Genomic DNA, 62,060 nt, shown 5'->3' with positions numbered 1-62,060 from the left:
CATTTCTAAACTTTTCTACTCTGGTCTATAGCAAGAAACAAGAGAATGAGCAAGACCCAGCGAAGTCAAGCTGATTTGATGCCCAGTCTCTTCAACATTCATAGTAAACAAATCCAAGAGGGAAAGTTTCTGTACTCTAACGACGTGAAAAGCGTCCGAGACCTGTTTATCTATAGTGAAAAACATTGCGAGGCAAAATCATTCGGTAAAATGGAGGTTTGGATTAACGAAAAAAGCAAAAAATCGCGGCCTGTTAGAGGAGGATTTCAACAGTCTGGCAGTTTCCTTGGTCGTTTAAGGGCTGAGACTTCGAATGATGTTACTTACAAGTTTGTTGCTTCGCCTGAGTTTAAACCGGGAAGTTACTTTTTGCTGCCGGAAAATCAACCTAGTTTTGACTATAATGCGTCACGTATTGACCGATGTGTTCCATCGCATTCTTACATTAAGCCTAACAACCGATTATGCAAAGACAATTTTATGCGGAAAGAGTTTTGCGAAGTGGTTGGGAAGGAACTCTGTCTGAATTGTAATAGTGGCCGTCTGCGAGAGAAGTTTAATCGCAAAATCAGTTCCTTATATCCATGTCTTGAATATGATAAGGATAAAAGGCCTTATGGATACTGCCCAAGGGCAGTTCGTCTGACAGAGCCTTTGCCATCCAGAATGGAGATGTTGCCAAAGGAGGGGCTCAGTTTAACTGGAAGAGAGAGTGTCGCACTCGAGGACTCCCGCAGGATTCGATCGGGACGGGAAAATTCTTTAAGTAATACTATAATACAAGTTTTTATGAAACCAAGACCCTACACAAGCTGAAATACTTAACTACATCAGATTGTTTATACTGAAATACGCTTTTAATAGTTCTCAGTATATGGGGGTTATGATTCGCTGGATTAACAAAATCGGGAAGTTCCTTTTTGCTGCCATAAAATTATAATTGTCTCCTTATTCCCAAGGCCCAACACTTCTCGACTTTTGAATTTAAAGCCATAGAGAGAAGATATAAAAATTCTATTATATCTGCGGGCGTTTTTTTTTTTATGAGAAAGGCCAAAGAGCTATCAATGTTGTAACCACCACAATGACTTTATGCCACTTTTAAAAAGCAAATATAAACATGTGAATAACCTTGTTAAAATAAATTTCAATGTAACTGCTGGGGAAATCGAACCTTCACAATTTCTATACTTAAACAAGAGAAAGCGCTATACAAATGATTAAGTTCAGTGATTACTGAAGGGAAGTTGGTATCTTTTAGCACATTCTCCCAACTTATATCCCGTATGAAAATATATGAGAATAGTTTGGATACTGGGGCCTAAAGGGTTTAAAGATTCACAGCTGACGTTTCGAGCTCTGGCTTGTCAGATCGATTTACTCCGACATTGCCTCGCAGTTTCTTTAGAAACTAAGTTAACCCCAGTTGGTTTATCACCTTTCTAACTATGGCTCGCTTGCATTGGTTAGAGCACTGACTGGTATCGTATGAGAGGTCAAGGGTTCGAATCCCATATAAGCCTGAATTTTTCAGGTTTTCTTTTTGCAATTGCATAGGTTGTGCACCTACAAATGCTAAGATCCTCTTTACATTTAATTTTTCATCCCGTATTTCTGGTGTAAGATATTCACATATTCATTATTTCACCCTTTATTCACTATTAAAAGGTAAGCAACAGTTAATCTGAATTTTCCATGGTAGGTGCTCTAAAAGAAGGGCTTTCTCGAAGGTAGTTAAGTTTTCGCTGTAACACCCGTTTAATGTCTTTCATAGTGAGGTACACAGCTCGCCCGATAACCGGCATTTCGCTATTTAATTATATCCTTAATCCATAAAGTATTAAGCAATCATAACGGGAATTTCAATGAAGTGTTTGACTTAGCCACAATAATAGACGAAGCCGCCACATGATTTACGCTATTGACGTTTCGGTTTCAAAAGAAATATTTAGGGTTGGGAGTCCAGTTGCCCACAGTTTAAAGCACGAAAGTGCCACGCAAATGCTTTACATGTACTCCACAGTCTTCACATCTATTCAATATTTTAATAACGGATGCTGAATTGTTATTAAGAGTTAATTAAGGCCTTTCCGAGCCAATAACATAAATGCAAATAATCCACTTTTGTTAATATAATTGTATTCCTACACACAATTGAAGGCTTATTTGTCTTCACAGTCACCCTATGGCTTGCATTGTTACCCCAGCAACACTTGGTTGCCGCGAATGTCGCACATCAGACACCGTGTCAATAATCACATCTCCCATTTTTTTTCCTTAACATTTCGTATGGCGCACAAAGCGAACCGTGAATGTACCTTACAAGATGTACAAGACATCTGGAGGCCATGCACTTCTCAAGTGAACTTAAAGAGGTGAGATGCTAGCAATTGATTCGGCTTTTCTTTGATGAAGTCTGTCCATAAACTTACTTTAGCCTTCAAAGTTGAGTAGCCTCTACCCGTCTTCAAAGTTAGAATGCTCTTTTGCATGGACAACCAACGACCTGCATGGATGATTGAAATCAACCATGGAATATTTCTGATGTTGAGAAAGAGATTACTAACAGTCCAATCTTTGCCGTCAAAAGATTTCCCGTTCATGCGTTGCCGAGAGAATAAGTTTACAACTTTCCAATAGGTCTCGAATTAAAGTGGTTATAGTAGTTCTTGTCGTTGCAGCCAATGGATTGAGTCTGTTGAGGATTCGAGAGAATATTGTTATGTTTACCACTAGCAGACAACAATCATGATACGATAATATTGTTAAGGTGACCTCCAAAGTTACATCGATATTCGATAAGTTCACAGCTGACTAAATTCTCTCTTTGAAAGGTGTATTGTCTTCAAAAACTCGTCCTTTTTATTCCAAGCATGCTTTTGAGGGCGATATGTCAAAATATCTCTTTATGTATGTGAAGACTTCGGTTCATATCATTACCAGTGGCAACTTTGCGAACTAGTTTGTTCAATATGTATAAATTATATTTTAAGAACACGTTTCTTGCTCTCAAGTGACGAGGGGGGTACCAGCGGATGTCGTCATAAGCTTAAGATATCACCTGCATTTCACACAGCAGTCGGGAACAGTCGATAAAATTAGTGACACATATCACGTTTTCTTCATAGGACACTTCAATTAAGTCCTGAATTGGTCACACTTAACGAGCTGCGTTCAGTCAGCGGAATCCTCCTGTACTGGGTGGTCCTATAAAAGGAAGTGTAATTTGTAACCTCGTTCCCAGGTTTCTCTACAAATAGAGAACCCTGCAAACGAGATTGGTGTACTTTGTTGGATTGGAAAAAGGCGTTTACTTGAGTGCTTTCAAAGTGACAGCCTTGATCGCATTTTAGTTCTCTAGTCGAATGGTCACAATTCTTTTATCGCTAAGACATGAAAACACATTTGTGCGCATTGCATGTAGTCACATGCTTGTGACTAATTTCAATTTGCATTCCACAGGATTAACATTAAAACCGTTACAGTTTCCTTCGATAGCAACAAAATCTGCGAAATGCCACAAACTTGTTCAAAGTCCGCCACACTGGAGCAGCTTGGGATAAGAGAGACTGATATATTCAAAAGTGAGCATGCGCCAACGAGCGTCTCAAGCGACACTCGACCAGAAGTCAGTCTGTGTCAAGATTATGTAACATCCACAAGTACATGCGCAGTCGAAGACACCCGATCCGTCCACTCGAATTCAGATGGCTCACCTGACAAGTCACCACGAACGAACATTTTATCGCGCATGGCAAAAACTAAGGCCTCTTGGGTCGAAAACCAGAAGGTTCCAGAGTATTTAACACAAAGAAGAAGTCCAATTCTGTGCAAGGGTAGTCCACTGGGAAGTTCTTTGTTAACACCATTCATGGAAAGTAATCTCTCAACGGATAAAGCAACGAAGGGATTTCGCGATGGAAAGAAGTTCGATTTATTGCCGATTTCAAAATATTTGGCTCAGTATCGAGACGAGAGAAAAATCCATAAAGAGAAACGGTTGCCTCTTGTACGAATTAGTTCTTATCACACCTACTGCGGGTGCATGGACAGCTTAGGATTCTGGGATTGTGCGGAGGGACAGCCAAACAGTGCCAAACAAATGGCTACTTTCTTTACAACCAAAGACGTTTTTAAACCATATCACGCTAGGCTGCTGCCTACTCGAGGCGAGGCCTTGTTCGTTGAACCTTCACAGGACAAGTTGAACGCTTACATAACAACGCGTGAGATAAAGTTACCAAGACTTCACCGCACCGGTGGAAATGAGACATTTTTTACTGAAACAAGCGGTGGATTGAAAACGAGGAACGGAGGACTTGACTCGAAGCGAAATGTCTATTTTCCAGTCATAGTTAGTTAAAGGTCAATTTATTCTTCATGGTGAGACGGCTTATTTGATTTGTGGATGAAATGGAGAAGAACCAGGGCTTCAAAACTTTTGGTGTTCGTGTGAGACCACATGGGTTTGAAGTTAATGTTTTAGAGGTTAGGTGGAAACTGCGTCACTGTCTTGATTGTTGAAGGTCTTGAGGGGGAAGTGCTTATGTCTGGAATAACAGGTAGATGAAAAAAAGAATGATGAAACGCCGGGTCCCTCACGGTTGGGTAGATGGAGTGTTAACTGATGATGGTAATTCATGTAGTATACCGTTGTCAATAAATGAAGAAGATCCTTGCTTAATAAACATAGTACACAAACCATGATAATTAGCATCATAATCACCACTATCATGGTCATAAATATTAATTTCTCGCCAACATTGCAGTGAAATGAACTGAAACACAGTGGCTAGTCAAACTCCAAACTGAGCAACTCGTCACATATTTCATTCGAGGTATTCCCGAGACATGAGTTGCTTTCCCCTAACGTCGAACGCAATTAATATTCATTAGTAAGACAGTCCATTAAACACTTAAGTAGTCCTAAGAAAAAGGTTAAAGGTGCTTAACGGCCCATAGTGAATCATTGCTCCTGTTAGAGAGATGTTTAGCTGGCCCATATTCTTAGCAGCAACTATACTGGCGAATTTTAACCAGGCATCCTTCCTACGGGAAGAACAGCCACTGAATGTCTGCCTAGTAAAGAGCAGCTTGATTGATCAAGACCCAAAAATATGATACGAATTTCTTTCTTTTGAAACGATCTCACTAAGAAGAATAAATAGTGAAAGAAGCCGCAGCACAGACAAGTGAAACTAATCGATCACAGATCTTGCTTATCAGAGTAAAATTAATCCTGAGTTGGTAGTGCTGTGACACCCCAGACTTCTGAAAAACCTCACTGGCAGCCATTTTGAATAAATTTTCCACAAGTATAGTCTACATAAGACTCTTATTGATTCATGCCCCTAACTATAGTGTTCAACCCATAAAAGATATTAAAAGCAGTGTAATCAGGTTCTGCCAAAAAGCAAATAAATAAATAATGAGCTTCTTAGACCTTAGGGTTTAAACGCGTGACACTCTTCGGAGCATGACTAGTATTATTTGCTCTGCATGGAGATTAGTTTAGAGCATTAGACTGTAGATGTAGTTATGATATTTGAATTATGTAGAGTTGGAAGTCCAGTTGCCCACAGTTTAAAGCACGAACGTGCAAACAAGTTCTTTACATACACTCCACAATCTTCACTTCTCAGCTCAACTCTCATTTGAATTCCATAGTCAACAAAACACTGAGTTCTAACCTGTCCTCATCGACTATTAACCCAAGGAAAACGGCAAACAAGTATTCTTTGTTTATAACTTAGAAATGTTCGCGCTCTCAATTCAAAGACATTTTATGTGTAAGAATAAACTATGTCGGTACCAGGGATCCCAGTACGGGTAACAAAGAACAGTAACACGGCGCGAGAATATCATGCTGACACAATTTAACTGTTGTCAAGTTTAAGAAAAGCCCCAAAAAACCTAGGATCCAAATTTTAAATGATTTTAGGTCTCGTTTTAATGAGAGTTAAGCCTATGACAAAAGAATCGTTTTCCTGAATAAGCGCGTTTTCTTTATGATCAAGAAAACCTAAGCTAAAAGTAGTTCAGCACGATAAATAAATAAAATGTTGTTGAACGGTAGCAGCTACGTCTTTCTTTGAAAGGAAGTAGTCACCATAAATTGAGTAAAAAATAAAGAAAATACCGTTATAAGTAAGAAATTTTTCCCGTATATATTGCAATCGTGACAAATCCGTAAGATTCCCTTAGTTAATTATGCTTCGCTTTAAAAAGCTGAGACAAAAACGGTAATTTAAATCAAAAGCACTGACTTAACACAAAAGTCAGTGTTGAAATTATCTAAAAATGTACTAATTTCAATTCTTGTTCATTATTTCCTTTCTTTGTATTTGTTATAGTAGAGCTACCAGGGAAACAATTCGGCAAATTCGACCGGAGGTGCTGAAGTCCTAGAAGTTTAAAATTTTACTGGGATATCGTTTGTTGATTATTTAGTCGTTGATTATCCAGTTGATTATTGAAATTTTTATATGTTAAATAATCAACTAAATAATCTTTACAATTCTTTTATTTCACAACGATAGAGAAGCCAGAAATGTCGAGATTAAATTACTTCACATTTTGTGAACTTATCTTTCAGGTGCATGCCAAATGCTCGTCTGTGGCCTATAATCAGATCATATATCTACTTTTTCTTTGTTTGCTTAATCTTTCTTTTCAAACTTTTAAACTTTCTTTTCAGTACATGCAAAGCACTTGAATTTTTAATAAGTTAATGCTGTAAATTTGAATTTGTTCAAAACACAAAGGATCTACTCTGTCCGTCTTAAATGACCTCAAGTACCTGTAAACTGTTTAAACGAAAAGGTCAGGTTGCAGAGTTAAAACAGCCCATAGCGACTTTGTACCAGAGTTTTAGGAAAGTGCAGTGGAGGTCCCTTTCGTAGGAACTTTTTAGGTATCAACTTATATGCAAGCTCGAAATTTTCATTGAATACTAAACCGACGAGCAGTTCAAAATTATCAGCATTTGCATGGCATCCACTCAAGAGAACGGTTTCTGCTGGTCATAGACGGAAACAACATTGGCCGCAAATGCACTCAGTTAGCTACGCTTTATTGTTGTGGGAAATTATGTGGAGACAGAAACCAAAATATCGAAGAAACAATAGTTTAGATGTGAGTGGAAGCCGCAAGGAGGTTTATATGGCGACGGAAACTACGTCTGACAGTCTTTTTCACATTCAGGAGAATGTTTCAAAAGGACTATGTGACGAGGAGTATCAATACTGCGATGTAACAGAAGATTCATTGCTTGTAGAAAGAGATTGTAAACTTCATCGGAATAAATGTCTTTCTGAAGTCACAACATTGCCAAGAAACTCCGTTTCTAACAAGTTAAAGGCGTCTCATGGACTGAACCTGCAAGGTGCCGCTAGCAATGGAAATTCAACTTTTCAAGCCAATTTTGAAGATGTGGAAAACGAAGAAAGCGCTTTAGGTTTAGTTTCCTTTTCTTCGAATATAGCCGGCGACGCAGTTTCATCTGAGTTCAAAAACCAAACTTATGGTGGTAGCAAATTGCAGTCGAAAACTGTTGTGGATGACAAACAACAATCAAACAATTCAAAACACTTTAACCTAAAACCAGATGGAAGCAGTCCCCAGCCAGGAGCTTTACCATTTCTATATAAATCGCACCAAAATAAGCCAAGAAATTTAGGTGAAAGAAAACAGCTAGCCAGAGGAAAAGAACCCAAAACTCACGATTCTAACATTGGAATCGTGAGTGGCAAGAAACTGTCATATTCACTTCCTCCTGAATTTTGCAATTTGCGACACTTCCTTCCACTGCTTACGCTAAGTCAGTGTGCTGATTATGACTCGGCTGTAATCGAAGCTGTTCGGGACTACAATGACCCATGCACTGGTGCAAACACACAAATCTATTCACCGTATTGATTATACAGTAAATCCTTAAATTAAGGCAAGCAAACTTCAATGGAATTTTGAGCCAAAGGAGTGGAAATAAGTCCTTTTTTGGCCACAACATTGCTGGGAGGGAGGGGGGAGTGGGGGAACGATGCCGATCAAAAAATTGTTATTGGGAGCAGAATCCTACGTAATAGTTACTTGGAAGGGTTTTTTCACACAGCCTCAAGTTTTTTTGGCCTCCATTGTTGTTGCACGATTCGATTAAATCCTCGCGCATGACTATTACGTTATATATGATAATTTCTTTGCATCAGAACAGGTGGTATAAATGTCCTTAAGTACACTTCAGCATGAATTTTGTTCCCAAGATATATAAAAGTATTAAAAAGGTTCTTATGAAAAGATGCATGTCAAGAAATACTTGCTATAGTTGAAGTGGTTTAAACTGTTAAATATTGAAACTGTGAAAACAGAGTAAAACGGTAACTTTCACTTTTAATTTTGTTTTCGTCATTTCAGCTGTTTTCTATTCTATGAGCTGTGTTAAAGGAACCGTTTTTAGAGGGAACGAGCCAACTACGTGTTCTTGCTCTCAGTTGCTTTTTATTTGCTCGAAGATAACTTTCTAACCCACTTACAATTCTGTCCTTTCTATTCTCAATCTACCGTTGCTGCACCTTGATTTCATAGTTGAGCATAGAAAAACCAATCGGCATGACCCATCCACTTGACTCGGATTCATGCTTGCTTAAGGCTCTTTCCGTTTTGTCAGTTCGAGTTGTCTCTATTCATTACCCAAAACAATTTTCTTTGCAAACTGATTGCTTTACGAAACCTAGGTTATACCACAGTCAAAATAAAACCCAGCGCGCAACTGTCAGTGAAAATCGAAGATCACAAAACATCAAATTCAACACACAATCAACATAAAATAAAATTCAGAAAATTACTAAAATTACTCGTTACAAAGTCATGCCAAGAATTCAAAATACTAGACTGATGTTTGAAGCTTCCTCATCAAAGATGACTGGTTAAGCTTTTCCTTAAATCGATTACAGGCGTGACCAGAAAATTCAAAGGACAATCTTCAAAATCCAACATATAAAAACCTGCAGAAGACAAAAAGCAGCCAACGGGAAATTTTGAGAAAAAGACCCTAAAACAGCAACAAAGCATAAATAAAGCTTTCTGAAGCCTTTTTCAGCATTTTGAAGGCGGTGAGTAGGAAAATGGGTGTGGCGTAATGACGAAATTCACCCCCTCAGTGGAGGGGGGGAGGAAAGAGCTTTATGACAAATAACCCACAGTAGCTATCCTAGACATCCAGTCCCCTCAGACACCGTGAATTACCTTTTTTCCAGCAACGCTATCCTTCCAAGGACATATCATTTCTTCCACATCTCCCAGCCAGCAAAAATTTGCCTGAAGAACAGATAGTTTGAGGACCAGATCCACTGGGTGCCCTTGGGAATACCAGACTTAACATCTAAAGATAAGGGGTCATTCAAGACCAAAATCACTAAAAATATTCCGATCTAAATAAAATATATCCGCTGCATGAATTCCTTGGAAAAAAAGGACAAAAGAGGACAAAAACTGTGTTAAAACCAAAGATAAAGCCAATTCCTGGAAATCTACAGAAAAGGTCAGGGTACGGTAAAAACGTCAACTGTTTCCAGCGCCAGTGTAAACATATGTGAATGTGTAAGAACAAATCAAATGCTACTATAATCACCTGTTTCGCACCGAATTCATGACAGCAGGGAGTATCGGATATTGATAACAAGTTGATATAGCTGGGCTAAAATTGTAAAATAAACAACTAAAATGACACATCAGAATACACTGTTTGTTTTTTCATTGTTGAACAGTTGCAGAAACTACTGTAGTGTTTACATCCTCCGTTTTTTTTTCGACATTCCCTCTAACCTTCAAAACAGATATTAATCTCTTCAAGACGACAGTATAACGCACCACCCCGTCATTGCTAGCTACACTGTTTTACAGGAAAATATATACTGACATGACTGGGCATAGTGAGTACACACTGAGTGATATTCAAGATATTAAGAAGCAGATACTCCACTGGGCAAATTAAGAGCTAATTTTCTCAGGCATGATAGCTGTTTATTAAGGAGGAGTAGAAATGGTTCACGGCTTGGTAGAGGTAAATTTTCAGTGCAAGTGTAAATCCATTCTCTTTTGCTGGTTTTCGGCCCACAAAATCAATGCCAAGGTGAAATAGGACAGTATAAAGATGACGTAAATATCAACTACTGAAGTACGCGTCTAACGTCTTTGGCACGTGCATTTTATGTAATTAACGTAACGCGGGCGGAGTCAGTTTGCACGTTTTGCATCTGAGTGAGTTTATTATGATAAATTTGTAAATGAGAAATAGAATTAACGCACTTGTTATATCATAGAACGGAAAAACTATTTTCCGCATTTGATGACAGAGATAAATTTGATGTCTTTACGAATTGATAGTTTAGTGAACTGTCGTCACACAATTTACGTCGAACAGATTGCTCACTAATCAAGGTTGATGGTCATTGCTTTCGGCTCACCTGCTTGAAAATTCCGTTTCTAGTTTGACGTGTTTTGAAAATTTGCGTGCAAGCCCCAAATCCACGTGCGCTCTGAGCACCATGGGTAAGTGAGAAAATTTGGTGAACCAATCAACTTTCAATCTTAATCTTTGTTGGCCTGAAGTACACTCACAAGAGTTCCAAAGAACTGCCAGCTACACAGACTAATTTCTTTCCTGGCTTTTGTCCATATGACATATACAAAAGTTAATCGTATCTGAGATAAGTCAAAGTTTTGTTATGTGAATGAAAACACGGTTACCTCCAGACCTTACCCAAAAACTGAAGAGAGTCCGCCGGATTCTTTAATTTAAAAATGGAGGCTATGGACATGAAAAAAGTCAGTTAATTACAAATCTGAGTTTATTTGCTCATATATGCTAAAACGAAATATAGTGTAAGGTATTCACCGAAGTATATCTAATTGGAACCTTCGCCGAACAAAAGGCTTTCGACCACTTACAGCGCCCGCTCTGTCAAAAAAGGGGGTAAAAAGGTCAGGCTGGCTGTACAGCATGGATACGGCTGATGGCTGAGACAAAATTGGTTTCAGTCGCTTTTACAGTGAAACTTCAATTGCACAGCACCTGGGGCCTTTCTTTCTTTAGGGGCCGGTCATTGCTACATAGTTATAACAAACTTTGCTTTTAGTACACAGTATACGTAGTTAACGTAACGCCTTAGTACACGTTAAATCCACATTTTCAGGTTATTAAGCAAGCTTTTTATTTTAGTAATACGGTTTATAAAAACAACATATCGAAAATAGCATATGACAACAACGTTTTGCATACATCCTACCTTAGACAAGTGTGAAAATGATAAGAGTATAATTTCGCAATATTGAAATTATCATGTTTCAGAGTAAATTACCACAAGACAAACCAGCTCTTGCAAACTAAAAAAAACTTTTTCTCGAATATTCCTTGTTTATTATTTTTCAGAGGGAGAAGAAAGGGCTTAACATGATTACGCGATTATGAAAATAAAATATATGGTGACGAAATTGGCCGCAGGCAAATTAAACGCCATTAATAGACGGAAGAAACACAATTGAGCAGTAAATGAAGAGAAAAGTAGCTTTTAGGTCTTTGCTTATCAATTGTACCTATCTTTGCCTTAATAACGAAGAAGTAGTAACAATCTGTTATTTGCTGCCTAAAGAAAATGACATGTGCTAAAGGCGTTACATTGGTGTGGCCGTTTAATAACAAAAAGTACTCCCTTCTGAGTTTACATTTATTCAGTAGAAATAGCCTCAGGCGAGAAGAGCTAAAATTGACTGATCAAAGAAAGAAAACAGATCACCCTTATTTCTAAGTTCCTGCGGGGAAAACATTAAAGTGATCATCAGTATTAGAATTTGAGCGACTTCGATATTTATCAGTCGTTATTGCCAGGATTTGGTAACCGTCGTTTCCTTCTGTTTCAACACAACGTAGCTGTTTCATTTACATTTTTTCCTGTTACCGCTCGTAATTGTTATTTAATAGAAACCCACGCGAGATTTACTTTTATAAAATGACAACCTACAGCACTTAAACACAGTTCATATTGAGTGCTAAAAGATTGACTTTTAGTTACGAAAGCTATTAAGGTAAGCATTCAACTTAGTTGAGACAGTTTCATAACTCACCATGCCCCTGGCTGGCTTTAAGTGCGTCATATGTAAAATCAAATGATATACTAAACCTACCATTTTTTTCTCAATTCAATTGCTTCCGATTTTCGCCCGGCAGAAAATTGGTAATAGACGTCGAATTTAACTGTGAAAAGAGCGATGGGCTCAGGCACAACTGATGCAGTTGAAAATGATGGAGAAACGTACGAGGTACAGTTTTCTTTTCTTTTCTTTTTTCTTTTTTTTTTTGAGAAAGTTTATCTGAGCGCGCTATGTGAAAACAAACCGTAAGAATACAATTTTCATTCCATGACGGTCTACTTAAGTTGTCCGATTAATCCTAGTTTTATATTAAGACCATATATACACATTGTTGTTCAAATTTTGAATTTCTGTCTCTCAGTTCTCAAAGTCCATACTCTCCTTATTTCCTCATTTTACTAAAACATCAAATCCTAACTATTTTCGATGCACATCATTCCCATATGATCTTACAAGGAGATGGAGACTGACAAATGTGACTCTTACTCTAACAGTCGAAACCACATGAAATGTATCTCAGATTTTTACTCGGAGAAAAGAGACTTTCTTTTAAATGTCTTGCTTCTATTTCTACGTTTTTGAGAAGTATATAAGAAAACACCTTGCTTGTCAAAGTGTTGTTTTTCAGTGCCCAAGGGTATATCTAATTGTTTTAACCTGTATAAAATATAAAGTCGAAAATAAATCGTTATTTAAACAACATCGGATCAATTATAAGAATTGAAGACTGCCAAGTTCTTGTGTATTTCAAAATATCAGGGTGTGTGTAACTAAGGGAAAAAGTTGTAAAACATCGCATTGAGATAACCGTATGTATAGGGAAAAAACACCATAACTTTTAAATCAAACATAGCTCTGTTATCTCCAGCGGCTTATGGTTTTAAAGGAAACCATTAGCAATTTCCAACTACGCAAAGGTGTGTCCTTTTTGTTAATGTTGACAACCGGTACCTTTCTTTCCTTATCGGCTGATAACCTTCGTTCGGCATTCTTTTTGGCGCGAAATTAAGCGGCAGCTACACCAGCGGGTTGTCCGCTGCGCGTATACTACCAAGCTTACGCAACCACGATGGCGACGGCAACGAGAACGTCAAAAAATCAACACCGGTTTTTATTATAAAAATAATCAAGACAAAAATGCATACTTCACTTGGCACTCTTTTAGTGGCACTTCTCTTTGCTCTCACTGCATGACAACGACGTGAAATCGAATGTGACGTTTTGTGGAGTACCCAAACACAAGACGACGATTTCTTTTTCTGAACCTAGGTGCCGTCCTGCCGCCGCTGTCGCTGTTGCTCCGTAAATTCCCCGCGGTCGCTCCGTAACACCCGGCGTCAGAAATTACAGAAACGAAAACAAAAAACTTTTTATTGGCAACTATATTTGCCAGGGTTTAATTTAAGACGGCGTTCAGTCACGGAGAAAAATCAAGTATAGAGTTTCGGATACTCAAATCTTTTTACGGTAAAATAAAAAACGGCAATACTACATCTCTAGCAATAAATCTTAACAAAAAACACCAGTTTCCCACTGTGTAAAAAGCAATTAACTCTTATCTCTCCCTGTATAACCCATCTTGAAATTGAAAACAGTAAAGCGAAGCGGCAAAAGCCGTCTTTGTTAGAGTGTGTAACAGCAAAGTTCGGTTAATTATAAGCGCTAGCCTATCATCCGCAACTCCCGTTAGCTGACATTTTTTATTCCTTTCGACTGCCATTTTTTCCGTAATTACCCAGTGACATATGTACCGTACGATTCTCCTTCAAGAAAAGCAGCTAAGAAGCAAGTAATTATCGCAATCTTTGTCAAAAAGTAAACAATAACATTCATTTCATCTTGATTATCGTTATCTTAACCCACGTGCCTCATGTATATTATTATGCCAAGTCAACAGTAACTGATAACGAATAACAATTCATGAGGGGGTTTTTGACCTTAAATTCAACAAATCAATTTTTGATAAATTAGTGAGAGGGAACGTTCCGCACCCACAAAAAAAAGACTCAATGTACAGCTTTCTCTCTTCTATATTAATCTCTGCCTCAGGGAGAAGCTGGAAAATTGAAGAAATAAATTATTAAAGCAACGCCAATTAGTCTTTCGCAAGCAACACCGTCAGTATCATTAATATTTATACATTTGGATGTCCCGCTCTGCACGAAATCAAGACTAATGGTGGTATCTGCAGTTAAAACTTTCGGCGACTGCTCAGATCGGCGAACGCATACTCCATGACATGTGATATTACTCGACCGACTATTGCGTTTCTACCAAACATCATTTCTCACATATGGGCATTACTGGACATCAGCAAACTAATACTGCCAGAGAAACAAAATTGAGCTGGTAAAAATTGTAACTTCACTTTATTCAAGGTTGGTGAAATGCAAGTTTCTTGATCTTAATGAACAAAATATGCAAGCAATAATTAATAATAATTTTTGTTATGCGTATTTAACACAAAAATTGCCGGAAAATTTTTCGAATCTTCTAAATTATCGGTATGATATGGCAAATTCAATTTAAGGTTGCGTAATGGGGTCCAGCCCACTTTGTATAACTGTGCAAACAAACATTAATAAAACAAACGGCATATCTTACGACACAAAAAATCGTATTTCAGGTGTTAATGCTTGTAATGAATTTGTACACAGATAACAAAGAGAAAAAGGTCTGCTAGGGTAACATATTACTTATTATATCTTAGTTCATACTGAACGCCAAAAATTGTGTCTGTTACTACTTTAAGAAAAAAAATGCAGACGTTTTCATTGTCACAGTGTTGGTTCTTTTCATTAGGAAAATAATTATTAGCCCTTCTTTTGTCAATATATTTATAGGCTAAAACATTAGAAATCTAGTTAATATGTATTTCTTAAGGACTGTATAAACGTTTGTGTTATACATTCACTTCTAAGTTGAGGTCGGTCTCCTAGTTTTAAAATTGAAATCACAGCCGCATGTTATCAGCAGCACTTCGCTCAAGAGTGAGTGGAACAAGAAACATACTACGTCTCTGTATATCTGGCAAACGTAAAATAAGCAGGTAGGAAGAATCTGCTATTGCATCCAAAGCTTTGTGCTGAGTGAAATAACAAACCTTAAGCCTACTGGTATTTGCAGTTAAAACTAACCCCAACGGCTGGTCTCCGCCATATATAGATGCTCTGAGTTACCAGGAAGGCAGTAAGTTGGCAGCTTCAGTGCACTGAGGGAGAAACTAAATCTGGGATGATTTTAAATGAAACTAGTACAGGTTTAAATGAGTTCAAGCTTTTTGCCTATTCGATCAAAACTGTCCAGCCCACATAAAAAAATTTCATTACCCGTTTATTTTTTTATTTTTTTATTTTTATTTTTTAGCGAGAAATAAAGAGAGATTTTGCGTGTCTTAGTGATTCATTTTCCGTGAGGCTCAGGACAGCAAGCATTTTAACTTAATCTTAGCAAATTAAGAGACTGAGAAAAAATGACACGGTTCACACCATTTTAACTGTTGTCACTTCTTTTTACTCGGCTCAAGACAGACACCTTTTCAGGTTTTGAACTTAAAGAAAAACAGCGGTCAATACGTAATTTCTTTATTTATGTGTTAGCTAAAATATATAGTGACCCTGGTCGCCACCCGCACTGATTGGTTTCAACCGTGCGCAATGCAATTGTCAGATATCGAAACTGAGCTTAAGTCTTTTGGACTTAAACTTTTGTGTTCAGTGCACTCCATTCACTCTTAGTGGAAGACCAAGCAAATGTTGGCTACATGCATGCCACACATGTGTATGGTGTATAGCAACCTTTAGATCAGGATTGCGGGGTCGTTTAGTCGCCCTCAATGCCCGAAATAATTCTTCAACAGAAATAGGACTGTTTATGATTCCAGTTTGCAGAAAGTACTAATTATTTGCCCTGTACCTGATCTTAAAAAACTTTGTATTGGTGAAAGGGATGGAATTAAGTACTTTGAACAAAGGAAGTTCAAAGATTGATGGTGCTAGAGAAATGCATTAATTTCTGTTCTTAAAAATAAAACTCTAGATTTTGTTTATGATGTTACAGCGGCATCTTTAACACTAAGGTTGATGCTAATAATGTTGTATATTTATATTAATTAAAGCAGTTGAAAGCTTTTAGGTTAGAGGTTGTTAAATGCGTATTTTAAGACGTTCAATGTTGGATGATGTTGCTTTTTTTCGCATATTCTGCAGTTTCTATAATTATTTCTAGGATTTCATGATGCTTAGGTATAAACGAAGGTGCTTTACATGCTAGATACCCTTTATGAATATTTCATTCTTATGGGGAAAAAAAGGTTTGTTATTGTTGTTTATTCTGTTGTTTTGAATATATCAAATTATGTTATGCCAATCATGATTAATAGAAATCTCTCCCCGAAATACAACATCTATTTTACAGATACAATTAAAAAACAATCAAGACATCTGGAATCTTCAAGTTTCAAAAATTTAATGTACTCCAAATAATTTTTCGCGCCAAGTCAGCAGACCCCGGGAAAGATTAACTTTAAATGTCAACTATTTTAATTCTTAAACTCCTCCTTTATAATTATATATTGAAGATAGCCTTGTTGCGTTATCTTTACCTTTTCATAAAAATCTTTACATCAAGTGGATTAGTTCGTTAACAATATGTTCAGATGTATGTAAAAAAGGCCCTCCGGTAGACAATCCTAAAACCTGTGCGGCATAAGAAGTTGATTAAGATTACTTTTCCACAAATAGCAACTAAAACGTTCATCCCATGGACCAAACCTAGATCCTTGTGTGTGTTTTTAAGCTTCTTGGACAAATTTTTCATTGTGTGTCTAAATGTAAGAAAAGAAAAAGTTCTTTGATTAGAACTTGAACGACCTTGCTACAGTCTCAAAGACCGCGTGCGCAATAAGATTGAACAGAACACCTTTCTGAAGCTCTGCCTGAAGATTTCACCATCATAAACTTAAATTTTTCGTGCGCCGGTATTGAAAAAATAAACAATCCTATCAAGAGTTGTTTCGCGACTGACGGGAATTCTACTATCATTGTAAAAATACGGCAAACATGTGACCTATTGACAAACCATGTTTCATCAGTATCTAACCATAATATTGAAATTAATACGTTTAGGTATTAGTGACATGTAGTCGTGTCAGAATGACTTGCAAAACTACTGCGGCCCTTACTTTAATATGATAATAAGCTTTATTTATCCATCTTTAAAAATAACACATACAATGGATTCAGTTAATTAAAGGGCAAAAACATATAGTATGAAATACTATTAAGTGAATCTCTAATGAAGGTAAGTAGAAATATACAGATCATAAAAGGAGGAGTATTGCAGCTCTTGCTATAAACGAGTTGGTATATATGTCTTTGGATTGCTGACTTTGGTATTGCTAATGAACCTGGTTTAGATCGTAAGTTATAGCCGTTGCTGGTATTTGGCTTCGTGAGCAAAATTTGATTTTGGTGGTTTATATCATTCACAATTCTTTCTAATTCACGCTTCGTCGCTAAGCATCTGTCCTCTAACGTTGGAAGGGATGTTCTTGGTATCCCGATGGCATCTAGGTACCTATTTTGTATAGACTGCAACTCTGATCTTTTGCAAGGTACTTCGACAAACTACCTCACACTGGGGACGCATATTCGAGAAGTGGGCTTATTTTGGTACAATATATCGTGATGTCGATCTCTCTAGGTAGGTTTGCTTTCCTACATTCCTTCAAATAATATACTCTGAGTTGCTGGCTTTCTTTATTGTTTGATCAACATGGTAATTCTAAAAAAGGCTGTCTTGTTGCCATACCCCCAGTAACTGAAACTTTGATACCCTCTCCAAACACGAGTCATTTCACTTTATATTCATGTAGTAAGGCGCTTGAAAGTTGTTGATTTGTCTATGATGGAACTTGAATATCTTAATTGAGAAGGAGACTAATGAAACTATCATCATGTATCAGCTAGAGACTATAAAGGGGACAGAGAGGCCATCCCCCATATACACCCTATTCCATAGGTAATTCGTCTCGAGTTATTTTTAACACCACAGATCTCAACGGGGATTAGACAACAGCCAATCACATAGCGCGAATGTGTTCCGCGTGGATGACCCACGCTGACAGCCACGCGTCCTTCACGAAATGACGCAGAACAAAATGGGGGAAGACGCGGAGAGCGATTTTGCTATTCCTTAGTCGACGAAAACGACTACAGCGAGATTTCTGCGAAAGCTGTGTCAGCGAAACCGAAATTAAAAAAGAATCGCCCTTCCTCTCTTGTATAGAGCTAACAGTAGAGTAGGGAAATCCTTAACACACTGAATATTCTCTCAGGATCATTTATAATTTACAGTTTGAAGAGAGCAATTTCTGGTTTGATGTTTATTTTTTTCAGTCTTTATAGCGATTATTCCTACCCACCTACTTTGTCAACTGTAGGCGAACCCTCCTAAAGCTGAATTTCAAGGGACCATATTCAAGCTCAGAAAGAGAAATAAAATTTCGTCGTTGCTTATTTACGTCCTCCATAAAACGCGAAATTAGGCATTTTCACGTCGTAGTCGTGCAAAAACGGGAAAGAAATGAACAAAAAAGTGTGTTGCACGTGCGAAGTTGTTTTTTTGCTAATTAAACCTATTGTTTTTTTGATGTTCTAGTTGTCGTCCGCGTCGTTGGATCTTAAACTCCCTTAATTGTACAAACGACCGGTTTCAATAGACCGGCGAAATTTCTCATTTTATTAAAGCACTGAGGTTACGACAACTTCGAGTTAAACTGATTTCACGGGTTGTCAAAGAGTCCAGCGATTCCTTTTTCCCAGGTGAGCGCCGACTCATTTCGCTTCAATATTCAGGAATGCTCTCGATCTTTTTACGCTTTCATTCCCTCTCGCCCGACATGTTTTGCACGGCGTTTGGTCATGCGAAACCTCCACGAAACATCCACGCCTCGCGCGAGGTAACTTTATCCCGATTCTAAAAATAACTCGAGACGAATTACCTATGGAATAGGGTGTATATGGGGGATGGCCTCTCTGTCCCCTTTATAGTCTCTTGGTATCAGACATCACGATCGTTATCACGATTCCATGTAATGCCGTTACGTTGTTAAAGAGGTCATTTTATAAAAATTGTTCCTTTTCCTTTGTTTAAGACACTTATGCTAAAATCATTCAAGACCTCTTACATACGTGAAGTAAATCTAGATCAGCAGTCTGAGCTGTCACCAATTTCAGCTTCAAAACACTAGCCAAAGTTTTAAGAAAAACATGGCTTCTATTTCTATCTCTGTTTATGGCTGAAAACCGATGACGCAGTTAGGTTTCTTCGGCCAAAATAGCTTTTCGTTCGACACTTTTTTGGTGAAGAAATATGTCCTCTAGGTATTTAAAATTGATGATACTTTCTCTTTTAAAACACGGGCGTGGGTACGCATGTGCGCAATAAGTATGAATCTAAAAGATGCGAAAGGGAAGGAAAGTAAGGCATGGCTGAACATGGCGTGCAATTGCAAGCCAAATGCTGTGTACTTCCCTTATTTCGATTCGCGAATATACAAAGGTCGTCACTGTTTCAGAACACGTTGCTGCGAACAGGAGAGATGTTTACCTGACCTCGTCTCACGTCAATGATAGAAATCAGAGTCAAGAAAATCATGTCTACTCGGGTCGAAACACGGGCATGGTAGATTTCGAAAACTGTGCGTACCTCTGGAAAATTCCCAGCTACGCCCCTGAAAAATTTACTGTTATTCGTTGCCTAAGGTCTAACCATTAGAACGTTTAGAGAATGAACTGCAATGGGTGGAAGGCAAGACGAAACAAAGTGAGATTATTTTGAAGCGGGGAGAGAATAGCTACGTAGCTTTTTCTTCTATCAAAGTGGATCCTGTTCAAGTCGATAAAATTCCAAAAACCATCAAATGAATAATCTTCTTAAGGATTTTTAAAACCCTATGGGCATATAGATAAGACAAAAATAGAAACGACTTTGGTGTGTGAATGTTATTCCCTTTCAGAATTCAACATAATGCTATTACGCGGGTAGTTACTCTCATTAGTGTAATTCTTTTTTTGTTTGCTTGTTTGTTTTTTTAAGTAAGAAAGGATAATATTCTCTCTTTTTTTAAGTTGGGAAATTGAAGAAAGTAAAGGGAATATAGAAAACAAGTACAATAATTGCACAAACGTAGTTTTTGACACAAGACAAACTGATTCAAGAGAATGTTCAATCTGTTAACTGAACGAACAAGGGGCGCGATCCATTCAACCAAAATTTCCGGAAATTTCGGTCCAAAACTCAATGGATCGGTTCGGTCCAATCGGAAAAGTTTCGAAAAAACTGGTCCACCTTTTGAGGTGGACGAGTTTTCCCGGTCGGACCGGTCGGAATTTTGGATGAATGGATCGCGCCCCCGACTCAGGAATTAAATAAATTTCCTCCACTCCTTTTTATAATTAGGTTATTGAAAGGGTTGGAAAGAAACAATATTCAGATGTTACGGTTGGCGTAATTCGAAATAGCTTTAAAAGCGGTTGACACTACTGGTCCTAGAAGTCTCAAGTTCTAAAAATGGATCATTCTTTTATAAAAGACATCAGGGAATTCATCAATTCTGGACTGTACACTTTTCGATACGGTTGCACATACAAAAGAATTATTTTTCATTGATGAATTACAGACTCGTAAACATCTGTCCTGATTCCTATAAAAATTTGTTAAAATTATTTCAGATCTTTAAAGTTCTTATTTCTCATACAGGTATTTATTACCGTAACAAAAATTTTATTGGGATTTTTCAAATATTGATATTTATCCCGAAGAGAAATTCAAGGAAAACACTGAACTGATGAATTCACGTCAATAGATAAGAATATTGATATTGATTTCACGTCAAAAGATGTTCAAAATACAATAAATGAATGGTAATCATCCTGTTACTTTCCTTTCGATTTTATTATTTCATTTAATTTTTTTTTTATTTCAGTCGCCAGGGCAATCAGCCTATTTTTCTGGCCAATTAGTACACTGCTAATTATCTTAATTAAAAGAAAAACCAATGTCTCGTTAATTAATTACCATGATTGTATGCTATCACGCTGAGTTGGACGCCTGATTATCATTAACACTTTGATAGTGTTTGTCAGAAACTGTGAAAACTACTCCGTCAATAAGAAAATTACAAGAGGCAAAAATCACGCAAGCCAAAAACAAGTCTCTAAAACATTCCTTGAAATCGCCAAGTTTAACAAGCACAGTCAGGGAATACAAGATTTATCAACCGCAAATGAAACAAGTCCTTTTGCAATTGTCTGTTGATTGTCAGGTAAGGTGTCTAAGGAGTATGATATTCGCTCGACTGCTCAGTTGATGCAAGCATGTAAATTCACTAATCCTCAGCAAATCTTGTATAAACAGTTAGTGTTAGTAAATATTCAATGTACTTTGAGTATTGCTTTAAAAAACTGAAAGAAGTTCGCCTCTCTATCAGAAGTATTTTATATATATGGCCAGCTGCAGGATGGCTTACACCGGCTCTCAGCCGGTCAACGGGCGATCGAAGTTTTTTCAGCGATAGAAATGGTAAATTATATCGTTAAAATGAATCTTAGAGCCCAAGAAAACTGTAAGGAATTCGTTTCTCTTTCAACTTTCGATCTAGAGCGAAAACAATCCGTATTTCTTTCTCCAAATTGATGAATTGGCACATGCGTTTAGATTTCAATGTTTCCCATGTAAATCGAGATTTAATATAAGCTTGACTGAAGTTTCGATAATTTCGGCTCTGACCCGATCTCAAAAACTCTGTGCCGAATGTAACCCGTATCTTTGACCTAAACAGAGCAAACCAATAGTATTTTTAGCAGACAAAGTACAAGGGAAACAAATAATTTGGAAACTTGAAAATAGTAATCGAGTAGCCAAGTTATCATAAGTTCTCTTATCAGACTAATTGTGCAACCGATATGAACGAATTTTGTAGTTTCGTATGTAAAAGCCTTAGTTTTACAAAATGCTCTCTTTTGATATTTAAATGAGCGGTCCTAGACTTAACCAGTCATTTTAAGAATACGTAAAGGCTTTTATTTTAAGTTATTTAATTAACGACCACCTTCATTTAACCTTTTTATGGCAGATGAACATTTATTTTTGAAAAGATTCAATTAACGCCCTTGGAAAGTAATTTGTCACAAAAGGCATGTCACGCTATTGCACGAATCTTTGATTTGTAAAATCACTGGAGTCTGTTTCGCTTTCCTTACGGAGGACGTATCGGATAGAAACAGTTGTGATACACTGTAAATATTTGGGGTAAAACTGAACGGAGTCCAAGTTGACCAGCATGTACCCATGCGGTTCCCACGTGGTGCATTGGCGGGATACTAGATTATCTAGAAACTATGACAATTGTATGCACATACCGTAAAGTTCCGAAAATAATGACTCTTTTTACGGTCGGGTTTAGCAGCCTTTCCTATCGCTGCTTTCGGGATCTGCTAACACCTGTTGTGACCTGTGAAATATTATGGCTACTTTCAAAACGCCGCTTCTTTCGGTGGATCGTTACTCTCAGGTTAACGGTGATCGACAAAATTAAAGTTCAAAATACACTGCAGCCCTGGGCAGTAAAAGCAGCAGAAGTAGCAGTAGTAGTGGTAGCTGGGGAAATGCTTAGTTTCCAATAATCCATCCCTAAGAGCATGGTTTACTTGGATTTGAAGCAATTTTTCAGAAAACCTACTTTAATCAATGGATCAGTACTGTTGCTACACAAGTCACACTGAAGTCACCATAGCAATGGGGGACTTAATTTTAGCTTTTAGCTATTACAAATAAAAGAACAAGTGAGCTCTGTGTTTCCGAATGTTTATTACCGAACTGTAATTTAACATGACATGCATATGTGATTCAACTTTTCACACATTTTCGAAAATTTTTGAGGAGCGTGATCAGAGCAACTTTATTTGCTCGAACTTAGCTAGACGCCGCCTGAAATGGTGATTCAGTTTTGTTTTGTTTAGGAATAAAAGCAGGAATTTTGACTTCTTCTAGACGGCAGACTTCCTCAGTTATACCCAAACCCAACGCTACCGCTATCACAGGTGCTAATAATCGGATTACAAGGACTAGGGAAGAGCTAAGTGCTATTATCTCAATATGCTCCCTTCCTGTATCAAGAATGATTATCAGAAGGTCCTTATAATCCTATGAGCAGTCAAGAAACCTCTTTCGAAACCAGACGTCGTTTGAACACTTAAGCTGTTTGGATTCTCTTTGATAAACAAATAGAAACACGCTATTTAAAAAGTCAATTGTTTTGGTTTTGACAAGGCTTTGTTGCGAACCATCTTTGAAACCTGACAACCGGCACTACTAATTTCTGAGAAATTTGTTTAAAACTGACAAGAAACTTTTTTTCTGCCATACTGAAACAAAGACAAGATTTGTTGTCTCTATAATTAAACAAACAAGTCTGCAAAACGAACACATGTGTTCGATTTAAAAATGAACAGTTCTCATAAATATTTGGGATTTAAGTTCCGAGCTCTAAAGGATATTGCGGAGACGAAACTCAACAAATGAAATATTTTTAGGGCAACGTTTCGAAAGCTAAAAATTTGTTGTATCGAACGTCAGCTTAACAAATTATATTCAACATGAGTCCTTAAAAGCCTTCTTGAGTAGACAGCATTCGATATTGTTACCGGTCATAAAGCAAAAAAATATTGACATATTGTCATGGATCAAAACTTTCAGCTTAATAATATTGGCAGGCGAGAATGCTAAAATGCTAGAATATTATAGTAAAACTTTTAACTTTTCTTTTATCGTTTACGATAAAATTATATAAGTTCTTCTTTGACGACATTTTTTACCTTGAACGTTGGTCATCCTGTACTATAGCGCAAGTAGTTGTTAGGAGGGAAGAAGAGCAAGAAATTGACAGTTTAAAGCAAATAAGGAAGCAAATTAAAAAATGAATTATTCCAATCCTTTGTGATCATTAAATTTATTTTACTTCCAGTTGTGTTGCAAGAATATATCGAGTAAAACGATGCGCTTGGTAACGACTGTCACAATCCTCACGTAATATCACCAGAATACGTGCACAGCTTCTCGCTGAAAAAAGTTTCGCACGTTGCGTTTTTAACGTCGGTTGAAAATGTTGTGCAGCTCGTTTGTTCTGGCTTTGTACGTGACATGAATGATTTTAATCTTCCTTTTATTGCCATAACCAACGACCACAAAGGTAAACCAATACCTGAATTGTTATAAGTTTTATTTTACATCTGCCTCACCTTAAACACAGCGACACCTACTCTTCCACTATCATGCGCTTCAAAATTGTATAGTGGTAAAGCATTTATAACTTTAATTTTTTTTTAAATTCTGAGAATGTTATTCAATGATTTATGGTGATTCGTGATGGGATATGAAACAAAAAATAGCTTTCTTTTTCTCAAATGTAATGTTTAAGAACAACACGTTTGCGAAGCAAATAATTTCAACGACGTTTGATTGGAGTTTGAAACGAAAGGCTAGTGAAAACCTCATTCAGAAACTTTGATTCTAGTCTCCCTCTGTCTACATTCATTTTTAGCCAACTGCACTGAAATAATCTCGGACAACAGATATTTTTCTTTTTGTAGAGCGTTTTCACTCGTGCGGCCAGCGTCTATGCAAATTTATTGGAACAAAAGATAGTATCCACATAAGAAAAGAGGTCAACTCCCACAGGAGTGATTGAAAACACCAATATGGCCGCCGTGACGTCATGTGAAAACGGTCTATAGGATTTCATGATCTACGAAATAGTTCAGCAAAGTCGATGCTTTTTAATAGTGAAATGCTATCCAAACCTATTTTGCCAATAGTTATTTTGTATATTGTCCATTACCCAGCGACTTAAACACAATCTTTGGACAAACAGGTATTAAATTATTGTCCTAAAAGGCGATGAAATATTGAGTCCGGTGTGGCGCATGTATGTCACATACAAAAAAGATGAGTACTATCTTAGCACACACTTGTCACTGGACTGTATTTTCAACCTCTTTCTTGTAACATCTGAATAAGTAGCGCATTTCATACCACGGTTTTTATGGTGATATGTCGCTGAGACTAAAATCAAATCGCTGGTTTTTTATGTCCCTTTTGCAGTCAGAAGACTGAATTGTAGGATGCCTTACAAGCTGTGATATATATACTAATACGCTACATTTATTGACAAGATTAATATTTAACACTGACAAAATTTGAAAAATGTTCAGTCCTTGTGGCGATGGGCCTGCTAGAACTCCCTGATCTTAGACACACACTGGTAGATATAGGTACCACTCTGTTGTGTATTAGTGGGTATAATGGGTTACCTGGCCGAACCTTACCTAAAAATTTAATACACGAGACTGCCCGACGGTCACAAAGAGTGGATAATGCAGCTTTGTCAAGTGCTTTTTCATACGAAATACCAGGCCAAATGATGGAAAGGGCCATTTTTTGCACGTTCTCAAGATAGCAAGCAAGCTTCTTAGGCAAGTCAGCAAAGACAGCGGAGGCGTACTCTAGTATAGAACGAATTAGTTCCCTGTACATATGAACAATATCAGCCGACGGAACTTTGCACTTCTTGAGTTGTCTCAGTGCATAAAGCTGTCTGTTGGCCTTCTTCACTATGTAGTCGCAGTGCACTGCCCAAGTGAGGTCCTCAGAAAGATGGACAAAAACTCGTAGTACATTGTAGACAAACTTACGGTGTTTTAGTTGCAACTGTCCATATAAGGCCCGAGGGATAAGGCCTAAGCTCACTTTTAATAGTACCCAGTCTTTCCATTCCACGGAATCAAGTCTTATCCCAGATCAAAACAATAGAAAGTACACCGCAAAGAAGATTAACCCTTACTAGCATTTCGCTCTGGTCTAATACTTCAGTCTTCCCGTGCGAAAAGGAAGTTCCGATTTGTACGGACTGAATGATGAGTCAGATTCTCGGGAGCTCGTAAGTGTTGTCCTGGTCTATGAAATTTTATGGCATGAATTTTTTACGTCGTGTTAAGGAATGAGAAGAGCTAAAGGAAAACCGTCAAAAACTAGCTCCAATGAAAAAGATGTATACTAAGCTGATTACATTAATTTCTCAGTTCATGCTCAAGAAGCATCCAGAACTAAATCTCTTTTCATTGTTATCAGTGGTGTTTGCGAAAACACTTAATTTCCCTGATATTTGTGCGGCCATCTTGTCACGTAAATTAAGTTATGGTAAGTGTTAATGAGGTTATATACTTCAGGCTGATTACTTAAAAGTTGGAATGATATGGCTAGAGTGCGTTCGCATATCTAGGTACTATTCAGTGTTCTTGTAAATGCATCGAAGATTTGTTTTATGAGTGAGTAATACATTCAGTGCGGGTTCATAAAAATACTAGACAAACTTGATCAACGACCCGGTATTGAATGGCTCAGAAATCACAGCATTCAGTACTTGCTGTTTTGTCAGTGTATTCATAAATTGCTTGTATTCTAGTGTATTCATAAATTGCTTGTATTCTAGCAAATGATTAATAATTCAGTCATTTGAAACCAAGGGTGCTAAGTAGCGGAGCTACTTTGCTCAATTTTTTTTATTCATTTTTATTACCTTCTCTTTGATTGGGCGATAGGGTAAGCTCTCTAATAACAAGGAGAACAAAGAAAAAAAATTGAATTGCATCTTGTTCTACAAATCGGCTTCAACGATAGAATGATGTTGTCTACTCTAATCATGGTATTCTGTTAGTGCAAGTTTATTAAATTCTGTTTCGGCACGTGGGTTGAGTGGAGGATTAGCAATATCCTTACAGTGTTTGAGTTTAAATGTTTGTTTATATTTGTTTTACCTTTTTGGCCGTTCTTCATTTAATATTTAACTCATGTGCGAGAAGCACAACATCGAATAGTACGATAGCTTGGAGGTCCTTTCGTCAATCTTCGTCATTTTTTGTGCTGGACAGTGGGTCGAGTTTTTAATTTTTGTCATTGTTGAGAATATTTATTAGCATATTTCAGTTTCTTGATGACTGCAAAGCCAAAGTTGTGAAAATACACGTAAGTGATAAGTACGTGCCAGCTTTGAAAGTGAAGTCATTCAACATTAATGAGGTTTCTCTGTCCATCAGTAATACGATAAAAGAAGCAATTTACAGAATCAAATTTAATTAGCGCTTTGGGCAACAAAAAACGGTTAAAAAGAAATTCAAGAGATTATTCTCTTGATAAGTGCTGAACTCTCTCCGCTTCATATCCACGGACTTCAGTAAGCTACTCGTATGTGGTGACTGTTTACAGAGCCAAATAATTCTCAGGTTGTATGTCACATTTAGCTGCCAGAATACGTCTTCCTTATTTCATGGCTCGTTCTAAAGTTGTGTGTTGTTTTGTGTCAGCTTTTTATGCTATCTAAATGCGCTGCTCTTTACCCAAAAATGTAAAGGCTGAAGGTGATGCAAAGCTTATTATACTCAGTGTCCTTAGTTAAATTTCGAGGCGAAGAGAAAAGGAAAACCTGGCCTTTGATTTCGAAAACTACTGAAGAAAATTAAGCCGTACCGAAGTAAAGACGATTGCTTTTACAGAAATGCCCTCGCACAGGAATCAAAAAACTTTAAAGGGACTTGAACATCTCACCGGTCAAACATAGCACAACAGACTTTAACTGACAAAAACTGGTCTCGTTCGTTAAGTAGTTAGTGTAAATAATAGACTCCAGATGTATTTTTTTAAGAAACCAAACATCGTACAAAATTACATTTAACAACGTACCGTAATGATTACTTCATTGAGTTTATTGAATGATAAGTTTTGCCGCTCAGGTAAGAATGCCTAAAACTCTCTTCCGCACCTTTAACCTCCTAAAACGATTGGCGATTTTTCTGTTCGGCTGGTAAGGATTTTTGAAGCTAAGTTGCATGGGTTCAAAGCGTTAACCATAACAAGAAAACATAACAAGTCAGTTTTACGTTTAGGTACTGACATGGGATGGTTAGTATTGATAGTGTTGAGAAAACGCCCAACTGGGGGACAGAAATGTGCAGGCAAAAAGGAACGTTACGAAATTCTGAAACTGGTGAGTGATCTTCGCGTCTGAATAAAAACTGTCAGTTTTGGAAATAGTATACTTGTGTGATTTCAGGCCGCAAACTCTTGAAACGCAAGAAAATTTAACCAGCAGTTTTTCTGGGATTTCGTCAAGAGGAGATTATCCTCTATTTTTCATAGTCAACTGTTTTGCGTTTTGCTGTATATTGATGGCCTGTCAAACAGACCTGGCATGTTCCAATTATGTTATGTGAATTGTAGTCTATACATCGTCAAGAATTTTTTATGCTGAACTGGATTAATTTACTTGTTGTAAATTCAACACTCTTTTTACGCGAGAGTTGGTTTCGAGATTCGAGGCTTTCCAGCAAACGTCAGTGATACTCTATTGTTTTATGCTCTGACAGTGCATTCGTGTCATTGAAGGTCTTGCTTCCTACCAAAAAAATCAACTTAGCAATAACTTTATTGTTCCATTTTTCTCCGTTTTTTATTTTCATTTGCCCCACTGTTCAATTTTCCACTTCTAGATTAATTACAAAGGCAATATGGTTGAGCAGAGAGACAAAAACAAAGACTCGTTAAATAATGCTGCCTCCTACGTACATCTCAGTAACAGCGTGCCGCCAATAGCCAAGGTGAAAAAACCGGAAAAAATAGCAAATGCGAGAAAAAAAAACTGCCTCTTAAATCAAAAGAATTCAGAACCCCTTACAAAAAAATTGCCGGAAAATTTTTAACTTTTTACTGTATTCTCTTCCGCTTATTTACATACTATGAACAATTTTATTGAAATGAAGGCTTTTAGTGAAACAACAAGAAAAAAACGTTCTTAATTTCAAGACTAAATACGAGGAAATTGCTTACAAACACCGACACTTCTGTATACCAGGGCAAAATTTATGGTAGAAAATGCTTAGAGATTTACTGACATGATTAATATCATGGAATTGTGTAATGATGCGGAGGAGAGTCGACAAAAAAAAATTCGGCCTTTGTTGTTGCAAAGTAGCAATTTAATTTGCCACTTTGTGATTTTCAAAGTGTTAATTTTAAATTGAATTACAGGAGACATAAAAATACAACGAAAATATTGTTGTGCTGTAATTCTTAACTGATTTACTGCCCAAGATGTTTCCTATGTTAGATCCATGACGTTGTGGTGATTTTTCGCTTTTGACAGCTGCATACTAAAATGGACCAATTTAGATTGGCTCGCCGTCGAGAGTGTTAAACCGCATCCGTAAGCATAAGAGACGATAACATGTATCCATTGCTCGCGTAATGTATTCCGTGTCCCCCTGGATCGTATTTAATTGAAAAGTTCAAATGTCTTTTTAAAAAAGCAATAGGAACGACCATGCAACTCATCTTCAACATAATACAATCCATTTAGGATGGTAAGTAGAGAAAACTCTGGCAGAAGAGCTTAATCAACAGAAGAAGGACCCTCTGCTTACAGATGAATTGATATCATTAGAAAAACCTTATATTAGTCGCTTAACAAACAACGCGAAAAACATTTATCTCCGTGGTAGGGAACACAGCCTTCTTTTTTTGGCTGATGAAAAGCGCTGGTCACAGTTGGATTAAAGTAATTGAAAATCAACCCGGGGTCCATTATAGTGTGTGCATAAAACCCAAATTGATTTTGGAAGGCTCCCCTTGAAATACAAAGACCGCACGCACTATCTATTGCCGATTGCCCACTGACTGCTTTGCGTCAAGTTTTTTTTTTTTTTAATTTGATTTCTTTGGGACGGCAATTTTAGAATTATCCCATGTATGATATTGTTATGCCTCATGGTCAAAACCGGGCAACATACAATATTGCTATCTGACAAAATTTGTTCGACTAATTGTTTATATCGACAATCAAAAATCAAAACATCGGTAAATGTCCAACACAGAAACATGACATATTAATTTATGTAAGCGAGTTGGAACACCGTAAACAACAACAAAGGTTAAGAACTCTTTAATTCATGTCTGTAAAGTATTGTAACATTTCCTTTTCAGTTTCAGTGTTTGGGGGATTAAATCGACCATAAACGAGAAGGATCTTGAAAGAACACCTGACTTGGACGGCAATTTCAATATTCATTCGATTCGACAATCGGAACTGGATAAACCAACAGAAATTGTGTTTGTACAGAGTAAAAAATATATACATTCACCACACTGGTAGAGAATCTAGGAGATAATCAAGATTCACTTCATTAATCAGCTTGCCGGAACCTCAGTACTCCAACCACATCATATACAAAACATAAGGCCATGGCCGGACGGAGAAATTGTTCTGGTCGTTGAGCAAGCTTGGAGCAGCATTATGAGTGAAACTTCCCTAAAAGTTGTCGTTCCATTGAGCATTTTATCTGTATGCGTTGTGGTGGCAAACACGCTAGTATGTCTACTGGTGTACAAGATCAAATCGATGAGGAATTACACCAATGGGTTTGTGGTATCTTTAGCGATCTCTGATATACTGACAGGTGTTGCGTTTCTTCTGCAATACAACGTTGAACTACACGTTTGGTCTCGTGCTACTTTAAATGTTCTATATTCCATTGTGCTTTTTGTTGGAGCGACAAACCTTTGTGCGGTGACCTTCGACAGATATTTAGCGATATCATATCCATTTTCCTACGCTGAGACAATTGCGAAAGTTTTTAAGATCTTAGTGCCATCGATTTGGGTTTTGTCAGTAGTGATCGCATGTATACCACTAACGTGGGAAGGAGATACGAAACTTGTCAACACGAGGATTTACATCTGCGTTGTCCTGGCCGTTTGCATAGTTTTTCCTTATATCTTAATAGTCTATGCAAATTTCAAGATCTTTCGATTTGTTAGGCAATGTGTTCGACGTGAACGAGAACTAAGCATCTCTTCAAGCAGTATGAAATCACGTCTTAAGCAGAATGGCGTGAGGAAAGTCTCATCGGAAGCCAAGGTTGCAAGAGTCTTTGCAATTGCGTCCCTAATGTTTGTGTTGAGCTACTTTCCAACTTTGTTTTATACTGTAGCAGCAACATTTGGGTACATATACATTGTTCCAGATCTTTTATTGCAGTTCTCTCCCTTCTGTGTAGTACTAGGGTCTCTTGTGAATCCAGTACTGTATTCCTTCATGAAACCCGATTTTCGGCGAGCAGTTAATAAAATTTTGAGCGGAAAGCGAGCTTTTCTGGACATGAGAAAATCTCAAAGATCATCGGTGCCGAGCATTGGCGAGTACAGAACGCCTTTCATGTCAAAAACCAAAGATCTATCGCCAGGAGATGATGATGTTTTCACTGCGGAGCATAATAACAATCCTTTTGAAAGCAGAGTCTAATGACGAAAGAGTTCCCATGATTAGGGCTCATATATACATGATACACCAGTATAGCATGTTTCTTTCCTAAGAAGTACGCTGCTCATTCACCTTGCCATTGTTTGGAGAATATTGTTTGTCGCCCGACAGTGGAGATCTGGAGAAACTCTTTTGCTGCGGCAAATGGCGAAGGGCACCAACTTGTTTTGGGGGAAGACGAAGAAGGCTTCCTGTAAAGTGAAGCATAACTGAAGGAAGCCCACCGTTAAATGTGGTTTGGTAAGATGACTTGTAATTGAAGACTTCAGTGTTTCGTCACAATGTAAAAGCCAGTAAGTGCAACGACTGCTATCACTTCAATCAGTCCTTTTTGCTTGTTGGCCCTGTTTGGCTTTCCTGCACAAACGAGACATTAAGGCAAAAGATCTTTGGATTTCTTCCATGCAGCAGTGAGAAGTGATAGAAAAGTCATGAAATCCTGTATTTCTGGCCTCGTTCACACAAATCCAGATATTTTTGAAACTGCATGATTGTTACACGAATCAGCCTTTCGTCCACACGAAACCAATGAATCCGCTCACCGAAACCGCATCTTTTCGAAATGGTTCCCTAGAGTGATTGCTGGCCCTGTCCACACGAATCTAGTTAAAAGAATTGGTGGTTTCATAAATGTCCTGATTCGTGTGGACGGGGCCTAAGATAACAACTATCGAGTTACGTTACGTTAGTTTAGTTACGTTAACTTTTGTTAACCGTTTACGACTTGCACATAGGAAATTAAGACAACAGATCCCTGGACCTCTTCTTTGGAAAGTCGTGGTAATCCAGTGCTCTTAACTATTCTAAGTTAACAACTATTGAGATTTCTTTTTTCCCATTGAGACCCTCTTGGGTGCACTCGCACTATGACGTGCCTTACAATTCTCCATGTGCAACTATTAAACTTTACCAATAAAGGCGACAAGTCGTTCGCTTGATGTCCTTGATAGTCGCTGTACATTTGACTCAACCTAAATATCTAACAATTATTGGATGCGGCCGTGGCCGCTAAAACTCTCCGAAATCTCCATACTGAATTCTTTAGATCATATACGAAAGCCGAATCCATTTTATTATTCATTCAAAATAATACCTGTTTTAAAAACAAGCTATATAAAACATACTTACCTCGATCGATGTTAAGTTCCCATCTTCATTTGCCTGTTTCTAGGCAGGTTCAGGAGATAAATGAATGTTTAGCTCTGCAGATATTCTCCAAGTAGCAGATGTCGTCCGTGAGGTTATTTTATTGCTGTTCTTGCCGTCTTTTTAGGCAGTTGTTTGGTATTGCTTCTTCGCAAAACGTTTGATACACTGGTGTAATTGTCCCACCATTTTGTACTGCTCTACCAAAACCACGCAACCTCGTTCCAGGGCTTCTCAGTTGCCATCCATTTTTCTGGCAGTTATGCTGTTCTATTGACGTCATTTTCCACATATCGCATCGAGATTTGAGCCAATCAGAAGCGAAGAAATATTTTGAATGAATAATAATATGTATTACACTAAAATATTAAGTATATTAAAATATATTTAAGTCTACAGCGACAAACCATTGTGTGGTGCCGGATTTCATAATTGTAGACCTGGATAAGTACAATAACAACTTGTATAAAATATAAAAAGGCAAACTGATCCTAACGCTAAGGCGATGAACAACTTTTGTTCACTTTTTCATCACCTTACAGTAAGGATCAGTTTGCCGTTTTATATTTTATTGCACTAATTATGAGGTATATGGGCTTTTTTATGCATACGTTTTTTTTTCTGATATACCAGTAACCTATGGCCTATGGCTGATCCTGAGCAAAGTATCTGAAACGTGTCAATAAAGTTCTTTTAAAGGTGGTTTTGTCATAACGTTGCGTATTAGTTTGTTACTCTGTTCACCGATTATTGTACTTTCTTAAGACTTTTTATGCCTTAAACGTTCTAAGTATCACTTCACGACTGTGTCCAAAGTTATTAAGTCGAGTTTTTCGGCATGAAGCCCTGGTTTAGTAGTAGTTATTTCCATTCGTACGGCATTCCCTCCGTTTAGCCTCCTGTTTTCTTGTTGTCTTCTATCAGTAATTCTGAACCGAACTCCTTTCACGCATCACATATCGCCGTCAGATAGTCAAACCTGTCTTGCAGCCTTTGAGGGTCTTTTTCCTCGCCAGGGCTCTGCTACTCTGTTTAAAAGAGTTGGCAAAGCGAGACACCCTCCGTGAGTGAAGTAAACCCAGAAATTGTTACTGACACATCAGTACCACGAAGATAAGACCAAAACTTACAGTTATCATTAAACAACAATTAAGGTTTCACTTATGAAGACCTTCACTCAGAACCCTGGATCAAAAAAGTGTAGAGAAATGTTTATACGTCACTGGAGCGTCATCGCCCCCGCAGGGATTTTACAGAGAAAAAAATTTCAGTTTTCCAAAATATCCGGTTACTTGTGGACGGGGCCTTCATCTTTGATTGTGTGAACATCTAGCTCTGTTATATTGGAATACTTTCATAGAATGATTTCCTTCAAAGCAAATGCCAAAATGTTGATCAAAAGAAAGATACCAGTATCCAACCGAATCTCAGCCTCACCCGTGTAGGGGTACATTTTGTGCTGGATACATAACGTAAGTTACTATCGCAAAAAGGACATAATTTGTAGAACGGATCGACTTATGTTTTCTCGGCTACGCGAATAAAACCGTTTTAACTATTTCGAAAACATTCTGGAACTTTTTTGGATACCTCCGTTGCCATGGTAAAATGAGAAGTTAAAAGAGGACAAAGCAACTGTGAAAAGAATTAATCTGTTCTAATATTTATTCAAGTAAATCAAATTTCGTGAGCCTAACAATTATTTTCAAACACTGATGAATTACTTTACAGCTCAACTCTTCTGCAATAATTTTCAAGTCTTTCCTTAACTCTCCCAACAAATTGAGCGTAACGATCGATGATGTTTGCGTTGCATCCATTTTCATTTTCCGTCTTGTAACAGTCAAACCATACCCTCGCGTCACTACAGATCTTTTCGTTTTCCGATAGCGCCTCCAAAAACAATTTACTGCATTTGAGGTGAATTTTCCTGGCGCATTCAGCTTTGTTTGCATCCACTGAAACAAGGAAGAGAACAGATATCAGGTGAATTTTATTTATTTCTGGCAAGTTATGTTACATTACTTTTCATTCAAATACTTCTCTGTCTCTGATTGTTGCTGATTTTAAACCAGCTAGCTTGACCACATTTGGAAGATATTTGCGAATATCAATGCAATTGACGTCGAACGTACTTATCAGACTGATTAATCCACAGTTCACTCAGTTTTATGCATTAAATTATGATAATGAATAATGGTAATTAATGACAGTTATAATATTTAATGATAACAATTAATAATGACATTGATAATGATTCGTGAGCACAGAGTAGCTACTAAATAGTAAGTAGAACAAAACTTTTTTTCTGCATAGTATTTGTTGCGGCTAAAATTCTCAATTCTTACCTGCGCCGTCCTCCACTCCATGCTCCTGTGCTTCCTCTGCGAATAAGAGGTTAACTGATTATTAGAGTTTGAAAATATGGAGCTCATTTTTTGTAAGGTATTATTTCACAAGTAGGTTGAGCATGATCGTCCGGGAGAACGTAGTCCTGAATAGGACTGTTGTTGACAATGACTAACGTTTCGACAATCTGCCAGGTTATAGTCAGTCATCTTCAGAGTCAAAGCGAGTTGTATCACGTCATCTAATGGTACTGAACTCTGGTTATTGACCTGCAGGGGCGTATCTGCCTTTAAGACATTAAGCCCGGGCCTACAAGAATTTAAGTCAAAATTAGCTCATGTAATATCGTGAAAGGGTGTGAAAATGCTACTCATGTCGAACCCTTGTAAATTCCAACTTCCCACTTGCTCGAAGTAATCAAGTTTTGTTTCCTTTCAGATCATCATTTCTATATAATTTTACCCTCGATAACTTGAACCATGTTTTAAGCGCGACAAGTCGAAAAAAAGCCGTGAATTGCGGTCCAAAACATTGAATTTATTTCAAAACAACTGTGTACTCTTTGCCTTTACTTTATCGTCAGTCCAATTCAAATAAAATGTAGCCCTGTACTGATTAATCAATCTTTGTTGCTAAATGCCTTGTTCAAAACATCAGTCTATATATCTTGTTGCTCTTGGAGTGAAGTGTTCATTATGCTTACATTCCTCTCCATGCCATTTCCTTATTTCTGCTTATTTTGCATCGAAATCCTGATAACTCGAACTTTCTTCTATTTGCCTTGTAGGTTCAGGTTATTGGGAGTCGGCTGTAATTAACTTGAATCTGTCGGCGAACGCCATTTTGGTTTTTCACTAGTAGATTCTTTGTAGGGACCTATTGCTCTCTCTAATCATTTAGGAAGGTGTCAGCTTTTAAATAACATTCAGCAAACCATTTTCTTCGTGCTTTTTTTTTTTTTTCGTTTCTTTCTTAATGGAATTTGCCACCACTTTGAAATATGAAGTGGCCAATTGCTCCTACAAAAAAGTTAATATAATGCCCTGGTTAACTATGTTATTCCTGCATTAATCGATGATAAAATACAACCTTTAACAAGCCTATCCATTTGAAAATCGGCGACTGATCTAAAACCTAGCCTCGCTCTGCAGTTTTATTTTGCCGCCAACTTACTGAGGATACACTGAGCAAAACAGTTGAAGACCTTACAACTGAGACTGAAGCCACCACAGAGTTCATTTTTTTCCTCGCCAGGGCCGGGCTGCATAAAACCCTCTTAAGAAAAGAGGGCTCTGTTAACTTTAATTTGTTCTTGAACAGTAACCTATTGTTTTAAATAATAGTTACGAGTTCCCTTAGTCTTAAAAATTTTTTTGCAAGCCGTTAGTGTCAGAGATATGATTTTGCACTAGGAGAAGGGTGAAAACACGACATGGGCAATCTCTGATACTGACAGAACGTCTGATCCCTAGCTCTACTTCACACAAGCCAGACACGCAAAGAAATCTTATGATTATGGATGTGCGTGGTATAAATCTTTATAAATAATTCAAAAAGGTTGTTATGGTCAGATATTCCTCGCTGATACAGACTATGACAGTACCTTCTATATCTGTAAGAGGCCGTTCTCCCCACCCCCCATTATTATTTTATTTACTTTTTTATTTATTTATATTTTTTGTCGAGAGTACCTCTCTTGCCCTTTTTATGATATGGCTGCTTCCACAAGCGGGAAAGAGGAAGCGAATCCTGTTTTCTGATTGACTTCCTAGGCGGGCAAGATAGGCCTATCTTGCCTGCTTGGGATTTCCCTCGTTGGACCGGCAGGAAAAAAGGTTTTAATATTATTACAACAAGAGGGAAACAATTACCGTTTCTAGCTATTTTACCTGTATTTGAAACAGAATTTTCCAGGTCTTTCGAATCTACATCAGGACAGATATTTAGTCTCTTCTCGAGCTTTGTCTCTCTCAAAACCCATAGGCGAAAAAGGTTAACTGACGGTCCCTTGCATGACGGATGTTCCGCCAGGCAGGACGAAACTTTCTGCAGGAAGAGAAAAAATCACTAATACCTATGATTTAATTCCATAAAAAATGGTATTTTGTAGGCTTCACCCTCATGCCCTCCCTATACCTCTTTTAAGTCTTTCAAATAAACGCCTGAATTGGCTATTTTGGCACCAAAACAGTTAACTTAAATTGACGTCGCCTGATGTTTGGCAGGATATATCCTTTGTAGCGGAGCCCCATAGCTAAGGAAATGTGGTAATCTACCCATCCGAGAAAATTTGGTAATCACGTGACCGTACAACGAGCGAGCGAGCGAGAGACTGTCCGTCCGCACCACAGGCATACCAATGTAAAACAACTCAATCAACGAACATGAACACAGGAAACAAAATATTGGGTAAGCACGTGCAACAATTCCTCCTTAAAAATAATGTGTAACTAGGAAGTTTGACGTTTTAGTCGTACAAAAAACCGTTGTAGTCGTGCAAAACAACGGCAAGGGAAAGACAAAAAAGCGTGCTAATTAGAAGAAACAGTGTGCTACAAGTGCAATTTGTTTTTTTGCTAATTAGATCTGTTAGTCTTGAACCCATTTTCATTGTCGTCCCCGTTTAGCATTACACGATTTAATTTTTTTGTGAAAGGTTTGAACCCAAGAGTCATTTCAAAAATAGCTTGAGTTTGATCGTCCGGGTGAACGTAGTCCTGAATAGGACTGTTGTTGTTGACAGTGACTGACGTTTCGACAACCTGTGTAGTCATCTTCAGAGTAAAAGTGAGTTGTATCACGTCAGTTGATGGTATTATACTCTAGTTATTATTAACCAGAGCTTCGCTTTTAGCCCTGGCTAAATCTATATATTAGTATACCACTTACAGTATATGGTAGATGGCACATTGTACTTTTATCGTCATCGTCAGAAATATTTGACGCAGTAAAAAACGCATTTGATACGAGTGGAACTGAGACTGTAGATAGGTCCTTTACCGCTTGGAGTCACGCAACCTATTTCAAGCCAAAGTCACGGGAAACAACCCTGACAATGTCAGATTGAAAGAGCATAATGGCTGAGCTGCCAAATTCTAGGTTTAAAACTTCAACATTGCGACTTTATGGTAGTTTGAAAAGCGAGTGTAGCTAAATGTCGTGGGTCGTGGGTCGTGGGTCGTGGGTCGTGGGTGTGGGTAAACGTAGTGGGTAAAAAGAGTATAGAAAAAAATGATAAAGTAAAGTCTTAAAAAAAAAAAAAAAAAAAATTATAAAATTTATGAAACGAAAATCTTCGACTCCTTGATAGCCCTTTTCACGGATTCTTCTTCGTCCTCTTCCTGATTTTTCCTTGGCCACGTGGGTACATCACTGTATAAGAGATATGTTGCCGATGAAGATTTATTCATACCTGAGCGATTGCCGCTAAAGGTAAAGAAGATGCAAAATATGTCGAAACGTCCAGTTTGCAGAAAGTAGGGGACAGCTCTGACTAGCTGAATGGAAATAACTGCTCACTATTAATCTTAATTCGATCTACAATTCCAATGATCAGCGGAGATTTTTTAACCGGGTGGAATGCGATCACCGTGGGAAAGGGGAGAGGAACTGGGGGAAAAAAGAACAATTTTGAGATAGCTTAGCTATTTCATATTTTTAGATAGAAGTCTTACTTAAAGAAGTTTTACGTCTCTTAGCTTAGTTAAGGCGAGACTGTATGCAAATTTTATTACCGTACGGAAATATGATTTCTCGATTCTTTTTGTTTTGTTTTGTGTACAAAATCATTGCTGTAACGTTTCTGAATATCATCCCTTAAACTGCAAGGACGTTTGACATCGTTGAGAAAAAGCAGTTCAGTGTCCATTTTTTCTTTAGCCTGCTTTAGGTTAACATTGTGTACAGAGTCCAGGGCTTATGCCATGCCCCGCACACATACAAATCGTTTTAAGAACACTTTTATTCCAAGTATGTGTACAAAATTTTTTGGACCAGTTTGTACCTAGTTATATATAGAGAGTTTTTCGCATTTTTATAGAAATGTTTTTTGCTATAATTTCAATTAGTATTTATATTTTTGGAATTTACTTAATCTTAGTTTTAAGTAATTGTAACGCAATTCAGTCTACGGACTGCCATGTTCGATATTTTAATAAACTATCTATCTGTCTATCAGAGTTTCTTTTATTTTTCGCCTAAATGCCTAAAGGCAAGTGTTAGTATCAGCTACGATAGCGATATTTGCTCTCCAGAAGGAAAAAAGGCTTGCAACAGTCCTCGTTCGGAACCGAACATTGGCGTAGTATTTAGCGAGGACGATCAAGTTCTGGAGGCCCTGAACATGACAGAAAAAATCGCGACACAATTGGAACGGATCTTCGAAATGCTCGCAGGAGTAGAAAGCAGGTTACAGAATCTAGAAGGTATATTTGAACGCTTCTCCGCTTTGGAGAAGTCGGTTAATAAGCTCGAAACCGAGCTGAATAAGATTGGCGAGAAGACAAGAAAATTGGAAGGCGAAGTTAACGACCTCTGCAAGTCAATGGAATTTGCAAACGCCGAAATTGAAGACCTAAAGAAGAATGATAAGAAAAACGAAGTCAAAATCAAGGAACTTGAGGACAAAATATTGTACCAAGAGGTGTACAACAGGCGAGAAAACCTAAGATTCTTCGGTTTTCCAGAATCCGCTGATGGAGCTGAGAACACGCATGAAGTTGTACGAAAATTCCTTAGCGACGAATTGGAGATGGAAACGCAGCAGATATTGAATTCCAGCGAGCTCACAGAATAGGAAAGAAGAAGACGGGCGAAACTAGACCTGTGATTGTTCGTTTTTTGAGATTTCCAGAGCGTGAGCTGGTCTTTCGAAGAGTACGCGAGCTGGCAGATGATATCGACATTAAGGTCTACGCGGATTTTCCTAGAGAAATAAGCGAAAGAAGTTAAAAGCAGTGGCCACGTCTCAAAAAAGCAAGAAAGGAGGGAAAGACTGCTTTCTTTAGCAAACCAGAACCCGATAAATTGTTTATCGATGGACGATTTGTTCCCTTATAGACAAATCTAGGGGGTTTTTTTGGACTTAGTTTATTTTATTTGACTTTGTTTATGCTTTTCATCAGTCTGTTTTTGTAACGGGAGTGGCATGTGTAGGTTAGAACAATTGGGTGTAGTTGAAACGATTGTCCCAAGCTCTGTGGCAGCGTCTTATAGGTAATAATTACCTCGCCGCCTTTTTTCGCTCTTTCTTAAAACTTCGTTGTGTAATGTATTCTTTGTTTGTTTGTTTTTCTTTGTTTTATTTGTTCTTTTGTCTTTTCCTTTGTTGTTTTTTGTTTTGTGAGTATTTGTGCGTTTTGTGTGTATTGTCTACCTACGTGTTGTGTGTTTTTGCACCTCAGTTGTCACCTCTTTTCAATTTTTTGTACCACTGCGGTGAAAATTATTTGAATGCGCATAATTTATTTTTTCTTCCTGATCCCATTCATGAAAGAACTTTTTGATTTTAAATTACTTTCTCTTAATGTGCGAGGGGTTCGAGCCGCCACGAAAAGGAAAGCCCTTTTTACCTGGCTAAATGAAGGGAGGTATGATATTATCTTCCTTCAAGAGACCTATTCCACTGTTGACGTTGAAGACATTTGGAGAACACAATGGAGAGGTAAGGTCTTTTTTGCTCACGGCTCTAATCATAGTTGTGGAGTGATGATTCTAGTGAGAAGTGACTTAGATTTTAATCCAAGAACTATTAGTTGTGATGACGAGGGCCGCTCCATTATAATTGAAGCTGAGGTCCAAGGTTCGCCATTTTTGTTTGTAAATATTTATGCTCCAAACAAGGTTCAAGACCAATGCCGTTTTTTTTGATAAGTTAAACAAAAATATTGAAGACCGTGTCGTTAATGAAGAGCTTAGAATTATTCTCGGGGGAGACTTTAATGTAACACTCGACTCTGATCTTGACTTTTCCGGTGGTAGACCTTTTAGAAAAGATTCTGTAAAACACATACAAGACTTATGCCTGGATTTTGATTTGGTTGACATTTGGCGCATACGAAATCCGGACTCTAAACGCTTTACGTGGCGTCAAAGAAATCCTTTCATTCAAAGAAGACTTGATTATTGGCTGATTAGCGATGTATGCCAAGACGACATTGAGAAGTCCGATATCATTCCTTCAATAAACTCAGACCATTCGGCAATTTTTCTTCATTTTAACAGCATACACAAACCAAAACACGGCCCCTCTTTCTGGAAGTTTAATGCTAGTCTTGTGAATGACGACGACTTTGTTGCACTGATAAATGAAAGTATGCCTTTGTGGTTAGAGGAGTTCAAAGACGTTATAGATAAAAGGCTGTTGTGGGATTTAATTAAGTACTGGATTAGACAAATTACAATAAAGTATAGCAAAGAAAAAGCACGTGAAAGGAGAAGAAAGATCTCTGATATTGAGGCTTCTTTGAAGATTTCGGAAGAGAGATGCGGTAGTTCACCAACTCCTGAGAACCAGGAAGAGTTTGAATTGTTAAAAATGGAATATGATTCTATCTATGAACAGATAGCAAAAGGTGCTATAATCCGATCGAAAGCCACTTGGTATGAAAAAGGAGAAAAAAGCAATAAGTTCTTTTTAAACCTCGAAACACATAAGAAAGCTAAGAGTTCTGTCCGTAAGGTGTTTGACGATAATGCAGTTCTTATCACGGATCCTAAAAAAATATTGCAAGAAATTCAAAATTTTTATTCTAATCTTTGTGAGCGTGACCCTCTTAGCCCATCTGAACATACGTTAAACTCTTTTTTAAACAATCCTGAAATGCCAAAACTCTCTGATACTGATGTTCAAATTTGCGAGGGAAAATTAACGGTTGAAGAGTGTTACAAAAGTCTTCAGCTGTTTGAAAGTAACAAGTCACCAGGCAATGACGGACTAACAGTCGAATTTTACAGGGCTTTTTGGGGCCTCTTAGGACAGCCGTGATTAGTAGACAGCTTAAGCTACTCTTATGATCATGGTGAGCTCTCAAACTCTCAGAAAGAAGCCATTATTACCCTAATAGAAAAGAAGGACAAAGACAAAAGGGACTTATCAAACTGGAGACCGATTTCGCTTATTAATGTTGATGTTAAAATCGGTTCAAAAGCCATTGCTAAGAGATTGGAGAATGTTTTACCAAACATCATACATTTCAATCAATCTGCATATGTGAAGGGTAGAACCATTTTCGACGCGGTCAGAACCATAGAGGACGTTATGGAATTCTCAAAGAGATACAGTATTGACGGAAGAATGGTTTGTATAGATTTTAAAAAAGCTTTTGACACAGTTAGTAGGGACTTCTTATTTCGAACGTTATCCGTTTTTGGTTTTGGACCATCTTTTATTCAATGGATCCACACTTTTTACAATAATGTCTCGAGTTGTGTCTTAAATAATGGCTTTGCAACTTCATCCTTTGCAGTTGAAAGAGGAGTAAGACAGGGAGACCCTCTCTCTGCTTACTTATTTATTATAGCATTAGAAGTTTTATGTGTTAACATACGTAACAGTAATGACATTCGTGGTATTAAAGTCGATAAAGAAGAGATCAAATTAAGTCTTTTCGCAGATGACCTGACTGGGTTTTTAAAGGATGACCTCTCTCTAACAAACTTTCTTAAACTTATAGAAGATTATGGAACTTGCTCTGGCCTAAAGGTTAACCACGAAAAGACAGAGCTTTTGCTACTAGGTAACCTGGCCTGTACCGTACAAGAAGCCGCTCTGAACAACATAAAAATTAAACGATCAGCTAAAATCCTAGGAGTACATTTTACCTATGACATTCAAGCAAAACAAAAGCTAAACATCAATGAATTAATCAGCTCCATCCAACTTAAGCTACGAATCTGGAGGTGGAGGGATTTGACTATCATAGGGAGAATTCAAATTGTCAAAACCTTTACTATCCCTATCTTCTTATATCGCACGAGCTTGATATCATTGGATAAAGAATTTGTGAAAGAAGCGAACAAAATTATCTTTGATTTTATATGGAAAGGAAAGGATAAAGTTAAACGCTCTGCACTTATCAGTGATATCGAAGATGGAGGACTCAAAGCCCCACATTTAAACTCCATAATTGAAACACAAAGAATACTTTGCTGCAAGAAATTGGCAAATGATCAACCGAGTGGATGGAAAATAATCCTTTTGCATTATCTGAAACCTGTTGGTGGTAAATTAGTCTTATGTTGCGACTTTGATTTGAAGAAATTGACTATCAAATTACCAGCCTTTTATGAAGAATGCTTAAAATCTTTTGCAAAGTACTCTGCGGTAAATAATTTAAATATACAGGATTTAAATGGAAAAGACTTGTCAAAAGTTATCTTATGGAACAACAAATTTATTTGTGTTGGTGACAAGTCTGTGTATTTTCGAAATCTCGCTGAGAAAGGGATGTTTCGAGTGGGTGATTTAATCTCGAATAAACATGAACTTATAATCAAAAGCGAGTTGAGTCTTGAACCTTTCGCCGCTGGATGCCTTTAGGCTTGTCTCTTTAATAGACGCTCTACCAACTCAATGGCGTGAATCGTTGAAATCCTGCATCTATACAGGTGACACACCATTCAATTTGCGTGATGAGATTAAGTTACGCTTAAGTGGTCAAATTGTTTTACTTGAAAAAGCGTATTCGAAAATTGTTTATAAAGAACTTCGAAACAGAATCGTCACTCCACCAACTGCTAAACTAAAGTTTGATGCTATTTTTGTTAATGATACTTTGAACTGGAAAAAAACCTATAGCTTGCCATATCGTGTTGCCTTAGATACAAAGACTCGCGAATTTCAGTATAGATTATTAAACAGATGCCTTGTGACAAATACCTTCTTAAGCAAAATTGGTATTATACCATCTCCAGCGTGCTCCTTGTGTGGTGAATCGGACGAATCCCTCGAACATCTTTTCCTGTCTTGTCGTTATACTAAGAATTTCTGGTCTGAGGTTATAAAATGGCTTGTTGATCATAAGGTCAAGATTGAAAATCTTTCAGACAAAGATATACTGTTTGGTATTATTGGATGTGAGGATGAGATATTTGTGAATCATATTTTATTACTGGCAAAACAATATCTATACTCTTGTAGACAGAACAAATATCCTCCCTCCATCAGAGTTCTTCATTCCAAAATTAATACTGTCTTCTTATTAGAGACAATGATCGCTAAGTCAAAAAATAAGTTGGAGACCCACAATATGAAATGGGGCAAATATAAAACTGATTAGCATACGATCTCTTCTCCGCTTACTTCATTTATTATTAATCTTTATTTTTTATTTATTTTATTTTACTTTTTTTCATGTAAATAGAAAAGAAGGTACCGGGTTTTTGTTTCGTTTGTTTTCTTTTTTCTAAGTATGTAATTGTGTGTTAGTCTGCGTTGTATAATGTTTAGTTTTCCTTTCCGTTTTTTGTATTTTTCCTTACGTGTTCCGTGTTCATAAGTCAGAATGTAAAAAAAATGTGAAACATAACAAAACAAAAAAATTCATTAAAATACAAAAAAAAAAAATTCTCTTAAACTGCAAGGACGTTTGACATCGTGTCTCAACATTGTGTACAGAGTTTCTTTTATTTTTCGCCTAAATGCCTTTTAGTGTCCGTTTGTACTAAAGGATCCGCTTATTTGCTTTGCTCACCTCAAGGAACGGGAATAGAACTTCTGGTACGAACGCGGAGACTTTCGTTTCATGAATTTTAAAGCTTTTTGCTACTTTAATTTTTAATTTTTTTTTTTTTTTTTGGCGGGGGGGGACTTTTTTTTTTACCCACGACATTTACCCACACCCACGACCCACGACCCTCGACCCACGACATTTAGCTACACTCAGGAGAGCGTCATGTGACGGCCAGCTGTATTCTGTCCTTAATTTCCCGTTACCATTGATGCTCCACCTAGTAAGCTACTAATGCCTGCATTAAGAGAGCGTTAGATTATGGGTTTAAATTTCTCCCAACCAACGCGACCAAAAAATCGAAAATCAGTCCTTATCCTGCACAGAGGTCTCTTGCGTGTCCGTCGCACTTTGAGGTGAAGTTGAAAACAAAGCGTGCAGGAAAAGATGGGGAGGTTAAAGAGGCACATTTCTGCTCTTAACATCGTCAACCTCAAAATTGTCCTCAGGCGCCTGCTACCCAGGCTAACACAGGCTATCCGTGTGTAGATTATTTATGACCTTAACGTAGTTACACTCGTTCATTTCTGCCAGGGCCACTTAATCATTTCAATCTTGACTTTGCTTAGTATCTTCGTTTGATTTCTTCGTTTCAACTTGTTTCACTCCATCAGCAGCTATCATTCTCGTCGCTGGAGTTGAGACAACCAAGACAGTTGCCTAATAAAAGTTTTAAGTTGTTTGTGGGTACTTTTACAATAAAAAATACAAGCTGGCTTAACATTCAAAAAGCATTTTCCGATACTGTGACCAAATTTCCCTTTAGCCAAGGCTCTGCCCCTTGGACACTTCTTTTTGTCATCTACCAGGTTAAGGGCTGGATTATACGATGAACAGATTAATGTTTGGCTTTTCATGGGAACTAGTGACAGTTAGTTACTTTCGGAACGAATTATATAAATTTTTAAATTTAACATTAATTTTAATTGTTGTTAAACACTTGCGAAATGGAACACGTTATCTGACTGAATCTTGCCACGAGACAAGACAATCCATACGACAACTTTCCATAGACTAACTTTTCTTTTTCACTTTTAATTCTGACAGCTAACGACTAAGCTCTTAGGCCAAGACCAAACGTCGAACGTTTCATGGGAAGATCCAAACTAGGGCGGATTAAGTTCATGGAAACGTCGACGTCTATTTCAATTTAAGTTCGTCGAAATGAGTTTGGATCAACCAACACATTCTATCGGTCAACTTCAGATGATGATGTCTGATTGATTCAAAGCTTCACTGGTTCGACATCTGACCCAACAGAAGAATTTAACATATAAGGTCGACCCCAACTGCAATCAGTTTGGTTCTCCTCATAAAAAAGTTAGACGTTTGGCCTTGGCCTTCCATAGCCAGTTCTAAGATTAACGGTTAATACCTATTGAGACCACTGTAAGTCATCTAAATAAACTGCACAGTGTAATATACAGATTAAGCCAAGGCTAATAGCGAAGCTCCCGTTAATAAATTATCTCTTAGTCACCTGCACACGAGAACAATGCAGCTGCTGATCAGATGGATCTGGCTGTTCGCTCTTGATATGTTCCTTATACTGTGAAATACATTTCCGAAGTATCCGCAATTGGCATCTCTTGTTTCCCTCCGACAACAGAATAGAAGAGGCGAGGGTCAGTAGAAGTACGCACGTTGAAGGCACCAGATGCATAATGACTCTTTAGACCTGGCAACAAAACTGCGGAATAACATGTCGTTCAGATCATGGATAATAGAAAGACTGGATAGGAAACTTATGTCACGTGGGCTGACTTCTTATCGCCGATTGGTTGGTTCGTGCTCCAAGATGGCGTTGGATGGTTCCATCATAGTGGAGATTTGTGACGAAACGATAGCGAAAATGTGGCGCAAACCAGTCGAAATGTAGGGTTTCTTTGCCTGCATGTTGTTCTTTTTCGGATTTTTTAGTGCTACTTTAATCTTTGGTGGGTGTTTTTTCCTTCGTTTGTTGTCTTACGGCGATTGCGATCCTTCAAAGCCACACTTGAACCTTCAAGGTAAGCACTTCCTGTTGTTGTCTTGTGTTATTTGTCCTTGTCTTTGAGAAAATTGCGTCCCAAAAATTGACCTTACCAGAGCCATATTTAGTACACTTGGCGACTGTTTTGGGACGCCTTTGTTATGAAGGTTTCTTCTTGTTTCTATTCTTAACTACGATTGACAGATGTTTTAAGGATGGAATTGTGGCATAGGCATAGTTACAGACTGAATGCTGTTATTTTTCAGCCATAAATTTCATTTGAAAATGGCTGAAACTAACTACGTTCGGAGCTGGCGCCGAGCAAGTGTACGCACACGGTGTGTAAAGTTCCAATCGACCGACAAGTTTGTGTTGAGAACTGTTTCGCTCAAGTCATATCCTAGATTAACCCTGTTATATTGTTCGTAAAGCAGTATGTTAATTTCGCTCATCTTTTAATGTTGAAATAAAACTACTACATTACATATCCAGTGAATACAATCGCCTCACGTCGCTCCTCGCAGCTTGTATTCGAAGGCACTGAAGAGACTCGAATAAATTTTGTACTTTTCCCTTACATAAACTATAAATAATTGTTGCATCAATGGGAAAACACCTACTGACATTTTTGTCCTCCGTTTAGTCTCCTAAGTGTTGATGTTATTTTTTAAACAGTGTTTTAGCTTTCCTTTTGTTTTTCTTTCTTGTAGGATTTGCTGAACACACATAGTCAATGAAGACAGTAAAATTGTGGTCAAGTACTCTTCTGAGAAGGCACAAATCAATCAATCTTTCTGTATTAAACAGCAACAAAGTTGCTTTTGTCATGCATGAGAGCCAGAAGGTGGCATCTAAATTATTTATGATCAGAAACTTTATTTATCACTTCTGTAGTGTATTTATTATTTCTTTGTGAGTGGGACAAATTAACTGTGTTTGAGGGTCAATGCTTGTATTAGCTACAGAGTCATGTGTTTAAGTTGGTTAGTGTTCTTCCCTGAAAAGGTCTATCTGAATCACATTGTTTTTCCAACCAAAGATGGACTTGATTAGCACTATTATTGTTTTCGGTTTTTTAGAGACCCAAAGCAACCATGTACCTGTAGATGATAAACCTTACTAAGGTATATTCTAAATCAAATTAATAAAACATATACCTGTACTTGTCTGGGGTATGCATTTTGTTTTCAACAACGTGATAATGTGACCAGACAGTCATATTTTTTCAATCCCTCATCCACTTACCTCAGACTAAACAAAAACCCCATAACCCCTGATGTTACTGTTTTTTTTTTCATATATATAAGCAGCTTCTATTTTTCTTTGGGAATAGTGTTTATGTTTATTTCAGAGGTGATTTGCAGTATTCCCTATCCATATCATTAACACTACACAAAAACCTAAACTTTGTTTCATCCCAAAAAAGGTCAGTATTTCAAAGATAATACATTTCTAGGTTTTATTAAGCCTTATGGGAGACAAGTGTTTCCTAATGAAAAAGAAGTGAAGGTTCTACTATTAACCGGGAGAGTTTGCTTCCCAGTTGTATTCTAGTAGTTAACAATTAACCGTTTTACATAACATTTTTAAAAGCGTTGCAGTTCGCTTTTTCAAAAACCTGACTGAAAAGTACCTTGGGTCACTGTATATTTATACCTGAAAATTACAAAACAACTTGCTTCACAGTGAAAATAATTTGAAAAAGTTTAGAAACGGCGTTTCCACGGTGGTCCGCAAGCAAATTTCCTTTCTCTGCTGTGAGCTTTTCGCCGCTTTTTTATATTTTTTATTTTTTCAAATACGACTTCTTTTCACTGGTTGTCCGTAAATAAAATTGAAGGGAAAATTAAACGCCTGTTTGAGCTGGGTACTTTTACCGCTAATAAAATCATTTTGTCAAGAGTTGCTAACTTATAAAATTTGACACTCGCTGAGCTTGTCGATAAAAGCAGAAAAGAAATCGTGAAAATCGTGATAAAAAGGGTTGAAATTATTTCCGGTTTTCTCGTGGTTTGAAGAAAATTAGGCTGTGCCTTTTTTGCAGGTGTTTTGTAGCTGTATACATGTAAGTTTTCGCATACTTTTTATGTAGCTAGGCTTCCCGTTTGGTGCATAAAATTATCGGGCGCTGGAGTCATTCGTCGCTCTCACAAGTTTCATAATCATTTACTCTGTCTTTTGCCTCTACCCGCTTTGTACCCTCTAACTGTCTTCTCCAAGAGCAAGTCCTCTTCATCCTTTACTTCAAAACATGGCCAATATGTATAGTCGGAGACAGAGATAGTGAAATATGCGAGGAAACATAAGACGTGCAAAACGTCGAATGAAAGAGGTTGAATGGCTCTCGATAATGTGACGTCACATTTTTCCACTATGTTGGAACTGATCGCGTCAGCCAGTTTCCTATCCAGTCTTTCTATTATCCATGTTCAGATATAGGCAGCTTTTTACAGTTAATTACAGTTACTCCAGTCACTTAAGAGTTCCAGCAAGAGCCAGCCTAGTATCGATCTCCTTCCAAACTCTAATGGTTAAGACTTTCTTAGCTAACATGAGGCTGGTAAGATGGGGTTTAAAATAATTTTATGCTGTTAATACAAGCTTTTATTTTTCTTCTTTACTCTAAAAGATTTCGTGAAGAATCTCTTTTCATAAAAAACTTTCTCGCATCAAGAAATAATTCAGTTCAGTATTCGCGTTGTCATGAACAAACAAAAATCCTTTTGACGCCGAAACGGAAAAGGACAAACTATAATTATAATAAATAGCATGAAAATGGCCAGTTGATCATCTTTATCATAAATTCCGTAAGCGATCCTTAGGTCTCTAGGCATGCGCACTTAAACCAGGGTACCCAGTCCTGTAGAAACTGATATGACGGCTTCCTGTCTTCGCATGTCAAAAATCAATGGGTATTTCGGAGGAAAGCAAAACCCTGAAAGATTCCCCTCCCCCCACACACACCCAGAAGGTAGTAGTAAAATGACGCCATCGTGCAAATGGTCTATTCGTACTCGATTGTCGTCCCACGGTATCGGCGAAATTGCTTTCAAAACTAGAGATAACTAAAATTGAACTACATTCATTGATGTTGCAATTGTGGTTTTTGACTCTGTTGTTGGAAATCACATGCGCGCGTATCGACGGAACCAAAACAAATAAGGGTTGTCATGACTGAGGACTCGTTGAATTAAGAGAGCCTTGTACGAAAGGTACTGTCCCCACCCCTACCTCATAAACTTTGTAATTTTTTTATTATTATTATTTCAAGTATTTGCGCTATTCATTTTATTTTTTGGACATATTTCATCAGAAACACATTTAACAGAAAATATTTACTTACCCCACATTTAATAAAATATTTTGTATTTTGTCATAGGTTATTAAAATTCTCATCATTTTATTCTGATACCGCCCTTTTTAAACATCCGCGGTTAAATCTCCAGTCTCCTTGGAAAATGGTATTTCGAAATTATTAAAAGGCCTTAAGCTTCTTTCTTTTATGCAAGGTGATTGAAAATCTATTTTCTTTCCATTAACAACAACTACCGCGAAAAATAAATATTACATATCTACATGGTATTTTAAAAGCGATATCAGCTAGCAACTGAGTAATTAGTTTTAAAAGTAAAAGTCGCAGAAGTGTTAAAAAATATCAATAATTTCCTTCTATGGTATCTTTTAATTGAAATAAATTGCGTCACAAATTATGGTACAGCCAATGTCACGACCCTTCACTGATTTGCTTCCTTTTCAACTGTTTATTTTTTTCCTCTCTCTCTCTCTCACCTAAGTTGTAGGGAGTTGTAGGACACCTTTTTTGCCAGCTCATATTAACAAAGTGTTTTGATTCAGGCGTTTTGCGTACAAACACGTTTCCCCTTTTTGTGCAAACACTAAAGCCAAAAACCGATGGAAATGAGTACTGTATGGAACGTATTTCGGGATAAGGTGGCCTGTTCACTCCCAAACATAAAACAACACATTTTTGACTTTCACAAATCAGAAATCAAAGGATTTGTCCGTTAAACAACGAGATGTGGTATGGATTGTGTTGAATTTTGACTTTTGCCATATAAGCAGAATTAATTTTTCCTGCATGGATCTTGCTCGTTATACCCAGGTGAAAATCAGCAGCAGTCAGCGCGACCTTCCTTCTTATCAACGCCTAATTTCGTCAAAGAACTGGTCGGTTTAGTTGGGTTCCATGTTTGCTAAATCACCCCTTTAGGGAGCATAGCAGCTTGGTCCCTACACGATCTTTCTGTGACGTTTTCAAGCGAATTATGCATAACATTATACCTTAAATTGGACTGGAACAATTGAGCTTCTTTGAAGAAAGTCTTCTTGGATTACAGCGATCGCAGAAATCACGACTCTTGCTGGATAAGCGAGCAGTTTACTAGCAGTCGGTTTATGCACCTATTTATTGGTGAAAATGTCAAAGAGAGCCGATGTGATAATAATAAGTATTGAAATAATATTTGCTTTTTGGAACATATCGAGTTAACTAATCAGTGACGTGTATTGTAAGGATAATTCGGGTGTTTGACTTATCTGGCAGATTTTGACAACATGGCCTTTTTATTAAATACATAATAAATAAATAAATTATATTTTTTAGATAAATCTTGCAGCTTTTTCATTTGTTAGGTTACGGCCCCAATGAAAATCACCAATGTGATGTGGGCCCCCTTTTTAAAGGTTTCACCGAGTAGACTGAAGGTACAGTTGGAAGGCGATCATTCGAACCGCGATTGTAGAGCTATCTATGTAATTGCTTTCATCAGGTTAGCTTTAAATGTAACAGAATCCTCAATATTCTCTATCATTCACAAGAAGTGAAAACGTTTAATTGGTATCATCGTCATCATCTTTATTAAGTCAGTAGAGGCCGGGAAACAATACCCGCCAACTATTAACGTCAACTTTACAAACATTAAAACAACGCACGTAGTAATTCATGTCTAATTATCAGTAACGTAGTTATTTTAATGAATTTATAGCTAGACGAAGTAACAATCTTAATATCCATATTTATACACCGTTAATTACTAATAAATAAAATATCCTTAAATTTAGCTAAAGACGGGATTTGTGTCCCTTCAGGGTGGAGCTGATGCCAATCATCGCAGATCTTGAGAAAAAAGAATAAAGCTATTTTAATATTACAATATTCAGACAGATTGTTGGAGGGAGGGTCTTAAACTGTCATACATTTCAGTCTCTCTTATAATGTGGACCTTTAAGTGTCAATGTATTTTGCATAATAAATAAAGCCATCAACATCGCATCACTGAAAAAAAAACACAATAGAAGATAATTATTTAGCAGTTCAACATTTACGTTAATTCAACTTTTGTTCTCTTTTTTTTCCTGGGAATAGTTAGGAGTTTGGGTTATGTATTATTGGCTAAGAATTTGAAATAAAAGAAGGTAACATAAAATGGAACCGATAGTTGTTTTGTGTCCAGATGGTCGATATATGCTGAATGTGAGCTTTAGACTTTGCAAAATTCTAAATTTGGATTAATTTCTCCAATCTGTATATAGCAAAGCATAATATATAGATTTAGCCAAGGCTAAAAGGCGAAGCATCCATTTATATACTGTTAATTACTTAAACCCAAAAATCAAAACGAAAAAGCTTCAACTTATGCAAAGAAATCCAGAAATTTATACTTAAACTGATTGTAAAACAGAAAGAGAACATTATCACAGTTAACTTCTTGGAAAAGAAGTATACGTGTGCATCACTGAACGCATAAGACCCTTTTTCATACATGGATTCACATGTCAAAATTTTGACCATTTGCGGGGAGGGAGACTAGGTTATTACTAGAGTGTGACCAAAAGCACGACCAAGCAAAAAAGAAAGCCTTAGAGATTTATTTATTTTACTAGTTTCTGTAACTATTCCGTGCTACCCTCTTTAAGTACAGTGTATTATTATTATTATTATTATTATATTAATGTTAATTATAATGTTATTATTATTATTAATTATAATATTATTATTAATAAAGAATTATTATTATTATTATTATTATAATCAAGAAAAAAACTTCCCAGCCATTTTAAGGAAGTCACGAAAATTTATATACGGTACAGTACCTTTCTCGATAATTTTATTTGCATTGTGATATGATTAGCTTTGGAGGCATGAGTATCATTGGCATTCGTCCCACCGATTGAGGTGCGAATTTCACGCGGAACCGAAAGGCCCGTGCTCATTTCGTAGTCATAAACCAAGGTGTTTATCAGTTCTACATGAGCTCTGATACAAGGAAGTTTAGCATGCTTTTCGAGAATGCTTCACTGAAATTTAATGCCAGTTGCTACATGAAAGTCTCTGAAGTATCCAGAACGCAGATGTCGACAAAGAGTTATGTTGGAGGAAAATTGGTTTTAAATAGTAAAAGAGGTAAAAGGAATATCGATATAAAGATTTCTTAACGTCCCTTGTTTAACTTTATTTTTCTCTTTGAAGGTATAGAGTAGATCTAACGACCTTTACTGCTGTGCTATGTTTGCCCATCTTATTCATGCAATAGCACCAGACCAAAGACTACAAAATATCTTTTTTTCTACCATTACAAGTCTGTTATCATCAAAATCCGCGGTTAACAAAAGATTCAGTCAAGAACAGCTTGACTGCATTCCTGCTCTGAATGTGGTGCCACCTTACCGAAATACTGGGTGTAACGGTAAACCAAAGATTTTTCATCGCAATTGTTATTCTCCTCGTAGCATCTCAGCCAAGCTGCACTATCAGAGCAGATGAGTTTGTCTTTCCTCGCAGCTTCGACAAACTTTTTACTGCAAGTATAGGCCATTGAACTTGGTACCCCCCCCCCCCCCCCCCATCCGGACAGCCGGACTGTCTATGGAATTTAAACGAGTGCAATGAGGTAAAAGGAAGTTAATTTGACCTCCAATAAGACTAAAGAACAGCCAGAAAAGGCCTAATTCTCTCTTAGAGGGATTTTCGTCAAAGCACGAAGCCGTACTTTATATACAGTAAAAACCCACATATGAGAACCTGTAATTTTCGAGGTCAGGCTGAACAGGTTCTTATATTTTAGGGAAGTTTTTCACAATTCAGGCTGATTAGGTTGTTAATTGCTTCTTTTTTTACAGATTGTCGTAGTGTAACCATTGGCAGAAATATTGTCCCACTAATAAAAAATGGTCTATGAAAAACCTTTTTTTACTGAAAATCCAAACAAGTGTACAACAAAGAAAACATATACATAATAATTTTTTGTCAATAGTTTCTCGCACAACTAAAATCCAGAATTTTGACCATCAAAATTGGAGCGATTTTTTTTGTTGTTGTTGTTTCTTTTGTTTTTTTGGTACAAGAACCTATGTTTCTTTGCCAGGCTGAACAGGGTCTTATACTTTTGGCTATTTAATTGCCAAATTTCAGCCTGTAGGTTCTTATATGCGGGTTTTTACTGTATAGCGTAGGATCATTGTTTGTCGAACGAATCTACCTCTTTCGATAGGTATTTGTATGTTCTCGGCTAGGTGATTAAAACCGTTAAGACAAATTCAAAAACAACTTGAACTTTTTTCTTTGTGAAGTTTATTACACCTCTATATCCGGGTGAAAAGTTAAACTGAGAGGACAAAGCAACTGTGAATGGAATTATTATATTCTAATATCTATTCATCTAAATCAAATTTTGTACGTCAATTATGGCTTTCACCCGCTGATGAATTTCTTTACAACTCGACTTTTTGGCAAAGACTTGCAAGCTTGTTGTAAGTTTTTTCGACAAATTTAGCGTATTTATCAATGAGCTTTGAGTTGCATTCCTGATTTTCAGTCTTGTAACAGTCAAACCAAACCTTTGCGTCACTACAGATGTTTTCGCCAGGTTGCGTCATCAACGTCAAAAACCGTTTATTGCATTTGATGTGAACATCCCTGGCGCAGGCAATATCTTCATCGACTGAAACATTAAAGAAAAAACGCCAGAAGCAATTTTAACTTGTCTTGAAAGTTATGGTTTATTATCCGACATATTGATTCATACCATTGATGTATTATATATTCATTACTACGCCTACGAGTCCCGCGATTCGACTCCCGCTCTGGCGAGTTGCTGGATTTGTTCTCGGTTGTCCCGAGTTCAAATCCTCAGCTACGCTTGTAAGTAGCCAACGTTGCCTCCTACCAGTTGGGTTTCTAATCCTTTTATGTTCTGTTTGGATTACTTGTTTCAAATTATTTGAGTGCAGTCCCTGTAAATGGTGAACTAAATGCACTTTCCACTATAAACAAACCATCTCTACTACATGAAGAATAATGAGTGTAACAAAGATTTCTTTTTTTCTCCGCAGAGCTTTTTTTGCAGTTAAAATTCTTACCTTCTTCCACCTCGTTCTCCTCTTCTTCATCTGCGAATAAGGATTTAGTTGAATTTTAGATTATTTTGATAATACCAAGTTTATTTTTATAATGGATAAAGGATATAAACCTAAAGGCTTCGTTCTCTTAGTATAAATCAAAACCGATAATAAAATTCCAAAACGTATCCATGTTGAAGTTTATTGATAACATACTAATTATTAAAATCCTATTTACAATAATTATTAATTCACTTTAAAAAAAACTATTTCGTCAAAACACTATTTACAGTTCCTTTCATTAAAAAACACTTAGTTTTGATTAGAAAAAAATCATTTCATTAAACAAAAATTATTAAGATTAAGAACATTTCATTTCAATTAAAACAATTCATTTCGAATAAAAAAAGAAGAAACTATTTTCAAGGTCAATTACATTTTTACTGAGATAATCACTAAAAAAGAAGAAAATTAAACAGCGTTCACAATGTGTTAATGGAGAATATTTGCCATTTAAAAGTAAGGAAACACATCAATAGTCCGATATCTAATGGCTGCTTCAACAACTTCGACATCAATATCAACATTCTTAATGTCACATGGCACTCTTCTTGTCCTAGAGCCTCTAAGACAAACCAAAGCAGATCTCAAGAGTGCGAATGAGGCTCTGGTTCTAATCCATGAGATGGTTTTGGCATACTGTTCCCCTTTTTTGATGGCAATCAGCTATGCTAAACGGCTATGATACATCAAGCACTCCTTTCCCATTCCGCCAGTTGTGGCGAAGACCAAAGGTGTAAATGTTCCATGCTCGATGTCCAAGACTCTCTTTGAGTAGAGACGCTTTTTCTCGTTCTCATGAATACGATAAATTTGTTGTGGCTCTAGGTCCCTATACGATACAGCATTAGGGTGACAGACCCTCACATCGAAGAATGCTAATCGATGTCGCTCCCAGAAACCACGCGCGTGGATATCTAACCTCGCATCCTGAGTTTTGTTAGATCCTCAGTTTAAATGTTCGCCGGAGATGTCTTGAAGTACTGGTCGATCTCGACATCGTTACACACCATACTCAGAAATTCAGCTTCGAGATCTCTTAGCTCGTTGTGGCGAAACGTATCCATTCACAAGAAATTACGTTGATTATTATTATTATTATTGTTATTATTATTATTATTATTATTATTATTATTATTATTATTATTATTATTATTATTATTGTTATTATTGTTATTATCTCATCTAACTTTATGCCATAACACAAGGTAATGACCGAGCCCATTCTTAGGGCCTAGGGTAGAATGAGGGTGAAGCCTATTTGACGGAGTATCATTCTTAGGATATGAGATGTTCCAGTAGTGTGATCTTCTTTAGTTCATGTATTGTGAAGTTACCCCGGATCTGTTGGATATATAATTATTACCATTCATTATTTTATAAAGATCTCTTCCCTTTCGACTTTATTCTCTCTTGACTGCATAAAAAAAAAGAGCTTATAAATACAATTACACGAGGAGCAAGCGAATTTACGTAAGAGCCATTTTACCTGTATCTGAAACAGATTCTTCGAGCTCTTTTGGATTTATTTTAGGGCAGATATTAAGCTTGACCTCAAGCTTTGCCTCTTTCAAAATCCACTGGCGAAAACTATTAACTGACTGTCCCTTGCATGATGGGTTTTCTGCAAAGCAGGACAAAACTTCCTGTAGGAAGAGAAAAGTACACAAGGTTTTATTTGTTGGAAAACATATTTTGTCCTCTCTCTAGATTTTTCTATACCTTTGTCTTAACGAAGCGTCAATGAAAACCTGGTGGATCTTTTGAATAAAATCTCAGCCCAGATGGAGTCCTCAAATGAGTCTTTTTCAAGTTTAACCCTTTAACCGCGGAAAACATATTTCAACCGTTAAATTGGCTTCTTAGTTGCTATGGCGCTAAATGTCCAGCTATCATAGTAATTTCAAGGAGTTACAATAACTCCTCTAGTGGGTTAATTTCTCCTCCTTGCGGTGGAGCTATTTTTTGGGGAAATATTTTACTCCAAAAAGGAGTTTAAAGAACTCTTTTTCAGGAGTAAAAATGACCCCAGATATTGAGGAGTTAAAATAACCCCAAGAAAGGAGTTATCCTGCACCTAAGATTTTACTCAACTTTCAGGGTTAAATTAACTCCAAAAAGCGTAAAAACAAACCATGTAAGGAGTAAAAATAACCCCATTCTCGGAGCTATTTTAACTCCATACTGAACGATAAAAGAAATCTTTTTCAGGAGTAAAAATGACCCCGAATTTGGAGGTAAATCAGGAGTTAAAGTAACCCAATAAAAGGGGTTATCCTGCACCTTAAATTTTTACTCCTTTTTTGGAGTTATAATAACTCCCTAAAAGTTACTGTGTAAACATTTCCGCCAAGGCACTTTTTTTTACACTGCAGCTAGAGTTTGATGCATTTTAGAGATATTTTTTCCGAACTTTAACATTTTTCCATTGTTTTCAAAACATTTAACGCCTTTTTTTCTTTTTCAAAATATTAAATTGAAAAAATCACATACGATCTCATTGCTTTCCAGTCCATTAGTAGCCAGAGTAAAGACAACCAAAGCAGTTGCCTAGGTAAAACTTTAAAGGCCGTCAATGCCTTCACTGACAAAAAAATACACACTTGAGAAAATTTTCCGACAGTGGAACAGCAAAATTTCAGTTTAGCCAAGGCTGTGCTCGTTTTAGACTTCTTATTATCCAAAGTGAAAGCGGTAACTTTTACGTTGAACGGTTACTTTCCAATTTATTTTCAGTAAGGAAACTAACCGATTATTCGAAACCAATTAGCTCACTAAGAACTGAAGTAGGATGGAAACTTTATCTAATTATATCTTGCTACAAGATATAACACTTTAAAAATAAGAAATTTCCCTACAAGAAAATTTTTCGGGAATATTTTTATTATTATTTTGAATTTTACCACTTACATAACACCATTCTTTTGGGTAGTCTTAAGGTTAACGGTTTATCCCCATTGAGGCCTCTTATAAACAAGTAAACAACTGCGCAACAGAATACCGTAAACTCCGCTAATAAGGAGTTTTAGGAGGGCTTATAATAAACCGAGGGGTTTATAACCGGAATAGCAAAGACGCTTTGAAAAAACTTCTTATAGCACTGCTGATCAAAATACTTTTTGCATTTACTGTTTTTTAATTAAGCTCCAGAAGGTCATAATAAATCGAATTTAGAGGCAGGTTTATAATTGGAGCTAGAGGGAGGCTAATATCCAGGAAGCTTATAATCGGATTTATTATATACATACATAGAGGATATTACACGGTGGCGAGAAGATATGAATTTTTATTCGAGTGGCAAGAACAATATCTCACTCGTTCGCTTCGCTCACTCGTGAGATATTGTTCTTGCCACGAAAACATAAAAGAGGGTCTCAATGGGGTTAACCGATAGGCGTAAAACAGCCAAAAATTTAGTCGATAGCCGTAAAAATTGAAAAATTTTAACCGTTAGCCGTAAATAGGGTAAAAAAGAGTTAACCGTAAAAGAAATTGTTACCTAGATTTGCTTCTTTTAAGGAAGGTGCTAAACTCACTTATGGCTGCGTTTTTTATTTCCCGGCTAGTGTGACTCCGTACGCACGTTAGGCGAAGCGCCTTTTACATGTTAACCAAGACGTAGGCTCCCTTTCCGGCGCTCTCTCCTGGAACTAATTTTTTCCATAGCGAAAGTGTGGCTTCTTGCTGGGGATTAATATTTGCAATTTTCTGGAGGTTGTGCCCTCGAAACACTAGTGAAACAACACGCAGAGATGTCAATGTTTCTAAAACACATTGCCGATAATCAACATTTCCTTGTTTTTCTCTGACGCTACGGTAGACATTATGCCTTAAGTCCCTGTACGGCGTCTTCCCACGCAATCTCGGTCAAGGCATTTCGGTGGAGAACTCGCTCGGACCACGTGACCCGAAACGCACTGAGAAGCCGCGCGGAATAATGAGGCCTACGGACAAGGCAACAGCAGACAGTCGTTCCGTACAGTCCTTCAATATCATTAAAAACACTGGATACGGGAATTTTGTTATTGACCGTTTTCACACTAGAGCTAGAAATGGATCATCAGTCTGAGACTACCCTGTGTACAGTCGCCCCCTCCCCCACAGACACCCCTTCTCCGATTTTTTCTGAGGGGAGGGGGCGGCTGTACACAGGCTATATGGAACGGATAATCCCGTCTTCAAAAGTCAGGTGGATTGTTCATTCAAAATTCCATTTTCATTCCATTCCATTTTCAAATTAAGACGTATTACCTACCTGACGCGAATCATCAAACGGACAACCCGTCTCACACGAATAATCCTTCTCTAGTGTGAAAACGGCCATTTCTGTTATAATGAATGTCGCGCCCCGGCCTTGAGTTGGGCGTTTGTGTGTCTGCTTTTGCTTTTTCACAAAGATTATTTTTAATTGACTATTGACATTTCTATGTGTAAAATAATATTAGAAGTGGAATACTTTATAAAAAGTATAATCTATCAAATGTTGACATTTTTCAAAAGAATAGCTTTTTTCATCCCGAGATGATCCGAAGACCTTTATTTTGATTTAAAGGTACAAAAAAATACGGGTTAATTAATATTTAACTTTTTGAAACAAAAGAAGTTAATTTTTAACTTTTTCGTTAACCGTAACTGAAAAAAATTAACCGATAGCGGTAAAAGAGCCAAAATTTTAGCCGATAACCGTAAAAGCCACCACCCCATTGAGACCCTCATAAAATTCATATCTTCGAGCCAACGAGTAATGTTCTTTTTATTATATGGAGAAACAAATTCAACGAAAGCAAAAGGCGGGAATCGTGACGTCATTGAACGATACGACACTCACAAAGGTGACATACGGAAAATACGCCACTCGGGTCCCGGATGAAGTGGCGTATGGAATCTACGAGTGGTTTAGTTCCCAGTAAAACACTCTCCTCCATATAATAATGAGAAATACTCACCAAAAAGCTATGTCGTAAATTTTCGTACGCAAATTAGTTCTAGCCAATCAGAGGAGCGAACGATGGTTTTCACACGTGAAAAAAATGATACGTCCAACCAGAATCTCGAACGATGTTTTTTCACGTTTGAGAAAAATGATACGTCCAATCAGAAGCCACAGAGGTGTGTGAGTTTCGCGCCAAAATTCCCGCCTTTTGTTGCAGCTTGCATCGCCGCTTCGCACACATTCAACGAGAAAAGTTTTACTCAAACAGTTTTTTTCGCTAAAAAAGTGAAAAACATTTCGGAAATGGGGTGGAATAGTTTCGATTGTTTCACTGTCGATAAAGAAATCGGTATAGAGCTGGCGAAACAACCGAGGAAAGGGAAAAACAGAACGAGACGTAAGCTTTTGTTGTGCTTTTTGTCGGAGCTACTTTGCCGTATTAAGCGGGTAGAATTTCGAGAAAATCAGTTAAGGCTTTCCTCAGGGACATAGGAAATTGTCGGTGCTAACGAGGTTTCCGTATCAAGGTGGTGTCCGTAAAGTGGCCTTCGACTGTATTTTTTCGTTTTTTTCGCCTTTGAGTGTTTACAGGTAACTGGGTTGGGGGGACGGTACAAGTGACAGTTTGCGTTATCGGGAGCCCATAATCTGGAGCGAGCAATTTCTATGTACTCGTGTCACGGCGTTTTCACGGACCAGTTTATTTTTAGAGCGGTTTTTGCGCGAATTTAGAATATCTTTAAGGTCCCACAAACCAGTCAGCAAAATCTACAAACCTAAAAATGATAATTTTAGCCTTTTAATGACGTTACGTTTTCCTCTTTGACATCTTGTACTTCGAATGCGTTCATAGACGTGGTGGAGATTTCAATTTCGTAGGAAAAAGTGTCCTAAAATGTGTCTAAAAATAAAACGGGCTGTAAAACACCGTGACATAGGCCTAGTATGGGAGCTGCTCTCTCCGGGTTATTGGCTCCTCACGGTATCCTAAAAGTCCTATAACTCCAATTACCTGCACTCGAGAGCAATGCTGCTCGCTAGATCCATCCACCTGTTTGCCCCTGACAAGTTCCACATACTGAGAAATGCATTTCTGAAGTTGCTCTGATTCGCAGCTCTTTTTTCCATCCGACAAGAACAAGGTAAAGGAGGCGAGGATCATTAGAATCATACAAGTTGAACGCACCAGATGCATGATGGCCCTTTAAACCTGGCGACAAAAATAGAGAATGCAGTCGTTAAAATGTAGCTATGATAAGCTACTTTACAAACAGTTCCTCGAGAGTTCAGAAATAGAAAGCCTGATGTCTCCATAAAAACTGTTATAATAAAGCCCTTCCAAGGATGTGGAAATATGCGGCTTAAGGTAATGTAACACAGCCGTGCAACGTTCCTCTAAGGTGGCTCCCAAGAGTAATTTGGCCGTGCGCAGCCTGAGCAGAAGTATGGCGCGAGCTTTAAAATCCGCGACGTCCACGCAAAAATAAAACAAACATGGCCTCTCAGTTTCGAAACATTCCCCCAAAAAAGCTTTATTAACTTTCTGTTGAAGGTCATTGCGCAAAAATTTTGGTTAGTGTAGGTCAAACATTTATGGGAGGAGACAATGTTACAAAGTTTACAAGTCACTAAATTTCCTTCTGTAACGTATACTAGATAGCAAGGGTTATTAGTAAATACTCTAGGGAGCCACCTTAAACGTCAAAATATTATTTCTCCATTTGGAAAGGCGTCACCTTCAGGACAATCCTCGATAATCGATCGAGCAACCGTCGGAAGAAAAAAATCATTTTTTCACTAACGTTCCTCATAGGCCACTTATAAATACTCCTTTTGATGTTTAAAAAACGAAAAAGACGAACAACAATAAAAATAAATAGGATGACAATGGTCACCTGATCATTTTAAGATAAATTCTGCAAGTGATCCTCAGATCCCTAC

At 37.4% G+C, this 62,060-nt stretch overlaps 4 protein-coding genes across 4 annotated transcripts in view; 2 read left to right on the top strand and 2 right to left on the bottom strand.

Moving 5' to 3' along the window:
• The first annotated feature begins 2,089 nt into the window (after positions 1-2,089).
• Positions 2,090-5,235, top strand: LOC140935040 (uncharacterized). Its single transcript, XM_073384574.1, has 2 exons — positions 2,090-2,375; positions 3,463-5,235. The coding sequence occupies exons 1-2, from the start codon at positions 2,227-2,229 to the stop codon at positions 4,361-4,363; spliced, it is 1,050 nt and encodes a 349-aa protein (XP_073240675.1). The 5' UTR covers positions 2,090-2,226; the 3' UTR covers positions 4,364-5,235.
• A 24,792-nt stretch (positions 5,236-30,027) lies between these two features.
• LOC140932841 (rhodopsin, GQ-coupled-like) lies at positions 30,028-33,270 on the top strand. The gene has a single exon (XM_073382345.1). It carries the CDS (start codon positions 30,548-30,550, stop codon positions 31,553-31,555), a length of 1,008 nt encoding a protein of 335 aa, XP_073238446.1. The 5' UTR covers positions 30,028-30,547; the 3' UTR covers positions 31,556-33,270.
• A 1,107-nt stretch (positions 33,271-34,377) lies between these two features.
• On the bottom strand, positions 34,378-51,208 carry LOC140932853 (uncharacterized). The gene is made up of 5 exons (XM_073382356.1): positions 51,071-51,208; positions 46,277-46,486; positions 36,958-37,114; positions 35,068-35,103; positions 34,378-34,677 (listed from the first exon to the last, which is right to left on the bottom strand). The coding sequence occupies exons 2-5, from the start codon at positions 46,457-46,459 to the stop codon at positions 34,445-34,447; spliced, it is 609 nt and encodes a 202-aa protein (XP_073238457.1). The 5' UTR covers positions 46,460-46,486; positions 51,071-51,208; the 3' UTR covers positions 34,378-34,444.
• A 3,215-nt stretch (positions 51,209-54,423) lies between these two features.
• The window catches only part of LOC140935039 (uncharacterized), an 8,973-nt gene continuing 1,336 nt past the window's right edge, over positions 54,424-62,060 (bottom strand). Inside the window, exons 2-5 of the mRNA XM_073384573.1 lie at positions 61,132-61,329; positions 56,676-56,832; positions 55,148-55,177; positions 54,424-54,729 (exon numbers count right to left, since the gene is read on the bottom strand). Of these exons, the coding sequence (XP_073240674.1) occupies positions 54,500-54,729; positions 55,148-55,177; positions 56,676-56,832; positions 61,132-61,314 (600 nt within the window). The 5' untranslated portion in view covers positions 61,315-61,329 and the 3' untranslated portion in view covers positions 54,424-54,499. The remainder of the gene's footprint in view (positions 54,730-55,147; positions 55,178-56,675; positions 56,833-61,131; positions 61,330-62,060) is intronic.

Source organism: Porites lutea, chromosome 4, assembly GCF_958299795.1.
Source record: "Porites lutea chromosome 4, jaPorLute2.1, whole genome shotgun sequence".
Lineage (NCBI taxonomy): Eukaryota > Metazoa > Cnidaria > Anthozoa > Scleractinia > Poritidae > Porites > Porites lutea.
The sequence above is the reverse complement of the archived record's forward strand: the minus strand, read 5'-3'. Positions and strand labels throughout refer to the sequence as shown.

What these genes read in the sequence shown, in the direction of transcription:
- LOC140932853 (XM_073382356.1), bottom strand. Translation starts at nt 46,459, where the DNA reads ATGCATCTGGTGCCTTCAACGTGCGTACTTCTACTGACCCTCGCCTCT. An exon ending in TGCATTGTTCTCGTGTGCAG is followed by an intron (nt 37,115 to 46,276) that starts GTGACTAAGAGA and finishes CTCTTCCTGCAG; the next exon opens with AAAGTTTCGTCCTGCCTGGC. An exon ending in AAATTCTGTTTCAAATACAG is followed by an intron (nt 35,104 to 36,957) that starts GTAAAATAGCTA and finishes TCTTATTCGCAG; the next exon opens with AGGAAGCACAGGAGCATGGA.
- LOC140935040 (XM_073384574.1), top strand. Translation starts at nt 2,227, where the DNA reads ATGTCGCACATCAGACACCGTGTCAATAATCACATCTCCCATTTTTTT. An exon ending in TCTCAAGTGAACTTAAAGAG is followed by an intron (nt 2,376 to 3,462) that starts GTGAGATGCTAG and finishes TGCATTCCACAG; the next exon opens with GATTAACATTAAAACCGTTA.
- LOC140932841 (XM_073382345.1), top strand. Translation starts at nt 30,548, where the DNA reads ATGAGTGAAACTTCCCTAAAAGTTGTCGTTCCATTGAGCATTTTATCT.